We start from the raw sequence: 64,585 nt of genomic DNA, 5'->3' as shown, positions 1-64,585 counted from the left end.
GCAGTGATCGGAAGACATCTTGCTCCTTTTAGGACACATTAAACACTTCAGACATGTTGGTGGTTTGCACACCATATCTACACCCACCATATGATGTAGAGACCATAGATGAAGGGGAATGTCCAACAGATATCTAGCTGCCTCGACATTAATGGAGCCAATTCGATCCATATAGTACAAAAACTTCCTTTTCTGCCTAGCATATGCAGCTTTTCCGAATAGGTTCTTGATGGCAGCATTCTTATACTTCGAATTCAAGTTCGAAGCAAGATGACGCACACAAAAGCGGTGATGTGCATATGGTTCCTCCCATCCACTACCAGGCTCATTCATAGCTGCAAGGATACCCTATGACGATCAGAGATGACCACAGATCCTTTCTATCTGTGACGGAACGTCTAATGCAAGCTAAAAACCAAGACCAGTCCTCCGTGCTTTCTTCCTCCACAACAGCAAAGGCAAGTGGGAATAGCTGGAAATTAGCATCTGTTCCCATAGCAATCAATAATTTGCCTTTGTATTTCCCGTACAAGTGAGTACCATCTATAGTGATAAGAGGCCGACAATGACGGAATCCGGAAATGGAGGGTTTAAAGGCCCAGAAGACCCTCCTAAAGATGTGCGTAGTAGGATCTTGTGTTGGGATCGTACTCCAGTAAACGACAGTGCCTCGATTGGACTCTTTCAAGGCTTGCAAGTACCTCGGTAACTCTTGATACGACTTCTCCCAATCACCAAAAATATTGCTGATTGCCTTTTGTTTTGCTAACCAAGCTCTCTTATATGTTATTGAAAATTGATATTGGTTCTTCACAAAAGTAAGGATGGACTGAACTTTGAATGAAGGATCAGTCCTAATGAAATCCTCGATAAGATCAGCAACGAAATCTGATGAAATGAGAGGATGGTCTCCACATGTTATGTCTCCTAAACAATTGCTTGCATGTGGACCAACATATCGTACAATTTTGAATGAGAACGACTTAGTCATGATTGCACGCAACCTCCATGGACAGTGACACACTTCCTTTCTGGCACATTCAATGACATACTTTGTGGGCTCTGACTCTAACACCCGAAACATCTGGTTTCTAGAGATCGACCATGCTTTCACAAAATTCTTTAATTGCTGCAATGAGGCGAACTCTTGTCCTATCTCAAATTCAGAAGCCACAGTTAATGAACCAGTGACATTCCAAGTCATCCATGAATCTATTAACCTTTGATCAACTTCGTCAACTCTAAGCCAATCTTGTGAAGGAACACCAGCCTTTATTGCCTTGTCAGCTAATTCTCTTGCATCATCATCCTCATCCCTATCAGAATCCACATGCTCCTCCTCGTTTCCCAAAAAATCATCATCATTTTGATGTAGAGTGTCAAGATGGAATGTGGATGGTATGTGGGGAGACGAAGCAGGAGAAATAAACTCATTCATGTGCTGATTAACATAATGTGGGTCTGACAACATGCTAGTAAATGATTCAAATTGCATATTAGGAGCTGATGTCGGTACCTCCATGCTATCCCTAAAGTCCATTGAAGGTACATAACCCACATTACTTTGCACATTTATCTCTTTGGGAACTTGTTCAATGTACACCTCCATTGCCATGGCTGACGTTTGTGTCACTGAAAGCCACATAGCACTCAGTGACTCGTCATCCTCTAGTGCAATTGGCACATATTTTCCCGGCATCGGATATCTCATAAACAATTTCAGTTCCAATACATACGATCACATCCAACAACGTCATATACCCTATTCAGATTTCTTGAAACATCATACCGGAATTGATGAACAAAAACTTTTTCCTTCCACCTCTATACACAATATCAACATCATTTTGAGATAATTCACCATTCCAATAAAGGTATAGAGGATATTTAGGTTGTTCCATATTCTACATACAAAAAACATAATGTTTAATTAAGTTATTCTTATTCTACATATTCAAACAATATGAACACTATTTTTCACCTATACTAGTAGTATTTACAACATAAACACAACAATTCATGCAAAATCAACCATCACAAAATGCTCAAATCCATTTTTAACCAACCAACAACTAAATTATACTAATCAAACAACTAAACAATATGCTAATAACCTTCGAATTATACTAATCACCTTCCAATTATACTAACCTTCCAATTGATACAAAATCAACCATCACAATATCCTAAATTTTTAATCATCAACAACTAAATTATACTAATCAAACTAAACAATTTCCATTTAACAGTTACAAACTTAAAATACATAACAAATATGGCATGCTAAACAAATTAAAGTAAAAAAAAAAAAACAAAAAAAAAAACAAAAAAAATACTCACAAAGATGGTTGTGGTCGGAAGAGAGAGAGGGAGAAGTGACGGATCCGGTGAGGTGGCGCTGTCGTCGGAAGAGAGAGAGGGAGAAGTGACGGACTGTCGTCGGAATAGAGCTCCGGTCGCCGGCGGTGAGGCTCGTGCAGCGCTGTCGTCGGAAGAGAGAGAGAGGGAGAAGTGAGTTTGAGAGAAAAAAAATTTCGAACGTTAGTAAATTGGGAAATTGGGGATTTAGGTCTGATTTGGGGATTTTTATAAACCGCTACTCGGAGTAGCGGTTTTATTTAATGAACCGCTACTCCGAGTAGCGGTTTACAACGGGTCCAAAATCTTGTAAACCGCTACTCAGAGTAGCGGTTCATTAAAGAAAACCGCTACTCCAAGTAGCGGTTGATTTTAAATATAACCGCTACTCTGAGTAGCGGTTTTTATGCATTAACCGCTACTCTGAGTAGCGGTTTTACTGCAGTTTTAAAAAAAAAAATTTCGCGTGCCGTCCTACGTGGACGGTACGCAGGGAAATAAAATTTTTTGTGACACATTTTGGGAATTAATCCCCTTTTTGGCATTATTCAAGGAAAAAATTCATTATTTTTAAGGTGGAGTTCAGTTCATTACTTCTAAAAACATTCACTTCGTCCTCTTTTTTCTTCTTTATTTTCCGAGAATTTATCTAAGACCTAATTAGTAAACTTCATAATTTATTCACGAATATTCACCTCCATCATCTTATACCTTAATCATTTCAAATATTATTTCAATCATTATTCATCAATGGATGTCTAAACTAAAAATTTGAAAAAATAACAATTGGCCAGGTGATTCCACACTGATCAAATTTATTATATGTAAAAATACGCATCACTTCTATCTTAATCATATAAACTCACCCCCTTCTCCATCTTTCTCATTTAAAACACACCATCTACTTCCACCTAATTCTTTTTCCTGTCTCATATATAACGATTTAACGATATTTTATGAATATATTGTATAGGAATTGAACTGACTGTTTGTTGTAATTGATATCACTTAATTACTTTTTAATGGCATGTAAGTTTACGGTAATTACCATACATTAAGGGTGCGTTCTATTAAATTTATTAGCCCTGAAATTATTGGACCTTATCTGAACTGAACTTATTGGCCCTGAAATTATTGGACCTTATCTGAACTGAACTTATTGAACCTGAACTGAACTTATTGGAACTTATTAAACCTGATTGGACCTGATTCAACTTATTGGACCTGATTAAACCTGATTGGAACTTATTGGACCTTATTGGAACTTATTGACCTTACTGAAACTTATTAATTAGACCTTATTGGCTCTGATTGAAACTTATTAGACCTTATTGGACCTGATTGAAACTTATTAGACCTTATTGGACCTTATTCGACAAAAACATTGACCATGAATAACATAAATATTACCACTAACGTAAATACTACCCCTCAAAATTTTTTATGGAGTAATAATTATTATAATTCGTCCTTTAAAAAATAATGATTATTAATTATCTCTTATGATAATTAATTTAATAAAAAAATTTACTATTTATATATTTGCCTATACATAACTTTCACTACTAATATATCTAATAGTCTTGTTTTTGATTTTATAAAACACTAGTAGAAAATCAAAAGTTAATTAACATTTATTGCTAACAAGTTAAAATTGGCACATATAAAAAATTAACATTTATTGAAGAGGGTGATGTAGAAGATGAAGAAAGATACTCTGATGAAGAAATCCAGTGATGATAATGAAGCAATCAATTGATAACATTTATGTCTTTCATTGTTATTAGTAACAAAAACATGTTATCTCTAGTTATTTAAAGACGAATTGCAAATTATTGTAATTATAATAATTATTATTATTGTTAATCTTAATTATTTGACCATGATTATAATATTATTTAATAGCAATATGAATGATCAGATAATAGACAATGATACAAGTATACTACTATACATTGTGGTACTTTAATAAAAAATTCTAATAATAACATAATCAGCTAATAGTAATATGAATAATAAAATAATAGACATAATACAAATAAATAATAAAATAATAGACATAATACAAATAAACAATAAAGTAATAGACACTGATACAAGTATAATATTATATAATCATTGTGGTACTTTAATTAAAATTCTAATAATAACATAATCAACTAATAGTGATATGAAATTATGAATAACAAAATAATGGACAATAATACAAATGTATATTAAATATTGACTATTTGGACCTTATTGGACCTTATTAGACCTGATTGAAACTTATTAGAACTTATTGTACCTGATTGGAACTTATTGGACCTTATTAGACCTTATTGGAACTTATTGCCCTTATTAGACCTTATTACAACTTATCTGAACTTATCTGAACTTATTGAACCTGAAACTTAATTTTTTAAGTTGAGCAGAACGCACCCTAATTTGGTGGTTTCTCCTCATTCTTTCAATGATTGATTAAAGTAAAAAGAAAATATAAAGATGATACTCATATATCATTTATCGTACTTTTCCGAGTGTTGTTGTAGTAGTTTCTTAGGTGTTGTTTGGTTGGAAGCTATTTCCCTTGGAAATACAAATTGGAAATACAAATTCCTAGGAAATATATTATGGATGTTGTGTTTGGTTGGAGAGAAATTGGAGAAGTATAGGAAATACAAATTCCAAGGGAAATAGAATTTCCCATGAAACATGGGAAATCACTCACCAAGCCCCCCCTTGGTTAGTAATTTCCTAGGAAATGCAATTTCCTATGGTGTCAACCAAACAGTTTTGTCTAATTCTTAGGAAATTGATAAGGGAAAATATATCCCATGAAATGTAAATTCCCATGAAAAATTACTTCCCATGTGAACCAAATGAGGCCTTAGAGTTTATTACTATATCGTATGGAGAATAACTTTTACATAGTACAAATGGAAAATTTTCAATAAATGTTGGTTATCTATTATCATCAGGTGTAGTTATGGTAACTCAAACTTTCATAGTTCTAATACTAAATCTCAATTACATAAGGGAAGGGGGGAGCAACGGTGTCCTCTTTTGAACCGACTATCTTGCCCCCCTTCCCTTTCTAAATTACAAAAGGAATCTCAATACCAAAATGGGGGTCAAACAAAGCCACCGAAAATTAATTTTCAACAATCACTCAGAAATCACTTATATGAGGAGACTTTACAAATCACTCATAAATTCAGAAAATCACGTTGTAAAAATCATGCAAACCCCTCAAATAATGATCAGGAAACTTTACAAAAACTAAAAATTAACTTACAAACTAAAACTAATACACTAGGACGTCAATGCATACAAAAACATTCACAAAATTCACTTACAAATCATTATTCTTAATAACCATTCACAATTACATACTCACAAAAATTACTTATAAACACAAATTTGAGAAAAACACAAGATTTTGACAGTGATATCATACATTCGTCCATCGGCGGTTTGCAAACTTTCAAATAAGTACATAATTCTTTTAATCTTCAAAGTTATTTCACATTAGTCGACTGTTATGTAGTTGAAAAAATGAAGATATATAATAGCAATTAGTTGAAAAGGGCTTTTATATAATTAGACTTAAATTTGATTCATTTTCATATAAAATTAGAAAACAAGATGTGTATGAAATTTGATTCATTTATGACACTGATGAAAAAGTTACAAATTTAGTTCTTTTTTTAAAATTCCAATATAAAATTTTTGCCCAAAACTTTTGCAGAATATCCATGTTCATAAATAAATTTTGAAAAACAAAAAAATATCAAACCTTTTTGCGAACAACTTTTGCAAAAATCCATTTTCAGAAAAAAAAATTACATTAATTTGCGAAAACCATTTCATGCGAAATCAGATTGTGTATGAAAATTTTGTAATTTCATTTCACCTGTAATTGAAACTCAAAGTGTTCAAATTTAGAAAAGGAGAAAAATTAAAAATGACCATTTCATGCGAAATCACATTATGTATGAAAAAATTAAAATTCCTTTCAAATATAATTGAAACTCAAAGTGTGAACATACATTTAGAAAAGGAGAAAAAATTAAAATGATGAAAATTCTTAAATATATCAATTTGTGAAATCAGAATTTAGAAGTTAGACAAGGAAAAAAAAACTGAAATTGTATTATATTTTCGGTTACAATTTTGGGATCATAGAGAAATTACTGAAATTCCATATCAAAAACTATTATAAATTACAAAAATGAATAAAAAAAAAAACAACATGACGATATTTAGTAAAGAACATCACACTGATTATAAAAGAACATGCGCATATAAGACTTGAGAAACAAAAAACTATTCAAAATCACAAAAATCAATAACAACATAAAAAGAATATGGAAGAATCTTATTCACAAAATGGAGGTGAGCTTAAATACTAACTTGCATTTTCAGTTTGCTTACTACTTAGTATTAAACCTAAAAATATCATTGCACGCATCGCGTGCACAAAAGGCTAGCATTTGGATAAATCATTAATAATCACAAAAATTTATAATAAAATAAGGTACCATTTGGATAAATCATTAACCACTAGTACCAACAAAAGTAAGGATACTAACATTTGAATTATACAAGGGTTAAATGAAAATAAAATATAGAGTCAAGGTTGTTTGTTTTCTCCAAGATTGGATAATCTATTTATATAAATATAGGAAAATGATATAACATTACCCATAAATATATTCAAAGACGTTCCTATCAAAGCAATGGTGTGACATGACACTATCCAATGTATTTGCCAGGTGGCACTCTTCTCAAGCTTGTAATGCACATGTTTACGATCTCATTTAAAAATATTATTTTGCAACTACTAGAATCAAACACATGACCTTTGAAATGAAATGTAAAAGTTTTTAACCACCAATTCACTAAAATTTCAATGTTTAGTATTTCAAGTAAATACTACCTCTGTTTTTATTTAGTTGCAACGTTTTGACTTTCACGCTTGCCAATGTACAATTTCAAATCGTTTTATCTCTAATTGTATGTAAGTAAAAATTATAAAAATTTGATATTATGAAAGCTTACATCGAAACGAATCAAACAAGACCCACATGACTATATTTTGTTTAACATATAAATCAATAAATGTGGTCAAATAAGAGAACATGAATAGTACAATTTGTCAAACGTTGCAACTAAAAAAGAACGGAGGTAGTATAATAAATTCTTATAATTATATGTAACTATAAAGACATAGAACTTTTGATCTTTAATATTTTATTAAGGTAATAACATTCTCTTATATATCCCAGTTCTATTGAAATTGTTATTTCTATCCCAAATTCCTTAAAGTTTTTTTTTCTTTTCTTTAAAGAAAAAACTTTTCATGCCATAATGTCTATTTTTCAATTTCGCACTATACAAAAAATTACGAAAAACTAATAAAATCAATTAGAAAATTTATGAATAATAATATATTTGATAATTGTAACTGACTCGGGGAATCGCGCTGGCAAAAATACAAGTTAGTCATTATAACTTGAAGCGGGTTGAAAAGGGAACCCTTTGCAACTAAAATTTTCTATAAGGGGGTTATTTGCCATTTTTAAAAGAAAGTAAAAAACTTATATGGACATGGTCCACACTAAATTAGTGTGGACCTAATGTTAATTCTTGTGATTTATGAAAAAAAAAGGTCACTTTATAAACAAAATAAATATAAAAGATGAGTAGATATAGATTGTAAAGTTTGACTATGTGAAAAAAAAAGTTACTATGTCACAAAGTGAAAATTTCATCATGATAAACTAATGTAAAAAAGAGTGACTATATTAGAAAAAACAGTCATTATGGTAGATATTCACTGTATAATATAACTTAAAATTTTGAAAAAGTTATTATAAAAAGAGCCACTATGTTAAATAAGTGGCTTTGGTTCACACTCCAAAATAATATTATTGTGGACCATGTCCATACAAGACTAAATCTAAAAGAAAATATTATTTTTAATTGAATTGCAAATTTTCTATAAGGTGGTTATTTGCCATTTTTAAAAGAATTTATTCTTTTTAACAGAAAGTCAGAACTGTAAATAGTTATTTGATACCCCCTCTATCCCATAATATAGTGCCTACTTCATTTTTGGTGGTCAAACTTTAAAATCTTTAACAAAATATTCTCATTTGTATATATAAAAAAACATTTTCATGTGGGATCTTGTTAGATTCGTCTCAATGTGTAGTTTCATAATATCAACTTTTTATATTTTTTATTAATACGAAATTGAAGATATTAAAGGTCAAAGTTACGTCTTAAAGACTGTATAAAAAAGAAACAAACACCATAGTATAGGATGGAGGGAGTAGTTCTTAACAACTTTTCCCAATTCTATATGGATGGAGAATATCCAATAGCAGTATCATATTATTAACATAATACTTCTAGTTTAGGTCACTAGAACATTTAGTTACTTAAACTAACCCACACTCTAGTTTCATGAACTTGTGAACTCTTGCAATTATATATGACACAAGTGAAAGTATTGGGTCAGACCGTCTGACCATTACTTACTGTCAGACGGGCTGAGCCCAATACTCAAATGGCCTAGTAAGAGATGCAGACTTCACCGCCCTTCTTTCCCTTTACCCCTCCCTCCTTCTCACTCAACCCTCCCTGTCTGTGAATGAACTTCTGGATATTCACCTACCAATACATCCCGTGACTCTCTTTCGAAAGCCGGGGTCAGATATATCGGTTTATACACAACCCTGGTTCCGGCCACCCATCCATATTTTTTCCTTCCCTCTGGCACAGGAAGGGGCACACTGATACCTCCAGCCAAGAGGAGTGAGAGAGAGTCCATTATCTTGTATTGTAGCCCCGCTTACTAACTAAATAGTGATTGTTCCAGCCGGATGGAGAAAGATTAGCAATTGGACTCTTCTATAGAATGTATATTGAGAAGGATTCGAACCTTAGCATATACTATATTCAGATACAAGTTTAGATAGAAGGCAACCTTATTGCCAAGATGCAGTTTGGGAAGACGTCGATCGACCCTATAGCAATCATGGAACTCGCCAACATGATAAGTAAAGAAGCGTAAATCAGCTAAGAGGAATGAAGAAGAAGGAGAAAGTGAGAGAAAACAGAGGTTAGAGTTTTGTTTTCTTTTCAGTTGGACTTTGTTTTCTTTCAGTTGGACTTTGTTTTCTTTCAGTTGGACTTTCTTTTCTTTCAGTTAGACTTAACTTTCTTTTCTTTCAGTTGGACTTTCTTTTCTTTCAGTTGGACCAACTGAAAGAAATAATGGGCCAACTGAAAGAAATAATGGACTAACTGAAACAAAATGAAGACTACCTGAAGAAAAATGTAGACTACCTGAAAAAGAATAAAGACCAACTGAAACCCAAGTAAGTCTAACTGAAGCACAAAAACCCACTGAAAAACAAAGAAGACTAACTGAAAACAAAATGAAGACTACCTGAAAAAAAATTGGAACCACCTGAAAAAAAATGAAGACTACCTGAAAAAAAATTGGAACCACCTGAAAGTCGTCCGACCAAGATTATGGTCGGACGAGTCCGACACAATACGTTCTCATGACACAATTACCATCTTAACCAACTTTTAAGTCATGTTTTAAATGTCCATATTATTATATTTGTACCTTTTAAACGTTGAGTTTTTCTTAACATATTTTAATAGGAATGGAAAAAAATGCATAGCAAATTTGTAAAACAGTACCAACCCGTAGCAATACCCGAGCTCAAATGCTAGTTAAAACTTTAAAACATATCATAATCACAATTCTTAATAACATCTTCCAATTCCAGATTCCTCGCCAAACTCTAACTTCAAGAATATAGGGAGCTTAATATGGGAAAGTACAAAATTAACCCAAGTAAACTAATTTTGAATCATCATCGTGAAACAAGTTTCCGAATTCTGATTGGAACATTTTTTGAACCCTACTACCCACCCACATATATGTGTATATATATATATCCTACTACTATATCCTAGAAAATTTCATAAAAACTCACGAAGAATTGGGATCTCAACAGAAAGTCACCAAATATTTGTTTGTTTGATTGTTTCAAGTGAAAAAGATTAGTTTGATTTTCGTGTTCCAAAGGTAGCTAGGTTGATAAATATGGAGATACAGAGTCATAAGTTTGCGCATAAATTTAACCGGCGAGATCTTGGAAATCCTTTCACTAAGCTTTGCGACGATATCATCATGTTTAATATCTTCAATAGACTTCCCGTAGATACTCTGTTGCCATGTAAATTGGTATCGCGACATTGGTATGGCTTGATCACCTCCAAGTACTTTGCGGATAACGCACATCTTAATGACCAAGGTACCAAAAAACTAGCTTTTTCAGTTGTTCGTTCAGTACAAGGTAGACAAATATTGGTAATTGAAGATGTTTACATTAAGAAGACTTTAAACTTGGTGAACGCAGAACGTTTTGATGATATATTTGTCGTCGGATCGTGTAATGGACTTATACTTATACGTAGTCGAGTTCGAGGGTATAACTTAAGGGAATTGATGATATACAATCCTATTATAAAAGAAGTTGTTCCAGTGAGAGAGTCTATGTCTCTTACAGGTCCTTTTTTGAATAAACGTGCATGTGGTATCGTCTTCCATGAATTAACAAACGAGTACAGCATAATTCTGTTAGAGCCCAACGTTAAGGATTCAAATGTCACCTATTATCTTTATGGTTTGAGGACTAAGTTGTGGAGAACACTACTAACCTGTCAATATTGGCCTTCGTCACATCTGACAAGTGTTAACCTAAGTGATATTGTTTGTTGGTGTGTATTACACATAAATCAACCTCAACTTGATGAAGACAGATTTGGGGACAGGGCTGTAATGGTTTATAATATCGTCAATCAAACTTTGCAAGTCATTCCTCATCCACTTCATAATTCAGACGTTAACCTTACCTTTGGTATTCCAGGCGATCCTCATTTGAACCTTCCAAATTCATATTCTACGGCAGCTGGGGATATCAACGGTAAGTTCGTTCACTCAGAATGTGGTCTTGATGATATCGTCTACTTATCAGTTCTTGATAACTCCAATGGTTATTCTTGGATTAAAGCTCATGTGATAGATCTACGAGCTAAATTCAAACACATTTTATCATTTTCAAAGTACTGGGGTTTCTTCCGGATAATTCAAATCATTGATGGTGAATTAATCTTAGTAGCGGAATCTGAAAGAATATTTAGGTATAATATAAACTTGAATAGTGTAAAGGAGATTCATAAACCAAGATACATGAAACCCGAAATGCTAATCAAGTGTGCAAGTGCTACAAAGAGTTTCGTATCCCTGAAAAAATCTTAGGTTAACAATTTTTTGCTTTCGATTGAAAGTGTATGAGATCACTTTTTCAATTTTTTAGGAATAATGTTCAAGAGGTTTTATTTTTGAAGAATGTTCAAGATCACTTTTTTTTTTTTGAAGTAATGTTCAAGATCAGTTTTTATTGATTTTTAATATATAAGTGCTAAAGCTATATTTTGTGTAAATTGTTATTTTGTATAATTTATTAGTGAATTATCTTTATAAGCTCTTTTCTTAAGAGTTGGATCCCACACCTATCCCCGTACACTCATGGTGATAGCACTGATTGATGAGGGGGAAAAGTGCATTGTCAATGACATTTTTTATTATACTTGTAAAATCAGATAATATAGTTCAACAGATAAACTGACGTGCATCAAACCAATAGAAATTGACTAATAGAAGATTTAATTACAACAAAAAATTCACTGTTTGCAACCGCAATAATACAAATATGAAAAATTTGTAATCATATAAAACTACACCCAAAAAATCACGAGCACGGTTGTTCTTGTTCTATAGGCCGCACCTATGATGCTGCTAATTTCATTTTGCCTGTCAATTGGCAAGAAACAATATGTATATCCGTATTGTTAACTTCTTATATGATAAGTTTCTGATTCCCCCTCGGATTTTAACAATATATTTGCATCATATAAATTATAAATACAATGTTGACCTCAAACTCGAAAATCAGATTTTTGAACCAAAACCTCATCTTCATCTGTGACATTGATGTGGTGTGGTGTATGTCCTCAGCTTTGAGGTGCGGATGACACTTCCTTTCACCTACCTTTCTTTGCCATCTTCAGGTTCTTACACATTCGGATACTTGCCGGGGTTACCTCCACAAGTTCATCCTCCTGAATGTACTCAATACAGTCGTCAAGACTGTAATCTTGTGGTGTATCTAGAACCACTGTATATAAATGGAAAGGGGTCAAGTCAGAATCAGATTCCACAACTATTAGTCACCCCAAATAACATGAAAAGTCTGAACTCCACAAAAGTGTGATATTTATGTGTTCTGGTGATGTTAATCAGAAAAGTGATATGTGAATTACTTATATGACAATTTTTGTTTTTGGGTAGTTACTTTTGCTGACATAAGTGAGCATTAACAGAGATGTGATGATGCAACAAGGATCAACTGAATCACATGCCTTGACAGAAATTTATGCTATCAAAGAATGAGCTCGATTTTGCTAATGAATATTGGTAAAGTAATGTCCACTGAACTGAGGAATCTAAAGATCATTTTTATGCACAAGGTAAAAGCAGAAAATGAAAGCAATCTCCACGACTTTACCTGTCTGTTCTTTGTTTGAGCGAACGTTTGTTGCAGCCTTCTTCTTGCACACATTCAGTGATAGGTCACCAGGTCTCTGATGAATGCCAACTATCTGACCTTTGTAAACGTCTGCTCCGGGTGCAATGAACATCTTGCCTCTCTCTTGTGAACTAGCAAGGGCATAAGATGTTGAAGTACCATCCTCAAATGCAACCTGGCTCATCATAATTTAGAGATGGTTGATCAAACTGGATGAACATATGTTGGAATTAAAACATGGTTATGCTGTTCAATAATTCATTTAAAATTTTGACGGAAAAAGAGTAGCCAATATCTAAGGCATCTATACAGTAACCAAGGAACCAAGAGTCAAATCTTACCAGTGAACCCTGATCACGAGTACTGATCTCACCAGCCCAAGGTTCATAACCATCAAATATTGTGTTCAGGATTGCAGTACCTCTAGAAGCAGTTAAAATTGCATTTCGCAATCCCAGAAGACCACGGGTCGGTATTTTGTATCTGACAACTGTTGTGTTTTCAGACCTGGGGTAAAATGAGATGAGAAGATGACCAGCATCAAACAAACTATTGGAAGTAGCTTTGGTAGCAAATATGAACAATTTAACAAAGTTGACAGCAGCTAAAACTTAATTAAGTCGTGACACTTCAAACTTTTGGCAAAATTTGTTCATGTAAAACACGTTTGGTAATATTGAAGAGTCATCTAGCAAGAGCATAACTTTTGCATAAAAACAGATAGCTACACCAACGGAATTGTCCAAACTCCAAGTCGTCCAAGATAATCTCACAATTAGGAATCAAAAGTAAAAGTAATAACATTACAGACAGTGATCAGAGGCAGCAGAGAAGCCTACAGCTATTTTAACACAACGTCGATACATTGTATTCAGTTCTCCATTGCTAAATAGCATGCTATTCTGAGCTACGAGGCCGTTTGGGGAAAAAAATATACCCTCTTCTTTTTCGTTTAACTCTAATCTGCTTCTCTAGGATAAGGGATAGGAGATAGGAGATAGAGCACATATTCGTACATCTGAAGACCCAAAAATCACTGGTTGTAGTCCAAAAGTTGCTGTCATAGATATTTAACAATAATACATGAATATTACTAATTTTAGTTATCCAATTTCACCAAATCCACAAGGGTCCGGATCCTCTCTGTTCTTCAGTGATTGGTTCAGGACATATCCACAGATACATGTCAAAGATTTTATTAACTCCTAACATACAGGAGTGTGAAATATCCCGAAACACGAAAAATATCAAGAAATTATGTGATATGGTCCATGGACATGATAGTAGCAACAACCAACAAGGCAACAACATAAGGGAAGATAATGTCAGGAAAGCATCACAGAAGCTATCACATACCCGACATTCTCCATATTAAACATCTGTCCACGTCTTTTACCCAGAAGTTCAACAACGGCACCCATATGCTCTTCTGGCACCTCTACTGTTGCAATCTGCAAGATGTATGACAATGATTTTACATACGATATAAAACAGGCGACATGTAGCATGATTAAGTCATCCACTTCTTCAGCTTGATCGAAGTAGCCACTATGCATATTCCTCCTCAAGATATATCCAAGACTAATATGCTCACTAACATGTAATAGAAAAAAAGTAATAGAAAAAAAAGCATGGCAAATTCAAACGCAATCTTTTTTTTTAAACTTATAGTATCTGATGCAGTCATTTCTTTGGCAACCCTTTACCAACAACCACAACAGGAGTTCATAGTTTACAATCAGAGACTTGGCACCTTGACAAATGAATATATGGTTTCTTCAGGCATACTTTTACATACTCCCTCCGGTCTTTATTAGTTTACCCCTTTCTTTTGCACAGAGTTTCAGGAGAAATAATGTTGTGGGTCATAGAAAGAAAGAGAAACTAGTATTTTATATTAAAGTTGAATGTATGTGTGATGAAAAGTTAATGGCCCCATTCCAAAAATAGAAACAAAAGAAAGGGGTAAACTAATAAGGGACATCCCAAAAAGAAATAGGGGTAAACTAATAAAGACCGGAGAGAGTATATGCTAAATTTAGAGCCTGAAATTTTCAAAATGTGGCTAAAACTTGAATGTACATATCCCATTTTGATCTAAAAGTGCATGATGCCTGGGATTCTGAGAGATCAGTATCATCCAAGTATCCTGCACTTTGATTCAATCAAAGAATGGCCACAATGTGGCTATATAATTTATACAAGTGGATGATTTTCACTCATACAGGATTCACATTTTGTAAGAAACTAAAGCAAAACAGAATGTTGAAAAGTCCGAGAATGAGCTTACCAAGGCACACGAGTACATACTCATATATCGTCATCTATTATTCTTAGGGGGCGTTTGGTATGAACGGGATAAAGGGAACGGAACAAAGAAAGGGGTAGAGGGGGAAAGGAAACTAGAACCCTTTGATGAAAAAGGTTGTTTGGTTGGTATATAGCATTCAACCTCTCTTGCTCCTCTCACCATTGCTCCACCAATACTCTCTTGATGTGCTGCTGCCCCCTTTTCTTCCTCCACGGCTGCGGACCCTCACCTTTCCACTTCCTCCACCACCGACCCTCGCCTTTCCACTGCCTTCACCACCGCCTGTCTCTTGGTCGAATTTGAGGTCTCAGAGGTTGCATTCGACCATCTAAAGCCATTTTTAATGATAAGAAGTATTTCCCCATTCCCACTCTTGTTTTTCGTTGGTGGTGGATGGTATTTCAGGGGTGGTGAGTAAGTACCATGGGTGGTGGATGGGTTTTCCGGGATGGTGGCTAGTTTTTCGTGGGTGGTGGATAGGTTTTCGAGTTAGTGGCTGATTTTTCGTGGGCTTTGATTGGGTTTTGGGGTTGATGGTGGGTGGCTTTTGTGGTTGGTGGTGGATTTCGATGTGGTAGGTGGGCTATGGGGCGACGTTGGTGGTGGTTTCTGAGGTGGCTAATGGGCTACTGGGCAGCATTGGTGGTTGGAAGGTGGGTCAGACAGTGGTGCGATGGTCACCGTGGCAATCAATAATAGGTCCAAGTGACCATAGAGTAGAGGAGAGAAAGGGTGCCTGAAAACTTAGGGGAGTAGGGAATGGATTAAAAGAGGACTTTGGAGGAAAGGATGGGGTAAAGAAAATGACTTAACGTGAAAGGGAATCAAAACCTTTTTTAACCTTACCCTTTCTTGGATCCCCTAAACCTATTCCCCCGCTAATTCCTGCTTACGAGAAAAATCATACTTCATGCGTTCCTCCAATTCGATCCTTTATTTCCTAAATTCATATACCCAACAAATACTTTTTGCATACTTCTCACTAGCGGCCAGAAGAGAGAAAGGGAGGAAGAGAAAAGGAAAAGACAGGAGCAGGCGGTTGAATAATTACCTCAAAAGGTTCATATAGCTTGTCATCCACCTTTTTGCTAATGACTTTGGGAGGACCAACCATGAACTCGTATCCTTCTCTTCTCCTATGACACAGACAATATCAAAGTTGAGCAAGAACGCAAGTATATATAGAAAGACGGAATAAAAGATGAGCGTCTTACATATTTTCTATCAATATTGTGATGTGCAACGTTCCTCGTCCACTAACAATGAAAGTATCAGAAGTTTCCCCGTCTTCAACTTTCATTGCCAAGTTTCTCTCAAGCTCGCGATATAGCCGATCCCTGAGGTTTCTACTAGTTACATATTTTCCCTAAAGGATAAAAAAATACTTCAATGGTGTAACCATGTAAGAAAGTTCAGTAAATATAATTTAGTTCAGTATGAGAGCAGGAGAGGCACATGAAATTTCATTCCAGTCAGCACAGAATGCGACACAAAAGTTATTAATTTTTGTAATTACTTCCTCCATTTCATAATACTCGCTACACTTTCCATTGTGGGAAGTTTCACATTACTTGCTACACTTCCTTTTTGGGCAATAAACTCTCTCTATCTCTCTCCTCTCACATGGGTCCCTTTTCTTTTTACTCTCTACCTCTCTCTTCTCCGAAAATTGCCTAGGAGTTCGTGAATTGAGAAGTGTAGCGAGTAAAATGAAACGGAGGAAGTATAAAAATCTAGTGATCTACTGTATAACCAATGTTTTGCTCCACAAATTCAAGCAGCATTTTCTGTGCACCAAAGTCACGATACATACCTCACGGCCAACAAATGGAGACGTATTAATTGAGAACGCCATCTTGACAGTAGGCTCCTCAACCTTTATTGCAGGTAATGGTTTCCCAAAAACTTTATCAGCAATTGTCTCTCCAATCTAAGGAAAACAAGAAAAACTTTGATCAAGATAAAACTATAACAAGGAGGAGCTCCATTCAGCTAACTACAAGTCTCATAAAAGTGAATTTCAGAACAACAAACAAAAATCTCACCTGAATGTCTCCAATTCCACAAACAGCACATATGTCTCCTGCTTCTACAGACGCCACAGGAGCTCTATGGAACTGCTCATATACAAAAAGCTCACTAACCCTCGCATATCTGCATGCATCATCTGATGTGCATACCTGAAAACAATAAGAATTAGAAAATATTCTCCGCTGCCATCCTTTCCCCAAATCAATGCTAAAACACAATTGGAGAGCTTCAAACTTAAGTAAATAACAGAACTCTAAAACTATTAGTGAACTGTGACCTAGGAAGGTGCAGGAAGGAACAAAAAAGCACAGTTTGACTTGAAAAAACATAATCAAACAAGCATTCTGCAAGGCTCGTAAGTACTATGGACCCATATAAGCTGACAATAGAAAGGCTCTTAGAATCAGAAGTCCGAAGTCAAACACTCATAGTTATTGGGTAGACATCACATCCTAGGGATGACTGATGCACAAGATTCTGCTTAAGCAGCTCAATATGGTCATCCATCTGTTCTGGATTTTGAAATCGGAACTTTATCAGCAGAAACCATCAGTTAAATCTGCTCACAGAACTCCATATTGTCCAGACTGAATTAAATCTGGAGGAAACTGGCGATGGCTTCTGAACCACTGGCAGTATCCTTTTGGGTTTGTTAATATTTCATTAAAGCCCCCAGAAAAGGGGAACTTTTAGGTAGACTATGCAGTGCAAACGCCAACAACAACCAAACAAAAGTAAATAAGCTACAGTAGAACCCCAATCACTTAGACACTACAGTAGCCGCCAAAATGAGCATTACAGAATTTTTCTATAAGATAAAAAAAGATACCAAATTGTGCCAACTTACCTTGACATCCTTCCCCTTTTCAAGAGCACCAGCATGCAAGCGCCCAATCGCTATCCTCCCTTTATGTTCATCATACTCTATGTTTGTAACCTACTCGTGACAGGACAAAAAATGTTGTTACGGTAGATGAAACTGAACAAATTGAAACATAGAGAGACAAAAAAAAAAAAAAAAAAAAAAGAATGCCTAAGAAACTGAAGGAAGGAATGCGGGTTAAACAAAATTACTACCCACTGTATACAACATTCTACAAGCTGAAAGAATAATACTCTAAATCTACTGCATGTTGACTGTTTGACTTTGGGCTTCTGTCATCAGTAATTAAATTATAGTAACAGGAACAACACTGATGATGAAATATTGAAATGTATCAGTCAGGTCATCAGCTAGTTAAGCCTCTCATCAAAGTTAAAATAATACTCTAAATCTGCATGTGCCTAGCTCTTACGTTTATTATTCATTTATGCTACTGTATATATTCAATGAGATCAAGCTTATGTATAAATCATTTCTACCACTTCTTTTTATTGATGCAGTGCAATTCTGCCATGACGAGTAGCAATGTCATGGACATTTCCAAGCATAGGATACTGAAAGAATACAAAATCAAGGGCCTGGAGAAAGTGGAGAAACATCAAAGACCAATATGAAAAGAAAGGCTAAAACAGATTTAAGGAACAACCACTAACAAGCATTTGTAAGGCACCATCTTTTTCAATACGTGGCCCAGGAATGCATCTGATTACAGACTCAAAAAGGGGTCCAAGATCATCGGCTAATTTGTCAGGAGAGAGTCCGGCCTTTCCTTTGATACCACTTGCATATACTACTTGAAAATCACACTGAATAAAAACAGAAGGAAAACAACATCAGATAAATCACAAGAAAATACATGATAAAACTGAACAGTTGTTAAATGCAGACTTTATGTACAAAGATTGGTACTTGAATCCAGTTCATCCACCTTTAGTCATGAATGTGATCATGACTACTGAAAAAAAATTGCAACCTTTAAGGCAGGAGCAACACTATCAAACTATAGTAAGACCAATTTACAAAAACCGCATACAACAAAAACATCATTCCCCTTTCTAGGTAGGGAGGAGGGTTAAATATACACAGCCTTCTCCCTGCAATAATAAAGAGGTTGCTTTCATTTGACCCTTATTCTAATCTGATTGCGTGCTACTCAATTGTGAATAAAAATTGCAGACAGTTCTACAAGAAGCTACAGGCTTAATAATCAGATATGAACTGAAGGGTGCCAAATATGTAAGAGAGCTACCTGTTCATCTGTTGCATTTAATTCAATGAAGAGCTCAAAAGTAGAATTGATGACGAAATCAGGACGAGCAGATGGTCTATCTATTTTATTAACCACAACCACAACAGCATGTCCGAATTCTAATGCCTTCTTTAGGACAAATCTCGTTTGTGGCATAGGACCCTCAACTGAATCCACCTAAACAATTAGTGAAAAGTGCATCAGTAATAAGTAGAATAAATCCAGAAGCAGAACTACATAATCTTACACTACGAATTCTAGGATGAAAGTGAACAGTATGTCAGCATATCCATTGAGAAAATAGGACCACATTTCTAAATCATATCAAAACATTGAGAGATCAAGATGGTGGGAGAAATTAAAGATACTGATTGCTAAGGACTGCTAAAACTCATTGCAAAGGAGTAAGAACTGCTGACTTGCACTTCCAAAATCATTAAGCAGTGTCATATAAACAAAACCATAATGCCATAGTACCCCACTGCCTCTCACAAGGCTCATGCTTAGTGCAACACATGAGAGGTTATGTGTACCAAGGCTTTATTCTTAGATAAGAAAAATTACACAGCTTTACTCCTATAAGGAAAAATATCCTGTTTCTTATAGACAATTGACTACGATTACAGATAAGCTAGAACACTCCAAAAACATAGATGTTGTAATACAATATGGTGGGACGCCGCAACCCCCCCCCCCCCCCCCCCAATATGAAACTTCCACCTACATTTTTGATCTGTAAGATATCAATGTATTCAAGAGATTAAAAACAAGATCTAATACTTGGTCAATGGAGCTAAAGCATCAACATAAATCCTTTTCCGGCCAATGAATTTTTCTCAATCCTGTGTCTTAATCATTACACTAAACACCTCGCAGAGCCTATAGATCAAACAAAAAGCAATAGGTGTTCTTAGATATGTTTCATAACTTAAAATTTTTCAGATACTTAGATGTGCTACGCAAACTTTAAACAGGACGACCTCGAAAGAGATGAAGTATAAATGCAATGCAAGCATTAATCTCACAGGATTGCTCATTCCAGTGACACAAAGGAACGAATTGGTGTAGCCCGGAACATTTTACGCTTTGTTACATGGAATACAACAGCTACGTGGTTCTATCTATCTTGTTCACAAGCATACAATAGTATTACATACAGCATTCCAGTTTGCACATTCTAGACTTTGGTTCACAGAGGACAGGTGAGGTCAGCAAATTAGGTGCCACAAATAGTAATAAGTACATCGAAAAGTGGTCAAATGCAAGACATTATAAAAGAGGCACATGAGTTTTACCACTAAAAGAACACCTTCAACCATATTCAGTATGCGTTCCACTTCACCTCCGAAGTCAGAATGCCCTGGAGTATCTATGATGTTAATTTTTGTATCTTTATACGCAATTGATGTGTTCTTGCTAAGAATGGTGATTCCTCTTTCGCGTTCGAGATCATTAGAGTCCATAATCCTCTCTTGTACTTGCTGGTTGTCACGGAACACCTGAAAAGGGTGATCAGCAGAGTGCATGAGAAATTTTGTATTTCCTGCTAGAGATTAGAACAGATAATATACAGTTCAAGACTACTGTAACAGGCGACCAAAAGATACCACAGTATAAAATGGCTTCCCAAACCTGGCATACTTTTTGCATAGCACCACAATGAAAAGGAAATAAAGCAACTCTAGTGTGAGATAAAGCTAAATTGTCACAAAGAGAGCTTGTTGCTTAGTTTCAGTCCGACCTTTGCTTGCTTCAGCATAGCATCAACGAGAGTTGTTTTCCCGTGATCTACATGAGCAACAATAGCTATGTTCCTTATGTCATTTCTCCTCATCAGCTGGCCCTTTTTCTCTGGAAAAGCATCAGACAACAAGCACTGGGAACTCATATACCAACATTCGCCACGAAAACAAGCAAATTAAGAATGAAGCACGTAACCATTACTGCAAAAGCATAACCAAACTAAAAAAATGTTTCGTCAAATTTACAGAGTGGCATATATATTGACCAAAACTCAAAGTCGAGATCTACAGTTCAGTGCACATATATTAACATTGCTTTTCACACCTCATTTTTTGTCACAAAAAACATGAATAATAGCAGTATGGATCATGTTGGTTCAAATTATATGGATCCTTACCAGTTACCTCTATGTCTGACCAATCAAGACTAGTGGAGAGGTTGGTTTTAAAAGATTGTCGAGAAGGACGACTTCAATAAAAGGGATGAATAGTTAAAGTAAAAGCACTACAAGTGAAAATAAAGATATAAGGAAACTTATATAGCCACTCATAGCAATAACATGCCTTTTAGCATCAATGAAACACACCGAGTCAAATTATTCTGATCGAAATTTGACCCGATCCGATTATTTAGGTTTTGAACAAGATTTCACAACCAAAATTATCGACACCCGATGAGCCTATAAATTCTAGGGTTTAGGGTTGAACCCGCCAGACCCAATTGACCCGATATTCTGAATAAATTTTAGAAGAATAATCTCTTCTAAATATAGAATGTAGTATTCTAAAAAATATAGCTGATAAACTATAAGATGTATCATATTAATATATACATGAAATAACTGTTCACTTTCCTAGTAACTTCAACATCTTTGATTTATTATTGTTGAACATCGTTTATAGAACCATTATCGATCTAATTTTTACCATTTTTATTGGTTTGAGTCATATACATCTTACAATTATGATTGCTATATCATACTAAGCATGAAACAACAGTTACACAAACGAATAATACTCATGTATTATGACAACATGAAAATGAATACTTGATAAAAAGATGTTACTAACCCGTATTATGACCCTAACCCAACTCCAAACACAGACATTCAACCTGTAGAATACAACCCCTATTCAACTCAAACCCAGATTTAACAAATCGAACCTGTTTGACAAGTCCAGGTCAAAGTCATAAAAGACATTCTTCAAATTATATATTTCCTTAGACCTAAGGCCTAGTAGCACTTAACTTCCAGTAGTTGTCTTCCAATTTAAATGTCTTTGATGATATTAGATTTTAGCAACTTATTGGATCCATACCACCTAGAGGTGGGAAAAGCTTACCAACTCGAACCTAACCCGAAATAACGGGGTATAATTAGGATTTTCAACACATGAAGTAATTAGGTTAACATGATAACCCATTTAATCTAGTCTTGTGTGACCAAAGCCACCCATATGACATAGTCACCCTTTTTTTGATATAGTTACCTTTTAAAATCTTAAGTTATACTAATCTATAATTATTGAACATAGAGACAATTGTTTTTTTTGGCATACAATCACCCTTTCTTATATTAGTTTATCATAACGAAATTTTCACTTTATGACATAGTAGCCTTTTTTCTCACATAGTCACCCTTTACAATTTATATCTACTCCTCTATTACATTTATATTTTTAATATAGAGTGACCTTTCTTTTCCATAAATCACATCTACTAGCATTAGGTCCATACAAATTTAGTGTAGACTAGGTCCATATAAGTTTTTTACTTTACTGAGATGGATTAGATTAGGGTTGACATTAGCAACCCTGGAACAACCCGCTTTGGCTCAGGACGGGCTGAGATTTCACGGTCCAGGACCGGACTGTAAAATTCACGGTTTGGTTAGGCTGGTGCACAAGTTGAAAAATCTTGGCCCACACCAGTTTGTTACCCGTTTTCACGGTTCGTGAAACGGTTCTGGCGGTTCGTGGGCCTAGCGGGTTGGCGGGCTTGCATGAGAATTTTTATTTCAAAGTTATACAATCATTTATTATCGTTAAATAAAACCTTTAAAATTAATTAAAATATATACAATTATTGATATTAATGAATAATTTCATAATTTTTGAATTTGATTGAATTATAATATATGCAATTTGATTAAAATATATACAATTTGATTAAAATAAACAGGTCCAGTTCATGGGCTGGGCTGGACCGGTTTCGTGGATCGGGATGAGCGGTTTTAATAGCACACTTTCGTGTACTGGGTTCAAAAAATCTAGCCCACGATCCATCCACCAATTTTAGGCTTTTCACGCGTTCAGCCCACGCGGCCCAAGAGGCGGGCCGAGCTGGATTGGCCCGCACTATTGGCCATCTCTAGAGATTGGTGGGGCAGATGCTTTGAGAAGATGGAGGAGGAGGAGTTTTGTGTGTTCCTCACAACAGCATGGGCGATATGGGGTTCTAGATGTCGTGTCTTGATAGCAAATGAGAGGAGTGAACCTGGTGATACACTTGGTTATGCGATGAAGATAAGCAGCGAGGCTTTGGAGTCTCGCCCAACACCTGCAGCATCGAGCTCCGTGCTCTCAACCTACCCCACTTTGTGGGCAAAACCTGCTCCCTTTGGATTAAGGTAAATGTTGATGCGGGCTTGGTGGGTTCTTTGGGGTGTGGTATTGGTGTTGTGTGTCGGGACAACATGGGTGAGATTCATTCCAGTTTCATGAGGTGTGCGAGACCTGAGTTGCGGAGGTGAAGGCAATTTTCTATGGGTTGAAGATGGCTTTGGAGCTAAGATATGCACAAGTGGAACTTGAAAGCGATAGTCTCTTGGCTATCCAAGCTTTAAGAAGCAAGAAAGGGGGTGCTAGTGATTTTGATTTAATAATTGATGATGTTCTAGACTTTGTTAGTTCTTTTCTAATGTTGTATAATAAGGTTGCTCATATGTTAGCTCATCTCGAACCCTTGGAGATTGCAAGCGTTTGTGGGTAGATATCTCGAAGGATGTCATTTATATTGCTTTGGAAGATATAATATGATCCCCTTTCATGGGTTTCCCTAAAAAAAAAACAAATAAATAGGCATTGCTTTGTATTTCTGACCACCTATTATGTTACTTCCTCTTCCCTATTAAAACCTACTTTATTGTTTAGAGTTCTAAGAAAGTTAAAGTTACTGTTATTATTACTATGCCTAAAGGTGCATATGATGTTTTCTTCCTAAATATATAAAAAGGTATGAGGATACAAACTTTCTTAGAACTCGAACCAATACATACATTTTAATACATTTTTTTCCCGTTCACTATATCATCATACTCCCTCCGTTTCACAATATAAGGCACGCACGATGTTCGAGGTCGAACTTTGATCATTAATTACTCTCAATTTATGTTGATAGAAAATTTAAAAAAATAATATTCTTATAGTATTTTTCAAGACGAATCCAACGGTATAATTTTTATAATTTTTATTCATTGTATTTGAGAGATATTTGTGGTCAAAGCAAATTTTTGTAAAGCGTGAATGTCTTATATTTTGAAACACAGAGAGTAATATACATCAAGATTTAATAGGCGTTCATGCACTCACTCATGCACAATATTTTCCGTTTTGAGTTCAGATATAAAGTCAGCAACTCAGCATTCCAGCCCTACATTGTTTATCTAGCTAAATCACAGCTAAACTCGATTCATCAGGCCGTAATCTCATTTCCTATTGTTTTTGTCATGGTCAAAGTACGAAATTATACACAATTTCTTTCAATTAAGAAAAATCATCATCATCAAACGAATATTACAGAGAAAGCAGGGTCACAGTTTGGAAGTCATGCATCATTTTAAATTTTTAACTCCCTCCGTTTGCTATCAGTTGTTCCACTCTAACTTTCGCATTCGGCACGAGTTAATCAGTTCAAAACCACCAAAAATCACCATTCTACCATCAAGCTGAATCACTTTAATTCATCACATAAACATTCAAATACCTAACTCCTTATCATATTCTAAAATAACAACAAATTATAATAAAAAAAGCATCATAATTAAGAGTAAGAAATTGATGAAGAAATGAGCTACCAGAAGGAGTAGCAGCAGTAGTTCCAGCAGCAGAACATTGAACAGATGCTCCAAAAGAACGTTGCTGAACATGAGAAACCTGCGACTTCTTCGTCAAAGAAGCCGAAGATAAGGCGGAGCAATTAAGCAATTGATTCGGCAATTTCGAAGCTAACGAAGCAATCTTAGCAGAATTCTTCGTCGAAGAGTTAGGGTTTCTGGAGAGAGAAAATGCAAGAGAATTGTGATTACAAATTGTAATTGCAGACTCCATTTTTTGGCGCTCCCTCTTTCTCTCTCCTCTGTGCTTGAAGTTTTGGGGAGAGATGATAGAGTGGAGAGCAATGAAAGGAGGAAAACTAAAATGAGGAAGAAGAGTTGTTTTATGGTTCGTTTCATTTTTTTGCGTTATCCTTCTTTTTTTGATTTTTGGCGGCTGAGGATCGAACTTGTGGCATTTGGGCATTTCACTGCTTCAGTTGCCTTAATAGCCACAGGAATGTGAAGAAGTATGTTTTTTTGGGTTTGACTGTTGAGGAAAAAATAGTTGGATGATGATAAGGTTGGGCCATATTGAGGGTTTTGCCATTTTTCATCGTTGTTATAATATGTTCCATTTATGAACTTTCCGCCCTGTTTGGCAAATAAAGGTTAGCTGTTAGAGTTTAGAGTTTTGTTAGAGTTTTAATTTTTTGTTCGGCAAATTTGACAAATTTTTTTTTTATAAATGTGTTTGGTAACAATTAACTTATTGTTAAAAGTTTATTGTTATTTGTTTGAGTAAAATGACATTTATAGACATTTTAATACAAGTGTGGTAGTATTATTAGAGGCAAAAAAAGTCATTAAGCATATTTGTACCTAATCCTCTAAATTAGGAGCTTTTTCATTTTGAGAGTTCATTCCAACACTCTGTCTAAAACTCTATTTATCAAACACCTCTTTTAGAGTTTTTGACTAGTCAAAACTCAAAAAGTGGTCCAAAATTTTTTTTGCTCCAAAACTCTAATTGTCAAACACCTTGTTGTTTTTCTTAATAGTTGTATTATATTGATCAGAAATATTTATTAATGCACAACTTTGACCATTAATATGTTTACTTTTGTATTATAAAATTTATTTTAAATTAGTATTTGAAAATGTTCATTACGATTAACCTAATAACATTCATTTATTTTTACATACTAGCAAGTTAATATGGTCAAAGTTAGTATCTAAATGATGTAAAAAGTCAAAAATATGACGCATTTATTTAAAAACAAAAGAAGTAATGTATTATGGTAGTAGTTTAGTGACTCAAATACTCAAAATCTATTATGAAAAAGGCTTACCTAACTTCTTACTTTAAAGAAAAAATTGATCAAGATGTTGCATTCAAACAAAGGTGATATTTGATATTACATTTTCTTTACCTAATAAACAACATTGAATTCCCGTCAAAAAAAAAAAAACAACAACATTGAATTAAACCAACTATCTTTTATTGGTTTTTAAAAAATGAATTTCACATTATATGTTTACACTTGATTGAACCTAAACAAGTTTCTAAATTGTAGGATATTAATAAATAGATAAAAAAGATCAAATGGATTGAAAAAAATAACTTCCAAAAAAATCACAACTCTTTAAGTTATGACTGTAAAATTGACATGAATTGTATTTCAACTGAAATAAAGATCACGAGATAGAGTTGAAACACAAAATGGAGATATAAAAGAGGTCTAACGTGGTTCAATTTCTACTCTAAGATTCACATCCCTTAAATCAACTAATTAATACTAAATTCCTTATATATCACTCAAGATACAAGAGGCTCCCCAACACTTAGCTATAAGTTAGAGATGATCAAGGTCGACTTGGCTAGAAAAATGCCCGGGTTTTGGGCAGAATTCTTAGGCCTGGTTTCTGGGCTTAATCCAACCTAATTTAAAATTTTTTAGGATGTGTTTTGGGACTTGGGCAGTTGAAAAATGAGTTTTTTAGTTTGAATTTTTACTAGTGCGAAAAGTTTGGTATAATTGGCCCAAAACAACGGGTGTTAGGCACAAAACGGCCCAATGTTTGACCTAGCTCGACATGTGGGTTGATGCCGGGCTGATTTATTTTGTGACGACCCAACCCGAAGCCCAACCCACCCTTTAATGACCTCTAATATAAGTGTTGCTAAGTTGAATCAAATACATACTCATGTACCCAACTCAACGCTTAGTATATTATGAAAATTACATAAAAGATTCATCGATAAATGTTGTGTCATACTCAGTGCCACTGATTTTTGATTTTCTCTTGTATAAGCTCAAATCTAAAAGTTTTATAAGAGAACATTATGTAGAGTCAGATTTTTCATGACTCAAATTCTTCCTTGTTTAGAGATATGACTATAACAATTAAGAGAACATAGTATCTTTTAACAATAGGAGTAATCTCCTTATTGATATGATGACATAGTCTCCTTTATTTCCTTGCTTTTATTTGCTTTCATATTCATTTGCATAATCATCATCGATCTTTAGTTTAGTCGTTCTTATCCGAAGTCAATTGACTTCATTACACTACAATGGGCATAAAAACTTATCAAACAAGACTTTATCTTTCAAAATCTATCATCTTTTATATATGTGGATCTAACAAGTTGGGAATATAAATGGTGAAAACATTTGATGAATATTTTATTAATCAAGCTAACCAATATATAATGTACATCAACTACACTAAAATAGAAGGAAAGCAAACTTAACTAATCAAAGAATATTACCTAGCGTAATTACAGGAAGATTGACACCTAAACATTATATAAATAAAGAGATACTATAACTGAGAGATATTACAAGATCATAAGGGGAGATTGATATCTTTGATTGATTATGATGACTTATCACACCCCCGCAAGATGGACGTCCTTTTGGAAAGTCCAATCTTGGCAAGTAATGCGTAGAAACGAGATTTGGGTAATGGTTTAGTGAGTGCATCTGCCGGCTGATCATCGCCGGATATATGTTGAACTCGAATGGTGCCAAGTTGTACCTGTTCTCGAACAAAATGAAAAGCCAATGCAAGATGCTTCATGCGAGAGTGGAAAACAGGATTAGTAGAGTAGTGAGTGGCACCAAGATTGTCACAATAGATATCAGGTTGCTTTGGTAATGTAATATTAAGCTCAAGGAGTAAAGAACGAAGCAAAATGACCTTGGCGGTTGTATCAGCAACAGCTCGAAATTCTGCTTCCGTAGAGGAACGGGCCAAAGCACGTTGTTTCTTGGAGCTCCATGAAACCGGGTTGCGACCAAGATAGACTAGGTAACCAGTAGTAGAAATATAGTTATCTTTGTCACCTGCCCAGTCTGCATCCGTGAAGGCATGTAGACGTAATGGAGATTGGCGGTGAAGTTGAAGACCATAGTGAGAAGTACCATTCAAGTAACGTAGTAACCTTTTGAGAGCAAGCCAATGATCATTGGAAGGACAATGCACATATTGGGATAATTTGTTTACAGCATAGGCGACGTCGGGACGGGTGAAGGATAGGTACTGTAGACTACCAAGAATGGCTCGATAATCTTTATGGTTACAAATTGGAGAGCTTGTGGAGTAAGTGAGGGGAGGGTTGAGAGCTAAAGGAGTGGAGACAGGTTTAGAGTCATGCATGTTATATTTGGTTAGCAGGTCATGAATGTATTATTTAGTTTGATTAAGAAATAATCCATGGGTATTAGGCACGACTTCAACACCTAGAAAATAGGAGAGAGGACCAAGGTCTTTGAGAGAAAAGTGAGCAGCTAGAGTGTTGATGAAGTGAGTGAGATGACTGTGAGAAGGACCAGTGACGATAATGTCATCGACGTAAACTAAAAGATAGAGAATGGAAGTGCCGTGTTGATATAAAAAGAGAGAAGGATCAGAAATGGAGTTGTGAAAACCCGATGAGAGTAGAAAATTTTTAAGTTCGGTATACCAAGCTCGTGGAGCTTGTTTGAGGCCATAGATAGCTTTGTTAAGTTTACAAACATGGGTAGGATGCTCTTTGTCAATAAAGCCTGTTGGTTGGGACATATAAACATGCTCAGTGAGAGTTCCTTGAAGAAAAGCGTTATTTATGTCGAGTTGACGGAGAGACCAACCACGACAAACGGCTAAGGATAAAATGAGACGAACTGTGGTAGGTCGTATGACGGCGCTAAAAGTCTCAGAATAGTCAATGCCAGGGCGTTGGTGAAAGCCCTTGGCAACTAGTCGAGCTTTGCATCGTTCAACAGTACCATCCGAATTATATTTGATTCGAAAGACCCATTTGCACCCAATAACATTTTAAGAGGCATGAGAAGGGACAAGTTGCCATGTATTATTACGGGTGAGAGCATCAAACTCAAGTTGCATGGCGGCACGCCATATGAGGTCTTTGAGAGCTGTAATAGCAGTTGTAGGTGCGTGGGGAGGAGAGATAGAGACATGGTTAAGGTATTTGGGGTTGGGTTTGATTATGTTGTTGGTGAGGCGAGTTATGATGGTGCGTGTGGGTAGATCGGATGCGAGGGTGGTGAGAGTGAGGGTGATGGGGAGTTGGGTGATGCAGGGAGTGTAGAAGATGTCAAGGTGGGAGATGATGAGTTATCATGCGAATGTGGGGTAGAATGCATGGTAGGAATATGAGGGATTTCTGTTGAATTAAGTGGGGGGGGGAGGTAGGTTCATCTTGATTAGGTAGGGGTGAGGGAGTGACGTGAGGAGTATTTGTGGTATTATGGGTTTCATGGGGTGCACTATTATTAGGAGTGTTGACCGCATTAGTGCCACAAATAATAGGTAAAGAAAGAGTGCACCAGTCTTGAGGAGATAAGACAAAAGCAGAAGGTGAGGAGCATAGAGTAGAATAAGGGAATTGTGACTCAACAAATTTTACATGTCGAGAGGTATAAATTCGGTGAGTTTTGGGATCGAGACAATGATAGGCACTTTGAGTGGAGGAATAACCAACAAATATACAAGGAGTGGATTTAGGTTGCATTTTGTGGGTGTTGTAGGGTCGTAACCACGGATAACAAAGACAACCAAAACTGCGAAGTTTGGTGTAATTAGGAGTAGTATTAAAGAGTTTTAGGTAAGGGGATAAGTTGTGAAAAGTAAGAGTAGGGAGACGATTAATAAGATATGTAGCAGTGGTAAAGGCATGAGGCCACAAAGTAAGAGGAAGATTGGCATGAGACAAAAGGGTGAGGCCGATTTCAACAATATGGCGATGTCGTCTTTCAGCATATCCATTATGTTCGGGAGTATGGGGCGGAGAAGTGAGATGAGAGATACCATTGTTCAGGAGATTAGGGGTAAGTTTGAGATATTCTCCGCCATTGTCGGAAAATAATTGAATAATAGGACGATTAAAGAATTTTTCAACTAGAGCGCGGAAGCGGTGAAAAGTGTTAGAGGTGTCTGATTTTCGCTTGAGAGGATAGAACCAAATATATTTAGTAAAATGGTCAACGAAAAAGACATAATATTTAAAATTATCATAGGAAAGAATAGGAGCAGTCCAAACATCCGAAAAAATTAATTCTAGGGGAGCGGTAGAATTGAGAGAAGATTGGGAGAAGGGGGGTTTATGACTTTTATTAATACTGCAAGAATTACAATTATGATGAGTAGGAAAAGAAATGTTTAGAGGGACTTGACTACATAGAGTTTTGATAATGTTGATAGAGGGATGACCCAAACGGTGATGCCAATTATGATGAGGAGCAACAACATTGGAGTGAACAAGAGGAGGGGATGGTTTCCATTCATAGATGCCTCCTTTAGTTGGCCCTTGGAGGAGAGTGAGACCCGTTGAGCGATCCTTAATACCAAAAGAAGTGGGTAAGAATTCAACAAGGGCATTATTTTCAATACAAAATTGAGAAATCGATAGAATGTTACGTGAGATGGATGGCACAAATAAAACATTGGAAAATTTAAAATTTTTATGAGAAGTAGAGATAGAGAAAGAACCAATATGAGAGATAGGTAGAGTGGAGCCATCGCTAATGATGAGATCGTCGGAACCGTCATAAGGGGCATGTAAAGCTAGGTTGGACAAATCATTGGTGATATGGTGCGTAGCACCACTGTCCATAAGCCAAGAAGATGAAGAGGGAGTGGCAAGGGTGGCGACGTTAGCTTGAGGAGTAGGAGTAGTACGGGGAGGATTTGGGAAAACTATGTGAGGGAAAAGTTGTTTAAAGGTGGGGCATTGAGAGACTACATGACCGACAATGCGACACCATTGACACTTACCTAGAAAGGGTTTTGGGGTGCGGTTGGTGTTGGTGTTATTTGGGGCGATAAAAGAGGTGTTAGTGCTGCGAGGATAGCCATGGTTTTGACGATGAGTAGCAACATGAACACTAGCAGGCAAGGAGGATGGTTGAGCTTCTTTTTTGAGAAGTATTTCATGTTGGATAAGCTTTCCATGAAGAGCCTCAAAAGTAATGGGAGAGTCACGAGCACGGACGACATCAATAATGGGTTTGTAAGATTCGTCAAGGCCTTTGAGAATTTTTGCGATGATGTCTTCATTATCCATGAGTTTACCCATGAAGGAGAGTTCATCGGTACATGCTTTGATGGAGTGCATGTAGTCCATGATGGATTGATTACCTTTTGTGATAGTGTCGAAGCGGTCTTTAATTTGGAGAATATGGCCTTGGGAAGGGTTGGCATAGGTAGTAGAAAGGGTGGTCCAAACAGCGTGAGTAGTGGTGGCATGAGAAACAAGAGAAACAATGGCGGGAGAGAGAGTGCCGAGAAGACTGCTGAAAATAAGCTTATCTTTGCGTTGCCAAGTTTGATAGGCTGGGTTGGTTGTGGTTCCAGAGTTTGTGGTAATTGTTTCGGGTGGGCAGGAGTGGGTACCGTCGACGAAGTGGAGAAGATCATGGCCAAAAAGAATGGCTTGGATTTGGGATTTCCATGAGAGATAATTGAACGGGGTTAGCTTAATGACATTGGAGAGGTTGATGAGAACAAAAGGTTTAGAAGGTTCGTATGAGTTGGGTATGGTGTTGCCATTGCTGCCCATTACGAAAGGATGATTTGAAAAGAGAGAAAAAATGATCTAAGCTCTTGATACCATATAAATGGTGAAAACATTTGATGAATATTTTTTTAATCAAGCTAACCAATATATAATGTACATCAACTACACTAAAATAGAAGGAAAGCAAACTTAACTAATCAAAGAATATTACCTAGCGTAATTACAGGAAGATTGACACCTAAACATTATATAAATAAAGAAATACTATAACTGAGAGATATTACAAGATCATAAGGGGAGATTGATATCCTTGATTGATTACGATGACTTATCAGGGAAAACTGGAAAAATAGTATGATAATAGAATAAAACTTTACCATATAAAAGTAAAAGTAGAAAAATCTTTTATGAAACACTTGGGAGATCAATTTTTTTTAAAAAAAATATTATTTTATTTGTTTAATAGACTTTCATTTATTTTTTTTGGAAATTTTTTCTTATATAAACAATCTATATATATTAAAATGGCGTTCCTAAACAAGAAATAGTGCCACGTGGCATTCTCAATAAGGGTGTTTTACTTCATTTAATCTATATACACTAAAAAAAATAGAAATTGGGTAGTATAGACTTTAATTCCATTATCTCAAATTCATAAACTAAAGTCTTAACTAATAGACCAAGTGATATTTAGTGTTATCATTTTACGTACAATATCAGTAAATAAATTTTTTTCTTACCAAGAGCATTGCGTGGGCCTAATAACTAGTTTATCATGAAGATATGTTCATTCTAATATTTATACTACTAAGTCAAGTATGCATAAATAATTATGATAATCATACTTTAAACAACAATAATTTATTCATTGTACATAAACTGACAAACCAAGTTATTTATTATTACATGGAACAATATAGCTACTTTTCATCCTTGTTTCTTCAAACTTGAGTATTCGACTTTCTCACATCAAACAATGCATCACAAGCATATGTATTATATAAGAGCACATCATGTAAAAATGTAAAGCCATGCTAATACTATGATCACGAGAAACTCTCATAATGACAAGCCACTCTACCATTTTTTTTTATGTATATGAGCCACGAAGGTAATATATGTCGGGCCAGATTCTTCATCTGAAATGAGCTAAGGTATTAATTCTTAGCGAGTTAGAAACTTTAAGGTCGTAAACTTGAAAAAAAATGGTAATGCAGAAAACACGCAAATTAGATCCTGGGGAAGGGAGTAGGATGAACATCCTACACCTTCCCCTAAATGACGTCGTTTTATGGGAGCCAAAAATTTGGTTGGCTTTTGGCAATATTTTTGAAAGTGGGTCAGCTCTTTCTCTCTCATCACTCACTCACTCATCCACTCTCTTTCTCTCTCATTTATTTTTCAAGAACTCATCTGATAACACGTTTATATACTCATTTTTATGTGATATATTTGTGTGTGTTCACCATATTTTTCCCATATATTTAATCTCTTAGAGCTATTATTCTTTACTTTTCGCTATTGCTCTTCTCGGAGGTATTTGTTTTGTTTTTGTAGGATTATGGCGTTTATTGGAGTTGATTGGGATTTGCACGAAAGCTTGGATGATTGCGGAGCATTCAGATGGATTGATAGCTTTATCCTGCGATGATTTTGAAGATATATTGCGATATGGCTTTGGTAACCATTAATTACCATGCCTAAGGAGCTACAAAAGGACTTTTGATAGCAAGAGAACAAAAAAACAGCATAAACCGCCACCCTTTGGCGGTCCTTTCAAGCTTACCGCAAGGCCATGGCGGTCTCCAATTTCAATATTACGTAATCTTAGTTTTAGAGTGTTTTAGGAGTCCAAATCCTAGTCAAACTCCTTGTATTTGGATAGATATAAATAGGTTTTGGATAGAATTTGAAAAGGGAGATTCTTTGAGAGAGATAACGTGAGTTTTACTTGGCTTTTTGGACGCTTCACGTGATATCATGCCATTCTCCATTTTTTTCCTCAAGTTTTTGTTTCGACATTCAAGTTTGCAATTTCTTCAATTAATTCAAGTATTATTTTCTCTTCTCTATTCTATTTATTATTATTGTTAATCATGCTTTCTTTTAATATTTATTTTGTTTATTCAATCATCATGTGTGAGTAGTTTTTTATTCTAGGGTTAGGTTGAACCCTAAATGAATTGATGCTTGTTTAATTCCCAATTCCCAAACTTTGATTAATTTATGATTCATTTATTTTAGGGTTGGTTTTAATTATCAATTTATGACTAGAAATAGTAATATTTGAATGTGATTATTTTTGCAACGAAAGTTGAATCTTAATCGAATCTAGAACCCTAATTTAAGATAAAGGAAATCATCACGAAAGTAGTTGATGGAATTTATTAGGATGTTAGGATGCTATGTCTAAAGTCCTTAATTTGCATGACTCCATGAAAATAGGCATGATTGCATTGTTAGGGAAGCTATTGATTGATCGAAAGAAATCCTTAGTATTATTAGGGCGCGTCTATCCTATGAGTTATTTATTAGTTAATTAAGGGAAAAGGGATTGTTGTGGCATTAATTCGTGTTAGTGGGGTACTTAAACCTAGATGTCTTTAGTCTTTGATTCACTCTTGATAATTTATTTGTTTTAGTTACTTAGATTAGTTCATCATCACTTATATTGATTACTTGCTTAGTATTAATTAGAGTCAATTTAGCTACTTTGAGTCAGTTAGTCTCTTGGGATTCGACCCTTACTTGCCCGACTACATTAGTTAGGAGGACTAGTTAGGTAATTCTTACTAGGTACGCGACACGCCTTTCATCATCCACTATCTTTCTCTCTTATTTATTTTTCAAGAACCATTTCAATTCTCTCTCTCATTTATTTTGTTCTTCATTTATTTCTCCCTGATTTTCATTCATTTCTATTATAAATTTTCAAAATTTTGATATTTGATTTTATTTTCTATTTTGCATTTTTAAAACTTTGCATGTTTTATGTACTCAATTTATAAAATGGGGGATATAAGTGGAAATGATGGAATTCCAATTGATAATGTTATTTCTTCTAATGCAATGGGAGATTTAGGTGATGGAGGTGAAAGAGAAGATGAATGACCAGGAAATTATGGTATTTATTTGCTGAAACAATTTTTTTAATGTACAAATGCATATATATGGTTTGGTGTACAATACTATACGAGTGTACATTTGGGGATTTTCATTGATCAAAGTAATGACCATTAGTGTACATTATGATTTATCCTTATTTGCGTTGGTTGCAGTACCTTTTTTTTATTATTAGCTCCACCTACAGTTGCATTTACATGCACGTACCTTGCATGTACACTCTGTTGACATTCATGTACATTAATTGGGTTACAATCATGTTGTTATGTGTCTATAGAATACGTTGAGTATGAGATATCTGAAGTGATACACAAAGAGGTTGCTAATGACGAAGAAACTTACAAATTATACAATGCTGACTATGCATTTAAATGTGGATTTGGGGTCCGCAAGACCAAAGTTTGTTGGAGATATGATGCAAAGACCATTAGATAACGATTTTTAGTTATGCATGTATGTTAGTGAAGTTAATGTACATTTAGTCATACACACACTACAAGAATCCGCATTTTTGACTACCGTCTAAAACGGTCGGTAATTTCCCAAATACGGTCGGTATTATAATCACCGACTGCTAAGCGGTCGTTTTGCTTCAGTCGGTAAAAGGTTTGTCGGTAATTCGATGATAACGACTGTTGAACAGTCGGCAAAACCACCGTCTGCTTTAATCGGTAGGTAATTAAAGGAGACAAAATAAAGAAAAAAATCAGCGCCATCCCTTCAATTTTGAGAGATGCTACTAATTTTATAATTCCATTTAAAATCTAAATCAATTTCAAGAATTTGAAGGAGGATAAACCAAGCAAAAATCAACAGTATCGAAGTAAACGAAATTGCTCACAATTAAAATTCACAAAATAACATATGGTAAAATAATATTCATTCATATTTACATTGACCCGTTACAAAAATTAATACATCAAATCCAAAAGTTACAGAAAAAGATAAAAAAAAATTACATCTTCACTCCTAGATTCTGGAAATCGCTAGAATTGGTTCTTTATTCATCACCAATTTGAAACTTGCCAAACTTTTACAAATTGAAGACAAATAAAAATTACATATGCTCATTACTAATGCAGTTGGTTCTTTCTTCGTCGGGAATCTTCGAATTTGGCCAAACTTTATAATACTGATTGAAGAAGAGTAGAGCAAACAACAACAAAAGAAAATTAAACAGGGAACCTTCAAGAATAAGTGAGGATCTAAAACAAAAATCTAAAAATGAAGAAGAGTAATATGAAACTTCAAACGAACAGACACCGCTAAACGTCGATGAAGAACGAAACTCGGTGGAACAGCTAACTCAGACGTCGGTCGACGAAAGATGATGGAGGAGGCGAATTGTAATCCCCCACATTTTTAAAGGATTTTCATAAATATATTAAGTTATTTATGTAATTATATTAAATCCAAATGAGTTTGGAAAATGATTTGACTTTTAAAAAGGGTTGACTATTTTAAAAGTCAACTAAAAATATTTTTCTAAGCTTAATAAAGTTTGTAATATTTTAATTAAGCGTGTTTTAAATAAGAGTTTAATTATTAAAAGTATATTTGAAAAGAAACTTAATGGAATCGAAAGCCCAAAAGAAATAAAAAGGGAAAGGATAATTTGATGACTAAAGTCCTAACAAGCCCATCTTGTTAGTCATCAAAGTTTTAATTATTGAATTCCTTTTCCTAAGCCCAATAGGATTAGCCTATTGTTTTAATTATTGAATTCCTTTTCCTAAGCCCAATAGGATTAGCCTATTTAAATATTCTAAAACCCAAATATTTTTGCCCTACACTTATTTTCTCTCTCCTCACTTGCACGTGATCTTGAGCCTTCTCTTCCACTCGACATTTTCTCTCTCTTCTTCCTCTTGAGCGTGACTTCCATCTTTTCTCTCAAAAATCGTTTCTTCTTCGCTAAGTAACGTTTCTTGTTGAACAAGAAACGTCACAAACCTTTTTGAAGCCGAAAACAGTGCTGCCGCTGGTTCCTTGCTGCTGTTCAGTCCGGCGCCCCTCTTTCCTCCTCTTATTTTGGTTGTTTTCTTTACTTCTCCTTTAAGATTCCATTAAAGTTCTAATTTTTATTGTTATTTTATTATTATTTGCATGATTTCGATTTGAGTTATTATTTTATTATGAAATATATTTTTCGGATATATGTATAAAAGAAAAATTTCAGATTTATTATTTTTAGTTTTAATCATGAAAGATGTGATTTTTAGGGTTTTAAATCACTAGAAATCGTATATTTAGAGTATGAATATGAATTTTGATTGGAATACGATTTTTATATTCATTTAAAATATTTTCAGAAGGTTTAGAAAATTTTATAGTTGCTGGAAATTCAGAAAGTTAATATTTTAAGGTTTTTAATGGTTTTTAATCACTAGAATAGTTTATCTATACTAGGGATTAAAAATAATGAGAGTTTAAATTATAAAAACGATTTTTAAAGAAGTTTAGAAGGGTTTGGGACGTTTTAAAGTTGCTGTATTTTTTTTAGTACAAGTATTTACCGATTTCTTTGGTTGTTTTAGGCGGAGAATTCACTGTAGGGGACTTTTAGTGCTTAAAAGTGGCCTACCGTTACGTTTATACGAGGTACGTACATAGTCTACGTGCTAAATGGTTAGAAACATGCTCTAGGGATGTTTTTAATTTGTAGTATCATGTATAGGACCTTGTAGTTCATATATATGATTTACTGAGATGGCTTTACATGTTATTTGCTTGTATGCTACATGTAAACTAAGAATATGTTTAAGTATGACTTGTTTGTATGGAAGTTTGATGCAAGCAACTAAGTTTAGTTTGGTATTAATTCGTGAGTGAATTAATGTAAGTAAATTGGAATCATGGATTCTTTGAGTTTATCTATTTATCTTATAAGAACCGAGGATCTTATTTGGTAATTTTGAGTTATACCTATATAAAGGTACAGTTTACTGTTGGCTAGGTTCAACAGGCAAGTTAGTAAAGAATAAAAGAAGTTAAAAGAGTCTTGGATGCTAAGTTGTGAACACTTATTTCTAAGATTAAAAAGGAGTTTTGTGATGTTATGTGATTAGTAGTTGTGAGTATTATGTGCTTGGTTGGTGTCAACACAAGTATAAAATGAATGCAACGTAAAGTGAAACGAGAATAGGTTATAGACTTTAGACTGGTGCACGTCTAGAGTTGGACACTAAGGGTTGGAGTACATAGTCCGCCGTGATATGTATTCTCGAGGTTGGATTGATCACCATTCCTCTTTAGTTCAAAGGTTCCTCGATATCGTAGGTCATTCTGGTTTACGGAGTCATGACCGTATTTCCTATTTCAGTATAGTCAACTCGTCCCAATAACTATTCCATTTAAAGAAGAAATAAAAGTTAGAGTCTAGTTCAGTAAGAGTCATCTGCAGTGTTATGTTATTATTATTTTATTCTACAAGTTGTGTTGTAGTATCATGTTTAGGATTATTGTTGTCTGATATGTAGTACTCAGCTTTGCTGATTACGTGCTTGTCTGTGTTTGTGATCATGGCTTTGCCTATTGATCCTGTGGTGATCCTTCGGGGGAGCAGAGTCAAGAAAGCATTGACATTACAGGTTCGAAGATGCATACCATTGGGGAATCTGGAATGGAGAGGCTTTTGTGATATAGTATTTAAGTTGTTTCTAGGAGTTTATATTTTCAGACTTTAGCTTTAAGTTGGTGTGTTTCAGTTCAAACATTGTTTGACTCTTATTTCATAAGTTTAATAAAGTTGGTTTTGTTTTAGTAAGTTTTCCGCTGCAAAATTCTGAGTAAGCCGAAACGTTATCACACGGGCGATAATGCCTGGGTAATTCTCTAAGTTTTATATTATAAGTATTTTCTAGAAAGAGAGAATTATCGGAGTGTTACACGAATGGGGTCGACGAAGGAGTGGGAAACTAAACAGATGATTGAGAAATTTGGCTGAAATGGAGATTAGGGATTTGAGAGGAGTGAGAAACTGTAGAGAGGAACTGTAGAGAAGAGTGAGAAACTGTAGAGAGGAGTGGGAATAAGCGAGGGATTAGGTCTAGTTTTTTTTCCTTTTATATGGATGTGAGTAATGGGGTTTAGAAGTATCGTAACCTATCTTTTAGAGAGGTCGGTATTTAATTAACTACTGCTGTGCAGTCGCTAATTACAACAAAAGGGTTGGTAATTTTCGTCTGTCATTTTGCGGTCGGTATTCTCTAATGCACCGACTGTTATTTGGGCGGTCGGTATTTTGCCGTCGTTAAAATGGCAGATTCTTGTAGTGACAGTGAACATTAACGCAACTTTAATGTACACAGAACAAGGTCAGCTCTATAAAATAACTTGAACATCCAGTCATAACAATATTGTACATTCAGGCTTAGTAATTGAACAATCTTGCTAGAACATTTGTACATTGAGTCATATCCAGTGAACATTCAATCAAACAATAATGTATATATTTTGAGTTATAACCCGTGAACAATATCAGCTTCATAAAATACCTTGAACATTCAGTCATAACAACATTGTACATTCAAGCATATAAATTGAACAATCTTGCTATAACATTGTACATTGAGTCATAACCAGTGAATATTTAATAAAACAATATGGTACATTGACTCATATCTAGTGAACATATTGAATTTCATCACTTTGAATTGTAGCACCTGGAGCACTATGAGGTATGGGATTGTAATTGTACATATTGAATTTCATTAGTGAAAAAACATCAACACACCAGTGTATAAAGATTTTTCCCCTTTGCTCTCAAAAGGGTGGCCAATGGTATTTCTTCACTTTGTGTTCTTGCATGCAACCCAAAAAAAAAAAAAATTTAGTAACTAGAGGACGAAATTTAAAAAACGAACTCATTAAACATGGAATGAGGTTGAGTGCGGAAAAAGAGAAATGGTGAACAATATATGGGGGAAAATGATGACGGTTGACATCAAATCAGTTATTAAATGGTGAACAGTAACTGTCAAATCAATTATTTTTTGAATTTTTGACATGTACACTGGATGTAAGGGGAATGTACATTAGCTATAAAATAATTACTTTTTGAATATTGAATGGTGCATTTCATTTTTCTTGCCTTGTGTTTTGGAGCTGGTGTAGGATGCTCATCCTATACCTCATACCAACAAATACTTATTGCAAAAAACAAGGTTCTTAATAATAATGGGCTTAAAATCAAAAAATCCGAAAGAATATAAAAATAAGGAAAAATGGTTAGAAACTACCTATTAAAGACACTTATTTTAAAAAAACTACCTTATATCATGTTTATTTTACAAAACTACCTTATAAGTGAAAAAACTTTAAAAAGCACTACCAAATTCAGAATTTACTAACCATGGTTAACTATTTCCTCCAATTATCACTCTAATATAAGAATACTAAAATACCCCCTTAATTCACCCCAACCCCTCTTTGTTAATTTCCCTCACAACAGTGTTTAACTATTGAATACCCCTTGGATCATTTGTGTAATTTCTTCTCCCAACCTTTTGCTTCACCAATTAATTTTATGAGTAACAAAAGCAGATACAAATTGGGTTTTTGGTCATGAATTGATGTCGTTGATGATGATGAAGAATATGGTTTGATGATGGTGCAAAGCTTACTCTACTAGACACTTTTAGTGCTGGTTTGTTTTTGGGATTGACTTTTGAGGAAGAGAAGGTGTGCTTGTACTTGCTACATGTATATTTGAGAGATAGAGCATCAAGTGATCAAGAAAGTGATGATATCATATTGTAACGTACTGAATTTAGAGGGTATTTTCATAATCTTATATTAGAGGGATAATTGGATAGAGTAGTTAACCATAGTTAGTAAATTCTAAATTTGGTAGTGCTTTTTAAAGTTTTTTACTTATAAAGTAGTTTTGTAAGATAAACTTGATATAAGATAGTTTTTTTTAAAAGAAGTGTCTTTAATAGGTAGTTTCTAACAATTTTTCCTAAAAATAAATTAACACTCCGTGGCAAGACTGTGCTCTTTTCATCTTGGTGCACCAAGTCCAAAGCCAAAGCCAAACATATTAGCTATAGCTCAGTACTCAACTACTCATGTAGTCATTTCTCAATTCTAACTCCTCTTATTAATTCTCCTCTCACAAGTCCAAAGCCAAACATATTAGCTATAGCTTAGGCTATGGGGATCAAAGTTCATGGAAGCCCACTTTGTTGCGCAACCCTCCGTGTTGTCGCTGCTCTTCATGAAAAGGAGCTCGACTTTGAATTTGTTCTGGTCGACATCAGATCTGGTGCTCACAAACAACAACCTCACCTCTCCCTTAACGTAAGTTTACCATCTTTTCTTCTCTCCTCTTTTTTGGGTCTTGTTTTAGACTGTCACTCACTTAAAAAATAATAATCATGTAAACATTGAATCCCACATAATCTTTATAGGTGAAAAATTAGAACAATGGTTATCAGCAGTACGTACGGCAAGTTTGCAACTCTCTTATTAGTACAAATTTATACCAATTCTTTGTAAGAATAAATAACGTTAGTTTTCCTAGTTTCGTTTAACAACTCCCGGCCTCACGTCTACCGCCCACTTCCAACCTACTCCCTAGCTCCGTCCCAAAATATAATTTCATTTTTTTTTTTACGGTAATTTATGCAAGTAAAATCTAAGAAAGATAGTAAAGATTTTTTGTTTATTTAAATAAATATTGTGTGGGAAAACATGATTTTAGAAAAGAGAATGGAGAATAATTAGTGAAAGAGCATTAATTGTAGCATTTTAGTTGAATAAACAAAGGAAAAAACAAAATTTAAGAAGCAAATAAATGATAGGACATGGTTTTTTTTAGAAAAATTATGGAATAATGTGAAAGTAAATATAAAAATGGGAACTATATTTTGGGACACCCACAATGAAAAAGAGAACTATGTTTTGGGACGAAGGGAGTAAAATTTATGCTGATAGTGTGATATTTCCCGATCTAGAGTTTTGATGGTCGAATTTAATTATCTTGTGCAACTTGACAAGTGAACATTGAGATTGAACAGAGGAATGTGATGGCGGAAGCAGCGATGACGAATGAGGATGATGAACTATAGTCATGGTGAGATTAGGATGGATGAGATGAAGTTCATCATCGCTTGGAAGTTGGAGATTTCGCTACCGCGCAGAACTAACGACATTGTAAATTAATGGCACTGTCTACTGATTATCAACCCATTTCCCTCAATTTTTTTTTAGAAAGCTAACAACCCATTCAGAAGAAAATCCAGCCTTCAAATTAATACTCCTTGCTATATGCTTACATAACCCATTTCACCCTATGTGAATGCCAATAATTTAAAATTTGACAAACTAACCTATGATTATTTTAAAGTGATGTGTGGGATTAGGGATTCTCTTATCTTCCTCCCTATTATCAAGCATCTGATCATTTTCCTCATCATTCATAATACATTTGACAAAACAAAGGTATATGAACTATCTCAAAAAAATCCATATACATGTGGGTATTTTAACAAGATTACATTGGTCAAATGGTCCTTTTCGTGTGCTCCGTTTCTTTGCAATTCATAGATGGTGCACACGTCTATATGGTGAGGAAAGTGTGCACATGTACTTGACTAACAAATTAAATGTATATGAATAACAAGTCAAATAAACACATGCATATGACTCATTAACAAGCCACATAAACATATGTACATTTCTGTTAGTATATGTTCATTGGTATTGATTTTTAGGTTAATAACTTAGTATTTGATGTTCATCGTGCGCACTGTCCTCTCCATACAGTCGTATGCAGCTACTAATTTGTAAATTCTTTGAAACCTGTTTCATGTAATAATTTTTTTTTTAATTTTTTGCTTACCCCTATCTTTTTTTTTTTTTTTGTTTTTTTTTGTGTGTGGCTAAAATCGCATTAGATACCGGCCTGCTAGAAGGCCTTTGTTTGGAAATAGTAATTGGCCAAACCCCTTTGGCTGTTTGCACAACGTATACCTACCATATTTTCGATCACTCCATGTGAAAACTTATTTTTCCTAATACTCTAATACCATATATTTTCAGCCATTTGGTCAAGTCCCAGCTTTTGAAGACGGAGATTTTAAGCTTTATGGTGAGTTACGTTGCCTATTTCATTATGATCAAATCAATCACATATCTATGTATTCATTATATTCAAGTACATGATCTTCTTATAATATAAGAAATACATCCATTCCCAACTTATCAAACAGAATCAAGAGCAATTACAAAATACTTAACATATGTCTACAAAAGCAAGGGGACTGCATTGGTCTACCAGGACTTAAAGCAGAAGGCAATTAGAGCTGCTTGGATGGAGGTTGAGGCTCTCCAATTTGACCCACCTGCCACTAAACTCATTGAAGAGCTTGTCTTTAAGGGCACAACCAGCACGCAAACCGACATGGCTATAGTCGAGGAGAGCGAGGCAAAGCTAGCTAAGGTCCTTGATGTTTATGAGAGCCGTTTAGGTGAGTCCAAGTACTTGGGCGGTGAAACCTTCACCTTAGCTGATCTTCATCACTTGCCTCAATTGCATATGCTAATCGGTACTCAAGTCAAGAAGGTGTTGGAAGAGCGGCCTCATGTGTATGTTTGGTGCAAGGACATCTTGGCTAGGCCTGCTTGGGAAAAGACTATAGCTTTGCTAAAGCACGCTTAACAAGGGATTAGCGAAAACCGACTAAACAAATTAGCTCGATCGGCCATTTCTTCTATTTATTTAGTTGGCTTCTGTAATGTTCCTTATTGATGGCAATATGGCATCGTCATTTAATTGGTTATCTCCAACTTGTGAAGACCGATCAGGAGTTCATTATTGTAGCAATATAATTTAAGAAGTTTATTTATGCCAATTTCTCAGTTTCTTTTTATGTTCCTCATGATCATAGTTATTTTGTTTGGAATTCCCCAACTCACAAAGACCAGCAGGAGATATATACTAATATATTAAAAGGCGTTACTAAAAAAAAGTAATGCGATGTGACGCTCTCTTTTACGGTGTTTAACTCCATGTAATCTATGTATAATTAAAAAAAAAAAAAAGACAGAAAATGTGTTATATAAGATTCAATTCCGTGATCACAAGCATATGTACTAAAGTTTTAACCACTAAACCAAGTGATACTTGATGTTATCATTTTAAAGTGAAATAATAATAAAATAAATGATATAATTATTTAGAGTGTAGCTTGAGCCTAAAATCTAGTTATTTATATGAAAACTCGGCTCAGTACTTAACTAAGATGTTGGCAACATGACTAGCTAGAAATCAGGACATTCAAATAAAAAATGAAAGTGAAGACTGAAGAATACCATATAAAAGATGGAAATGACCAAGAGGTTGTACGTAAAATCCCCAAAAGAGGGTGAAAATTATTGGAATTGTGTCCTTCAACCAAGGTGCACTCACGGGCTGACCTATTATAACTTTTGGGTGGCACAAATTTATCAATAATTGAGACCTTTTAAAATTATCGCCCAAAATTCATATTCTTGTTAATTTTTTTCTTTTAATGCCCACTACTAATAGTTTATATTACTCCTTGCAGGGCCGTCTTCGACAATTTAAAGGCCCTGTGCTAAGTACAAAATTGAGGCCCTATAAATTTTTTAAAGGACAATTATTCAATATAAAACACAATTGCACAAAAAAAATTATTATTATATTACAATTTTTATGAATAAGATGTAGAGGCAAAATAATAATACTATTTAATTCTTATCAAATAGAAGTATGATATTTCAATAAAACCATCAATATGATGGGAGATTCAGACTGCATTCTCGAACGAAAAAAAAAACACAACCAAAGTAAATTCAGATTGTTTACATAGTTTCAGATGACATTCAGATTGTTACATATGACATTAAAAAAACAGATTTTTTTTAATTGGAGTTTCCTAAGGCCCACTATTGGATACAATGAGAAACATGTAGTATCTACTATCTAGTATGTAATTCAGATTGTTTACAAAAACAAGAGCATGCTTCGCCGAAAAATTCACCAAAAATTTCAGAATGTTCACAAAAAACAAGAGCATGCTTCACCCAAAAAACACCAAACCACAAGTAGTTGCAATTATACATTATAGTAAATTATAATTTAAAATTAAGAATTTTCAGAATTGATTTAAATCTCTACCAGGAAAATGGCATAAAGAAAAGTAAATTATTTTAAATTAAAGACTTTGCAAACAAAGTAGCCCACCTGTTCTTGATTTTTCACTTCCAACAATCAAAATATGAACAAATCTTCCCGTATTATATAAACCACCATTTGATTTTTTGTTTTTTGGATGCTAAAAGAAATTGACTTCTTGAATATGAGTTGAATCTAAATTGCAAATAAATAGAGAACTTTTATCTTCCCATTGAAAACCTTCTTTTTGGTGTTCTTGATATGAATTGGAAATATGGAATGAGTAATGATATTAAAGGGCTTCTTTGGCAAAATTCTCAAGAATGAAAATGAGATATTTCCTTAATAAAGAGAGTAATTAATAGATGTAATTGAAGAGAGAGAACTGTGGAAGATGGAAGGTTGAAGAAGGTAAGAAGCGTTGCACAAATCACGCTTACTATATTTTTCAGTTTGCCGAAAAAATTTCCTTCGCTTGCCAACTAAATTTGGGCCCCCATAAACTTGAGGCCCTGTTCCACTGAACCGGTTGGACCGGTATTGAGCCGGGCCTGACTCCTTGGTTTATGTTATTATGTAGAAATAGACAAATAGTAAAGCTTCTCAAATTAAATTAGTACAAGTACGAAGAGGAAGATGTGGGAGCTCAGTGGAGTACCACCCTGAATTTGAGGGCATTGCACAGGTTTGAATCCTTATTCCAACAATATATTTGAAAATTTGCTTATGGACTGTTTAACTTTTTTACATGGTCTCTAAATTGGTGTGCCCTACAATCTAATATCATAACAGTTAACACGAGTTGATATTCGAACCAATTATCTTTCCTAATAAAAAAAAAAATCAAGTACGAAATTCCTTTTCTGCCCAGCAATACAAGATACTACTATTTGATACCTTTCGGCTTCGGCCCTTCCCATTCCCCTCTTTTTGACCAGAGCTACTCCTAGTAAAAAATTCTAAGCTAATAATTTGCCATATATGGCCATCAAAATTCATGGAAGCCCTTTCTCTGGCGCCACTCTTCGTGTTGTGGCTGCTGCTCATGAAAAGGAAGTTGACTTTGAATTTGTTCCCGTCGATCTGCGATCTGGTGTTCACAAACAATACCCCTTTCTCGCCCTCAATGTAAGTTTATTACCACATTTATTTATATCAAATTATTTTGCTATACTTTTGTATAATTTTATAAATTTGTATCATTTTAGGCCAGGTCATCTTGTATAATTTAGAGTTATGTGGTAAAATAAATTATAAGGATTAAATTTTTGTGAATAGTAGGAATAAAAGAAAGAGTAATTAATGGGTTTTTTCTATTGGAGAATAGGAAGAGCCTAAGCAAAACACTAGATAGCAATTAACCTCTTTGAATCTACATCTAACGGCATTACACTCGAAAATTGGAAAGGAATAACCTGTAATTAAAATTAGTTGTATTTATCTCTATTATATAAGACAAAGGATAAGCTACGGTGTCCTCCTGTAAGATTAATTTTATACCCTTTACTTATCAAAAAATGCTAATTATAAAATATTCAATTCCTTCTTAATCTATATTTATGTGTAATAACTAATAAGGAAACTTAAATTTGCCTAACTTATAATAAGATGTAATGTACACATAATATATTACCCCAAAAAAAAATATATATGTTTTGATTGAAAATTAAACTAATCTAACTAAAGCAATTCCAAACAATTAAAAAGTAAGAATTTACAAAGTTTCTTTCTAACTAAACTTTCAATTACAATCACAATTTCAAAGAACATATATTAACACATACCACAAAAATAGGGGGACAATCTCATCTTTTCATTTTTTGCCTTTTGTAATTGTCTTATGTGTCGATTAGAATAATTTATCATTTTATTTATTTAAAGGCTCATAGTGGTTGTTTGTGTTAGTTGGGATAATAAGACACTATTTCAAAATTAATGCACACATCACGTGCATACAAAGCTAGTTTACTTTGAACGAACAATTAATAGAATTGGACATTGTAAGTTACTCGCCCTGCACATGACCTTAGCCATAAATCCCTGATTTTAAGAATAATATACTACATCATTTTAAGAATAATATATATATATAATATTATATAATATAAATCAATGACCATTTTCCTCCAACTATCTTCCATATATTATAGTAATTTTTTTTCTTTGAAATATAAACATTTGGCATGATAAAGGAGCATGAAGGGTCGATTTTCAAATGAATCTGTTCGACTTACTTTATACTTCATTATTAATAATCTTTTATGTGATAGTTTTTTTTTTTAAAAAATATTCATTTACTTTAGAATAGAGAAATTATATATTTTGGGGGTGTTTGACAATTAGAGTATTAGAGTAAAAAGAGAGTTTTGGACTACTTTTAGAGTTTGACTAGTCAGAAATTTTAAAATGGGTGTTTGGTAAAAAATAGTTTTAGAGAAAGTTTTAGAATCAAAATTTTGAAAATGAAAAAGCTCATAATAAGAGCTTTTTCTTTAGAGGATTAGGTAAAAATATGTTTAATGACTTTTTTGCCGCTACTAATTATATTATACTTATGTATTATATATCTATAAATGTCATTTCACACAAACAAATGGTAATAAGCTTTTAGCAATCAGTTAATTTTTACCAAACATATTTATAAAAAAAGTTGTTAAATCAGCAGTTAAATATGTTGAACAAAAAGTTAAAACTCTAACAACAAACTCTAAACTCTAACAGCTAAACTCTATTTGCCAAACAAGACCTTCATCTATTTCAAAGTACTTCCCACTAAACATGGGCCGAGCCTGTTCACAGGCTTGGCCCGCGGACATTTGTTAGTAAATCCCAAATCCCAAGCAAATAGTTGAGGTAGGAACTGAACCCTAAACTTTGTTAGTAAATATGGGAAAATCGAAACACTTACCACTTGAGCCAATTCTCAATGTGTTTTAAAGTTTACACTCAATCATTAATTGTGACTCTTTCCTCAAGTCCTTATAATAACATGTGGACCCTAAAGTACGATATACATTTTTTTTTGCTTTCCTGAAGAAGTACTCCCTTCGTCCCAATTTAGTTGCCACATTTTGACCGTAGGAACTATTCACGTCATAACTTTGACTATCTTTTACTCCATATACATAAGAAAAAACATAGTCATGTTGGATCTTGTTTGATTCGCCCCAATGTGTATATTCCAAATATATAATTTTTATAATTTTTTTCATATATGTAACTCAAGATATTGGTGTTTGAAATTGCATCTTGTAAACTGTGATAAAGCAAATGTAGCAACTAAATTGGGACAGAGGGAGTAGGTGAAAAGCAAACTATCTATTTATTAATATCAACTAGGCAATTAGGCAACCAATAAAAAAATTATTAGTCCAAAAACAGTACGTAAGTTTGTGGGCCACCCGTCAGCCACCACATCGTACTAGGGATTACTTTAGAGCAAATACAATGATTGAACTCTTTTACGGATTCATCAAGTATTAAAATGGGCAACCCTCTATCTCCTCTTTTTATTCTCTCTCTTCATTGTTTAATATTTATTCTATGATCTCTTTCCTCATAAACCCCTTGAGGGTTAACTGTTGAGCATGCTCTTACAGTTTACACTCCATCATTAAATATTTCTCTCTCTTCATAGCATGTGGACCCCAAAGTACAAGATATATTTTTTTGGGAACTTTCCTCAGGTATACCTGAGGTTTGGTGTAATTCCCAAAGTAACCTCCACAAATGAGGAATTCTTTAGATACCCGCGAGGTTTGTGTTTAGGCTCAAGATACCCTTACTATGGACAGAACCCTAACACCGTTAGGTTTTCCCTCTCTCTCCCCAATTTTCTCTCTCCTCCCATTCCCCCACCCACTACCACACCCCCTCCTCCACTCCGGCGCCAACGACCCTACCTCCTCCCTTCGCCATTCCCAATTCCCTCACCCTCGACATTGGCGCCGGCCAGAAGAGCAGAACAATAGCCTAGGGTGATTTCGAGGGCGGGTTTATGGGTTTGGGTGGGGAAGGTCGGGAGGGGATCGACTCACGATGGGAGACAAGGAAGGGGGCCCATTTTCGATAGGGGAAAGGGGGGAGGGGGTGGTGTCGGGGTGGGGTGGGGGACTCGAGAATGGGGAAAGGGAGGGCTAAGGTGGGGTGTCGAGGGTAGGGGAAAGGGTGAGGGTGGGGTCGCCGGGGGTGCTGTTGTTCTGGCCGACGAAGGGAGGGCGTAAGGTCGCCGATGCCAGAGTGGGTGGTGGTCGCTGGATGGGGGATGGTGTTGGTAGTGGTGGGGGAATAAGAGAAGAGAGAAAATTGGGGAGAGAGAGGAGAAATTTAACGGCGTTAGGGTTCCGTCCATAGTAAGGGCATCTTGAGCCCAAATACAAACTTCAGGGGTATCCGAGAAATTCTTCAAATGTGGAGGGTAATTTGGGAATCACGCCAAACCTCAGAGGTACCTGAGGAATTTCCCTATTTTTTTCAACCACGCCATTTGTTGTCGTATATAGCGTTTACCTCTCGTATTTATACGATATTTTTTCTTCTTTCTCCCTCTAATTTTCTTCCTCTATAACCAGAACCACCGAGCCACCGCCACCACCACAATATATATAACCTTCGCCCTCACTACCACAGCCCCCTAGCCACCGCCGACCACCGCATTCTCATCCCCCACCATGCCTAGCCCCACCCCACGAGCAGCCCTAGCCCCCCCCCGTAGCTCCCCTCCACGATCATCCCCACCCTCCGAACCCTAATCCCCTTTCAGCTCCCTAGCTCCTCTAGCAACCCCCCCACGCTGCCTCCCCATGCCTTATTCTTATTTTTTTTTCTTCCGTCCTCCAACCATGCTCTATGATTATTTCTAAAAAAAAGTATTGTTTATAAATTTTTTTTGGGAAAATTCCTCAGGTACCCCTGAGGTTTAGCGTAATTCCCAAATTACCCCCCACATTTGGGGAATTCATTAGATACCTCTGAGGTTTGTGTTTGTGCTCAAGATACCCTTACTATGGATGAAAACCTAACACCGTTAGGTTTTCCTCTGTTTCTCCCCAATTTTCTTTTTCTCTCTCCACCCATCATCCTCCATTGATGAACATGGAAGCTTTCTCTCTCCTCCCACCCCACTCTAAAGCCCTAACCACCCAACACCACTACCTCCTCTTCCCCCCACCCCTCCCCTACCCCACACCCCTCCCCACCCCCCACCACCCAGCAGCCCCCTCCCCTACCCCGCACCCCTCCCCACCCTCCACCACCCCAGTAGCCCCCGCCCCACCAGATTAGCCCCACCCCGCAACCTCCTCCCCCCCCCCCCCCGTCGCAAGAACCTCACCCCTCCCCCACCCAACCCCGTCCAAATCGACGCCCAGACCCCTGTCGAAATCGACCCCACCCTTTTCCCACCTAGTCGAAATCGATGCCCAGTCGAAAATAGAGGAGAGAGAGATTGCGAAAATGGGGGTTGCGGCTGGCAGAGGGGGCTCGGGGGGGGGGAAGGGGAGGTGGTGGGGTTGGTGGTTAGGGCTTTAGAATGGGTTGGGAGGAGAGAGAAAGCTTCCATGTTCATCAATGGAGGATGATGGGTGGAGAGAGAAAAAGAAAATTGGGGAGAAAGAGAGGAAAACCTAACAGCGTTAGGTTTCCATCCATAGTAAGGGTATCTTGAGCACAAACACAAATCTCAGGGGCATCTGAGGAATTCCCCAAATGTGGGGGGTAATTTGGGAATTACGTCAAACCTCAGGGGTACCTGAGGAATTTTCCCATTTTTTTTTTGTTCCATGATGGTACAACCGAAAAAAATTCGGTTCCTCCACGATGAAATCGAAATTTTGTTGGTGAAAATGAAAAATGGGTTCAATTCATGCTAAAAAACGTAAAAAAGAAAAAAAATTATAAGATACGAATAAAAATACGGGAGATAAATAGCTAGACCTTTTTTTTGCTTTCCTACACGGAGGAAGTATGTGAAAAGCAAGCCATCTTTTAAGACGTATTAGCATTTGTCCAAGATATAGGGTAACCATTCACTTCCCCATTCTTTTTTAATTACAACGTTTCTGATCCCTTATTTGCAAGTTTTATATTAATTGTAACATCTTCTTACTTGGTAATATTTTCTCTTTATCTTTCTCCTTTCACATAATTTCTACTTTTTATCTATATCTATCTCTCTCCTAGATTTCTTAAAAAATGTGCTAATGATAATGATACAATTATTACAGAATGCCGGAAGTACAATGGACTTCTAACATTTTCTTGGCCATTCGTCTGGTTGTTGAATTTTCCCTAAGGTGATTAGGTTTAATTAGTCTAAGGGCCCGTTTGGTTGGGCTTTCGAAAAACAAACAGAATGGAATGAGATGAATTAGAGGAATGGAATAAGTTTTAACCCAATCCATTCCTTTGCTAATTTTGTTTGGTTACCATTTTCTTAACAAGGCCCACAAACCCCCAATCCTTTCTTAACCTTTCAGTCGCACTTTCACACTACTGTGTATTTCTTTCCTCTCTCTCATCAATTGGCTTCATCTTCTTCAAACCCACAAAGCTCATTTTTTCCAGTTTCGTTTTTCTTCTTCAAATTCTTGTGCTGATCAGATGACAAGGTGACCCACAGTGGAGTTGTAAAGGTGAATTTATGTTTCCTCTCTTTAACGGTATTTGTTATCGCAAGAGTGAGAAGGGTATCAAATTGAGGGAGTAGGATTGAGAAAGGTAAAGGAATGGAAACAAAAAAAATTGTACCAAACACCTGATAATGGAGTCTATTTTTGATTCCGTTTCTTGAGACTCTTCAAAGCTGAACCAAACAGGCCCTAAGAGTCTAGGAATATCTTGGCGGGGTCCTAGCAATCTCAATTTCAGTACTGAAAAATAAAAATACTTGCATGTTTTGTCTAACTTCTTACAATTATCTTTAAACTTGTAGAATTTGGTTCTCGTTTCAACTAAACATTTACAAATACTTAATCAGTTATTCCCCTTTGATTATGCAAAAAAACTAATTTTTCTCCTCTTATACGACAGCCATTTGGTCAAGTACCAGCTTTTGAAGATGGAGACTTCAGCCTTTTTGGTGAGATACTTGGCCTATCAATTAGTCAAATGATAAATAACCCACAATGCCATGAATATCATGACCATTTTTGCACCACGTTACACGTTTTACACTTAAAATCTCTTAATATCAATCATTTCTAAACTGACTAAACTAATATACATTTTTTTGGAGCGGAAAACCTTTCTAATGAAAACTATTTACTTTTTATGTTAACAGAATCAAGAGCAATTACAAAATATATAGCATTCGCTTACGAAGGCAAAGGGACTGCACTAGTAGGCATGGAGTTGAAGCCTAAGGTGGCCCGAGGTGTTTGGATGGAGGTTGAGGCGCACCAATTTGATCCATCAGCCAGCAAACTCATATGGGAGCTTGTCTTGAAGGGCATGTTTGGAATGCAAACGGACAAGGCTATAGTCGACGAGAACGAGGCAAAGTTAGCTACGGTTCTTGACGTCTATGAGGCTCGTTTAGGCGAGTCAAAGTACTTGGGTGGTGAAACCTTCACCTTGGCTGATCTTCATCACTTGCCTCAGTTGCATATGCTAATGGGTACCCGCGTCAAAAAGATATTTGACGAACGCCCCCATGTGAGTGCTTGGTGCAAGGATATCTTGGCTAGGCCTGCTTGGCAAAAGACTGTGACCTTGCAGGAGCAAGCTTATCAAGGGATTAGATCCCAGGAACATATACTTTAAGCTTTCAGTGAACTGATGTAATCAATACTCCTTATTTAATTAATATTGAAAGTGACAATGGTGTAGTGGTTGGCGCCTCGTGGTGGCGGTTTTGACTTTTGACAATGGCAATGGTGGTTGTGGTCTTGTGGAGGAAGGGAGGAATTAAAGTTCCGTTTGTCTTGTAGGAAAACCTTTTATTTTCCTATTTTCCTTTGTTTGGTTGGACAGAGATTTAAAAATGAAAGTTAAGGTGAAAAAGAACACTAATTTTCCTTTGCGTTTTCCACCAAAAAATATTTTTCATCGATTATGTTTTTCATAAATCCTAACAGGCCCTAAAGAAGGAGATTTGAGTATGGTAGAAAGGAAACTCCCACATTAACTGATCAGGACCATTAGTCCAAAAAACCTCAAATTCTCCCGCTTTTAAGATCTTACATGCTCCGTATTTAACCCATAGCCGACCTTATACGAGCATTTGAACATATTACAAATGGTCCAATTGTAAACTAGAGCATTTGGTAGCTCAAAGCTCCTGTTATGAAAAAAACCGAAGCACTTGTTGTTACGTCATGAGCCATGAACTTTTATGTTGTATCATGGGTGGGATTACTTTGTGAAATTTGGTCACGAACCATGACATTCTTTTTGGATGATGAGATAGAAAGTTGTAGAGAGATGGGGATTAACATTTTCTTTCGTTCATGGTCATAGATGCTCTTATACTTCATTATGAAATAATCTTTTATGTGAGAGTTTTTTGTGAAAAACATTTCATTTCATTTTAGAACGGAGGAAATATATACTTTTTCTATTTTAAAAATTCTTGACACACTTCTCACAACACGCTTGCCAATGTATATTATTAACCATATTAATATCTCTAATTCTCTATAAGTAAAAATTATAGATGCCTTTTTAAAAGTTCATACCGAGACGAATCTAACAAGATGGCACATGACTATATTTTTATTTGCGTAGAAACCCAAAGAAATGGTCAAATGGGAGTCTATAAATAGTGTGTAAACGTCAAGTCGTGTCAAATATTAAAAAATAGAGAGTAGATTTATAAACATGAGTATACCTGTATCTCTATTATATTTCCTTTGTTTTTATTTACATGAATACATAGAGAAAGTGGGAGTTTTTAAGAAAGGTAGAGAGTAGAAAGCAGGGGATCACCAACTTTTTAATAGTATTTAAAAATCTTTAGGGTAAAAAAAGGATGCATTTATGGTATGTAGCAAGTAATAATGTCCATTTTAGGAAAGTGTAGCAAGTATTTAAAAACAGATGAAGTATATGGCACTAGTAGAATAAATACTTATTGTTGCGGTTAAAAAATGGTCTATTGCTACGGTTTTGGGAGCGCGGCAATTAAGGGGGCAGCAATAAGTAATAATAATATTGATGCAGTTTTAAACCGCAACAATATTTGAACATATTGTTGGGCTTCGTATCCAAAACCGCAACAATATATTTATTTTTTATTAAAAACGTACAACGTATTGCTGCGATTTAGGCTACAAACCGCATCAATAGCTTGGCTATTGCTGCGATTGTTTTTCAAAACCGCAACAATAGGCCCTGGTACAGGTAGTTTTTTTTTTTTTTTTTTGTATTTTGCTATCAAATTTGAAAGAGTAAAAGCAAGCAAGTAACTCATCCACTATCCATCAAATTTGCAGACGAACTAAGATAAAATGACATATGAATCTGATTAATATATAAAAATAAAAAACTAGTTACATAAATAATACAAAAAATCAAAAAGTAAAATGAAAAAGCTAAAATAAAAAAACAGTTACAACTAAATGACTCATTACAAAGAATATAATAAGAACAAAAAATATATTTTAAAAAATAAGAAACTGAAAATAACAAAACCCTAAAACAAAATCAAGAAACTGAGAAATGAAATTGAAAAATTATATTTCTCAGGTGATAATTATACATTAAATTATTCTGGAAATCAAGTGAATCTAGGCTAATTTCGTCCAAATCTTCAAAAAATGCGAGGTCGTCAAGCAGTAGGAGATGCTGCTGTAGTGTTGTGTCGAGAGGAACGACGAAGGCTTCGCGAGGAACAACGACCGAGCGCGGGCTTCGAAGGGTCGAGTCTTCGATCTGAACGACGACCGAGCACGATGCCTTCGACTAGTGAATTTTTGAGGAAGGATGACCGAGCGCGAGATCTACGACAGGTGAGTTTTTGAGGAACGACGACCAAGCGAGAGGTCTTCGACCAACGAGAAGAAATCTCGACGAGGACTTCATCTAGTGAGGGAGGATTGAAGACGACGAAGAACGAGAATGAGGGAGGAGAACGAGGATAAAGAACGAACAATCATAAATTTGAGAGCAACGCCACCTAAAATGGAGGAGAGAGAAGGAAAGAAACTGATGAGAGGGAGGAGAGAGAAAGAGAGGAAGCGTGAAACTGAGAGAGAGGAGGCGTGAAACAGGCATGAATCTGAGAGAGGGAGAGGAGGAGAGAGAGGGGAGGGGAAACCCTAGTTGGGTAAATAACATAATAACAACACTTCACTATTTTAATATTTATTCTAAAAGCATATTGCTGCGGTTTTTTCTAGGAACCGCAGCAATAGGTTCCAATAATATTTTTTTATATTATTTTAATATATTGGTGCGGTTTTTGTCAGAAACCGCAACGATATATTTGGTCAAATAGTCAAAATTTTTTTAAAAATTTCAGTTAAAACCATATTGCTGCGATTTTCGGCCGAAACCGCAGCAATATGGTTATTTTATATTTTTTCTTTTCTTTTTACGTGATATATTGCTGCGTATGGGTAAAATCGCAGCAATATCACCGCAGCAATAAGCAATTATTCTACTAGTGTGGCAACATGGGTGAAATACAAAAATATAGAAAAAGGAAAAAAATAAAGATAAAAAGGAATGTAACTACATAATTAATTAAAAAAGAGAGATAAAAGAGGCACAACAAAAAGAAAATAGAGAAAATTTGCGATGCAATCACTTACTTCCATTTCAACTAAATTTTTTAAAAGAATTAAAAAATACCTGATTTAGTGGGATAAATTAAAAATTTAAAAATTCCTGATTTATTAGATGTAATTAGTAATTAATTTAATATTCTACATGTTATCTAACGCATCGCTTGCATATAGTGCTAGTTAAAAACTAAGGATTTTTCACCAAGTGCTCCTAAAGTTTTACGAAATTCACGAGGTACCCATGAGGTTTCAAAAATTCATCGGGTACCCTTAAGTTTACATATAATGTATCAGACACCCTCTATTGGTGTTGATTATATTAACTTAAATGACCTAGAATCACTTGGCTCCTATACTAATTCACCTAATATTTCACATTATTCCCAACAAAGTCTTTTAAAACACAAACAAAATTGCCTAATAGGTACTTAGGCAACTATTCAAACTATTTTCATCTTAAAAAAAGGCAATTTATATAACTATGGAAGAATATTTTTTGTATAATGTGGTTAATATGCAAATTATGTTCAAGTATAAGTGATTTCAGGTCATTCAAGTTAACAGAATCAACATCAATAAGTTATTAAGTGTGTCCGATACATTATATGCAAACTTAAGCACAACCTGGTAAATTTTCGAAGCAGTAGGAGTACCTCATGAATTTCATAAAATCTCATGGGTACATGGTGAAAAATCCATAAAAACTATGGTAACCATTAAAGGATCCAATTATTTTCAACTTTTGGCGCCAAGAATTCTAAATTCACTTAACCTCCACACAAACCGTCACATACCCCTTCAACGAGAAATGATAAACATCTATCAGATAAATGTTTGCAAATATCTATCAAGGAATAAAAATAATAAAAGGTTGAAAAGGTGGCGATGTGGGTCCCAAGGAACAAAAGAGGAACTTCACTTTGTCAACCACCCTCACTAAGCCCAAATTAGATCCTACACCGAGGTGTAGGATGAGCATCCTGCACCTTGCCCATGTGGCTGACTTTTGGCAGTATTTTTGAAAGTGGACCAGCTCTTTCTCTCTCATCATTTGAAACAATTTTTTTAATGTACAAATGCATATGGTTTGTTGTACAATAATATACGAGTGTACATTTGGGGATTTTCAGTGATCAAAACAATGACCATCAGTGTACATTGTGATTTTATTGAATTTCGGTATGAGACTGTATTGTACATATTGAATTTCATTAGTGAACAAACATCAAACACACCAGTGTACAAAGATTGGAAATTATTCACTTGCTTGACATATTTCGTATGGGACTGTAATTGTACATATTGAATTTCATTAGTGAACAAACATCAATACACCCAGTGTACAAAGATTGCAAATTATTCACTTGACATCAGCTTCAGGAATTGGGTTACTTTCAGTTGGGGGTTGTCATTGTACATTTTGATTTTATTAATGAACAACCACGAAGCCAAGAATGTACAAGGAGGTTGAGTATGAAAAAGTGAGAAGTGGTAAATTTCGGTATGAGACTGTAATTGTATATATTGAATTTCATTAGTGAACAAACATCAACACACCAGTGTACAAAGATTGCAAATTACTCACGTGACATCAGCTTCAGGAATTGGGTTACTTTCAGCTGGGGGCTGTCATTGTATATTTTGATTTTGTTAATGAACAACCACGAAACCAAGAATGTACAAGGAGGTTGAGTGTGGAAAAAAGAGAAGTGGTGAACAGTATATGGGGGGAAATGATGGCGGTTGACATTAAATCAGTTATTAAATACTGAACAGTAACTATCAAATCAGTTACTTTTTGAATTTTCGACATGTACACTAGATGTAATGGGAATGTACATTAGCTGTCAAATCAATTACTTTTTTGCATGTTGAATGATGCGTTTCATTCTTCTTGCCTTGCGTTTTGGAGCTGGTGTAGGATGCTCATCCTACACATTGGTTCAGGATCTACTAATTACTAACTAAGAGCATTGTTTTTAAGATCATCCACTTGATCTTTGTTTTCAATCACCACTAAGGGTGCTCTAAGCTTCAACTTTGCTGCTGAAGAAATAATTAAGGAACTTCACTTCGTCAACAATGTCATCGAAATTCTGATCAACACGATACCCATCATCTGGCCCATACCATATGGCTGACCGGGTCCTAAAACTCCAGTTTATCATTCATAAATGGATTATGGACCTCATTTATGGAGTCCAGTGAACCCCCTCTGGTCCCCCGCCTACTGCACCTTGTACTAAATGCTGATATCAACCAGGCAACGAATGAAAAATGTTATCAGTGCATAAATGGTACGTAAACTTGTCGGCCACTTGATATTTCTTTTAGAAATCATCTACCCGGCAACCCCCACATGGTACTGGGCTACTGGCCACTGGGGATTATTGCTTTACCGTTTACACTGCATCAGTGATCATTTCCCTCTCTTCATAGCATGTGGGCCCGAAAGTAAGAGTCTATGGTAGTCTTGGGAGTTGAGAGTCTTAAATTTTGGACTTTGTTTAGATTTGAAGTGTCTTACTTCCTCCGTTTCTTTTTACTCACCACACTTTCCATTATGGGAAGTTTCACATTACTTGCTGCACTTCTTTTTTGGGCAATAAACTCTCTCTATCTCTCTCCTCCCACATGGGTCCCTTTTCTTTTTACTCTCTACCTCTCTCTTCTCCAAAAATTGCCTACGAGTCCGTGAAATGAGAAGTGTAGCAAGTAAAAAGAAACGGAGGAAGTATTTAATACGCTGCTAAGACTTTACTTGAGTCTTTGAGAAGAGTTGAAAATTATCAAGACTTTCTTCAAGACGATATGCTTTACATCAGTTATATTATACCACCAAACAATTACTCTTCTTGTTTAATTAAATTGCACCATATCACTATGTAGTACTCATATCCATCTTTTTAGTTCCATGTGTCTGAGGGATAAGCTACAAAATTGGAGTAAATCTTATGTGAGTTTGAATAATAAAAAGTTGGTAAAAATCTAGTGTGACATAATCTCTAAACTAAAAGAGAGTATGAGGGATAAACACGTCATCACAAAGGAATGAAGTATCTGAAAAACAACTAAGGCCAAGGACGAAGATAAGGGTGTGAATATCGCACGTCTAGGACTGAGTCTTGGAGGGAGTATTTACTAGACTCACCGGAGTCTTTACAAGACTCACCGATATTGCTGCAACAAAAATCAAGAAAGTCTTGGGTTAGGTTTTGTTATTCAAGACTCCACCCAAGACTCCACCACGCAATGGATAGGTCAGATACCCACTAAAAACATGTCACCTATCCCTTTTTTTTATAAACTGCATTTTACCAATTCCAAAGAGTATAGTTTTTTTTTGTGTATCTTCTATAAATAATATCGTGTTTCTAGTATTTTATAATATATCAAATCTATCATTTCTATGAACATTTTCCCTCTCAAAACAATATAACCATTGATTTTATTTTTAATGGATCCAATCAAAATTTTGATATGTATTCTCTTATGAGCTTTTTGCAAAATAATTTCCAATTTTATTCTGTTTTAGGTCAGCAAAACGAACACCAATTTTATTCTCCATCTTGTGAGTTGTTGTGATATGTTATACAAATTTGGAATTGATTATTGGTGTCACAATTTTTTTTTTTTAAAAATAAATAGAGATGGAATTGATTTAAAAAGATAACCGCAACTAACAAATAAAAATCTAAAAGTAAAAATATTAAGTATATAGATTTTTAAAGAGATCAATATATACAGAGAGTCTAAGAGATATGCTCTAAGAGTCATTCATGACGGCTTAACAAAGAGATATATAACTGAGATTTTGAACGACTGTAGTGTACCTTTTAAGCTGATAGGAAAGTCCTATTAGGCAACTACTAGACCAACATTACTATATGGGTCTGAGTGTTTTGATTTTAGCTAGGAAGATCATATTATAAAAATGGAAGTAGTAGAGAATTAGAGATGCACATGTTGAGACGGATGTGTGAGAACACACTAATAAGTGAAATTCAAGATGAAGATATGCAATTTGCAAATGAGGGTTGGACGGAGTTATAAACATTGATACTAAGATAAGACTATAAGAGTAAGCTGATTAAATTGATTTGGGCATGTGAAAAGTGGCATAGAGGACGAACTAAGGCGTTGTTTTGTTAATATTATTTAATATAGGAAGTTAGAAATTCTAGGAATTGTAATTGTTTGGTGTTGTTTGATTGACAAATTCATGGGAAGTAGAAATTCCTAGGAAGTTCCACTTCTCACAAAATGGAGGAAGTTACCTAGGGGGACCTAAGTAAGTGGAAATTTCCATGAAATTTTTTATTTCCCTTGAATCACCAAACAACATCTAACAATTCCTAGAAAATCTCTATTACATAAGGGAAGGGGGGACCTATGGTGTCCTCTTTTGAACTGACTATTTTGCCCCCCTTTCCCTTACTAAATTACAAAAATAATATCAATACCAAAATGGGGATTCAAACAAAGCTACCGGATATTAAATTTCAACATCACTCCCAAATCACTTGTGTTAGGAAACTTTACAAATCCGTTTCTAAATCACGTTCAAGACATCCCGCAAATCACTAAACTTTACAAAAAACTAAAAATTAACTTACAAACCAAAACTAATATAGTAAGGCGTAACTACATAAAAAAAAAACATTCACAAAATTCACTTACAAATCATTGTTCTCAAAAACTCACAAATTTCACTTACAAATTATTCTTTACCTATACACGCTGTGCATAAAAATCTGTAAAAAAAACATAAAATTTCGACGGGGATATCACACATTTGTCCATCGACGATTTGCAAACTTCCAAAAAGGTACATAATTCTTTTAATCTTCCAAGTTATTTCAAATTAGTTGAAAAAACAAAAGCAATTGTTATGTAGCGACTAACAGAAAAAAGGGAGATGATAGCAATTAGTTAAAAAAGACTTAAATTTTAGCCCTTTATTTTCACATGAAATGAGAGAAGAAGACAAAAGTAACAAATTTAGTTTTTTTTTTTTAAATTCCAATATTAAAAATTCTGCTCATAACTTTTGCAAAAAACCATTTTCACAAATAAATTTTGAAAAAAAAAAACCAAAATCAAAGTTTTCGCGAACGGTTTTTGCAAAAATCAATTTTCAGAAAAAAAATTAAATTAATTTGCTAAAACCATTTTCAGAAAAAAAAAATTACATTATTTTGCGAAAATAAATAGTGAAATTAAGCACCAAGACAACTGTAAAATTTTAAAATGGAAAAAAGGGCTTTTTATACAATTAAATTTAATTCATTTTCATGTTAAATCTGAAAACAAGATAAACGAAACGATTTTTGTTTTTTTAAAAAAATTCCAATATCAAATTGTGAATGAAAAATTTACAATTTTATCTCAAATATAATTTTAAATATGAGACTGATGAAAATTTTAAATATAAGTTTGTGAAATCATAATTTAGATATTAGGCAAGGGGAAAAAAAACTGAAATTGATTCATCCTTTTCGGATTAAATTTTGGGATGATAGAAAATCGACCCAAGAAAAAACTGAAGTTGATTTAAGAAATTACCTTTCTTTGTTAGAAAATTGACCCAAGAAAAAACTGAAGTTGGTTTGTTTCAAAAGTGGTCGATACGACTGATGGATTTTTGATGAATTAGATCTACTACTTTTCTTAATACTTGAAAAGACTGATTTTCTTATTGTATAGTGTATAGTTTGATGAATTAGGTTCCTTGATAATATGGTTTGTAGATTTGTAGTGAGAGGAGAGAGAAAATGAAGAGCAAAAGTAGTGGAAAAGGTAGTGAAATATTTTTTGTTAAAATTCTAGAAGGATGTGCCTACAGGCTACAACACGTCACTCAAAATTTTGGGTTTCGAATACAAGTGTGGATCAAAGTATAAATTAGCCAAATTATAATATGAGTTTCAAATACAAGTGTAGATCAAAGTATAAATTAGCCAAATTATAATATTGTTGCATTGGAAATTCAACGTAACAGATAATATGGACTCAATTTTTGTTTGTTCAATGGAGATAAGTTTAACTAAGGGAGTAATATTGTAATGCTACTTAAATGCAAAGAGTTAATGACTGCAAAAGAAAGAACAGAATGTAGAAGGAGTTCTATTTGATTGTATTTCAAAGAATCTTATTCACAAAATGGAGGTGAACTTAAAATACTAACTTGCATTTTCTTTTTGTTTACTACTTAGTAATAATTAAGCCTAAAAATATCATCGCACGCATCGCGTGCATAAAAAGCTTGTACAATTATATGAGAAGATAATATTCCAAGAAATTTGCACTTCCTACATTCAACCAAACAAGCACTAAATAGGCTCTTGAGAAGTTGGGATACGAGGATTTTAGAATAATTTGGTCATGCTAAGCCAAAGATTGACTTAAGTATTTATACTTCCTAATGGTAGTCGTAAATTCTTAATGTTTATGTTTTTTTTGTTAAACACGTTTTACTTCTAAATACTTTATCTTTATATGGTCACCCTCATACCTTAATGGATTATTTTTAGTCTTAGAAGTATGACGAATTTAAATCATTTTAGTTGGATTAGAAATCGATTTAGAATATGTTAAAATAGGTTTTCGGTTTTCCGTCATCACGTGTTTGGACATTACTTTCCGCTGCATTATGAACTTCACACGTGATAAGTACTCCCTTCGTCCCAAAATATAGTTCCCTTTTCTTTTTGCACAGTCTCCGAGACGTATCTTTGACCTATTATATCTTCTATTTCGTATTAGTAAAAAATATAAATTGATATTATGAATGTACAAGTTGAGACAAATCCAACAAGACCCCATATGAATATGTTTTCTTGTATACATTAATGAGAATATTTGGTCAAAGATTTTAAATTTTGACTCTCAAAATAGAAATGTGAACTATATTTTGGGACGGAGGGAGTATTAATTTTTTACTACCTTTGTGTTTTTTTCATTGCAACAAATGTCTTTTTGCACAAACATTAAGTAATGATTTCCTTCAGAAAAAAATTAGGAAAATCGATCAGGAATAATCCCACCTTTGGCTGATCCGCCAAGAATAATCCCACATTTGGATTATTCTGGAATAATCCTACCTTTGCTTACTAAATTGATTTCTTGGTCCCAAGAACCTGTAACTTGGCAAACCGGTAACTCCAAGTTAATCTTCCCTCCTGGACCCAGCCCTAGCCACCATACCACACACCACCCACCCACTAGGCCCCTCCCAGCCACCAGGCCCCACCCCCTTTTTCTCCCCGTCGCCGCTTCTCTCTTCCTCATGTCTCTCTCCTCTTTACAGATTTCAAGATGGTGCGAACGTTGGAGATGGTGGTGCGAATAGTGGAAATGATGGTGCGAATGGTGAGATGCTGGTGGTGAGAAGGTGCGAATAGGAGGGGGTGGGGGCTGTGAATGGTGAGATAATGGTGGTGAGATGGTGCAATTGGGAGGAGGTGGGGGCTGCGATGGGGGAAGGGGGCTGTGACAGGGGGAGGGGAGGGGAAGGGGGCTACGATGGGGGAGGGGAGGGGTGGGGCAGCAAGGGTGTGGGGGTAGGGGCTGCTGGGGGTGGGGGTGGGGCAACAGGAAATGGGGAAGGGGGCTACGATCATTATGTTCTTAGGACCAAAACTCAATTTAGTAAGCCAAGGTAGGATTATTCCAAAATAATCCAAAGGTGGGATTATTTTGGTGGATCGAACAAAGGTGGGATTATTCCTGTCCAATATTCCAAAAAAATAAGGATTGAGAAATTAAATTTTGCCCAATTTTCCATGCTTTTTGAATGTGGGGTAGATAAAGTAAGAATATATAAAATGGCCAAAATGATTCAAAATCTTTACTATAAAAAAAATGTTACATTTAAACAAAATACTTAAAAATGAAAATGTGGGGGTAAAACCAATTATGGCAGCTAATCAAATTCTGCTACGTTCTTATGTAGTAAACTCAATCAAACAACTTAACCAAAAAAAATAAAAAACCTTCTATAATCATGCTTCGTCTTCTTTGTTTTCCTATTTACTTAGAATTAGACAATTAGTGTAGGGTGACCAACTGCTTAGTGACCATACTCCATACATTTATGCCGTAGAGTGTTGATGACCAATAATGTGAGTTTTTTAGAAGACTCATACATGTCATTTTTCCGATTAGTAAGGAGTTTGGTGAGAGATCAACATCTATTTAAATATATTAAAAGTCGTAAGGTATAAGGGTAAGGTATCGAACATATGACCTTTGATATAAAAAGTAAGAGGTTAATCATCAATAAATTATGATTTTGTC

At 35.1% G+C, this 64,585-nt stretch overlaps 3 protein-coding genes across 3 annotated transcripts; 2 read left to right on the top strand and 1 right to left on the bottom strand.

Moving 5' to 3' along the window:
* Window positions 1–12,056: 12,056 nt before the first annotated feature.
* On the bottom strand, window positions 12,057–25,662 carry LOC104884155 (putative elongation factor TypA-like SVR3, chloroplastic). The gene is made up of 14 exons (XM_010668752.4): window positions 25,312–25,662; window positions 21,235–21,344; window positions 20,789–20,992; window positions 19,494–19,670; window positions 18,898–19,050; window positions 18,209–18,298; window positions 17,376–17,510; window positions 17,144–17,260; window positions 16,545–16,696; window positions 16,382–16,466; window positions 14,376–14,470; window positions 13,361–13,526; window positions 12,999–13,194; window positions 12,057–12,608 (listed from the first exon to the last, which is right to left on the bottom strand). The coding sequence occupies exons 1-14, from the start codon at window positions 25,562–25,564 to the stop codon at window positions 12,475–12,477; spliced, it is 2,067 nt and encodes a 688-aa protein (XP_010667054.1). The 5' UTR covers window positions 25,565–25,662; the 3' UTR covers window positions 12,057–12,474.
* Window positions 25,663–41,427: 15,765 nt separating this feature from the next.
* On the top strand, window positions 41,428–44,295 carry LOC104884154 (glutathione S-transferase). The gene is made up of 3 exons (XM_010668751.4): window positions 41,428–41,722; window positions 43,466–43,514; window positions 43,636–44,295. The coding sequence occupies exons 1-3, from the start codon at window positions 41,576–41,578 to the stop codon at window positions 44,082–44,084; spliced, it is 645 nt and encodes a 214-aa protein (XP_010667053.1). The 5' UTR covers window positions 41,428–41,575; the 3' UTR covers window positions 44,085–44,295.
* Window positions 44,296–46,453: 2,158 nt separating this feature from the next.
* On the top strand, window positions 46,454–53,567 carry LOC104884153 (glutathione S-transferase). Its single transcript, XM_010668750.3, has 3 exons — window positions 46,454–46,691; window positions 52,593–52,641; window positions 52,843–53,567. Exons 1-3 carry the CDS (start codon window positions 46,545–46,547, stop codon window positions 53,322–53,324), a joined length of 678 nt encoding a protein of 225 aa, XP_010667052.1. The 5' UTR covers window positions 46,454–46,544; the 3' UTR covers window positions 53,325–53,567.
* The last annotated feature ends 11,018 nt before the right edge of the window (window positions 53,568–64,585 follow it).

The sequence above is a fragment of the Beta vulgaris genome, chromosome 3, assembly GCF_026745355.1.
Source record: "Beta vulgaris subsp. vulgaris cultivar EL10 chromosome 3, EL10.2, whole genome shotgun sequence".
Taxonomy (NCBI): domain Eukaryota; kingdom Viridiplantae; phylum Streptophyta; class Magnoliopsida; order Caryophyllales; family Amaranthaceae; genus Beta; species Beta vulgaris.
Note: the sequence above shows the minus strand (reverse complement) of the source record. Positions and strands in the feature narration are given on the sequence as shown.

Bases quoted from the DNA above. Each gene is read 5' to 3' on its own strand.
- LOC104884154 (XM_010668751.4), top strand. From the start codon at position 41,576: ATGGGGATCAAAGTTCATGGAAGCCCACTTTGTTGCGCAACCCTCCGT. The intron at 41,723-43,465 runs GTAAGTTTACCA...ATATATTTTCAG, and splicing joins AACCTCACCTCTCCCTTAAC to CCATTTGGTCAAGTCCCAGC. The intron at 43,515-43,635 runs GTGAGTTACGTT...CTTATCAAACAG, and splicing joins CGGAGATTTTAAGCTTTATG to AATCAAGAGCAATTACAAAA.
- LOC104884153 (XM_010668750.3), top strand. From the start codon at position 46,545: ATGGCCATCAAAATTCATGGAAGCCCTTTCTCTGGCGCCACTCTTCGT. The intron at 46,692-52,592 runs GTAAGTTTATTA...CTTATACGACAG, and splicing joins ACCCCTTTCTCGCCCTCAAT to CCATTTGGTCAAGTACCAGC. The intron at 52,642-52,842 runs GTGAGATACTTG...TTATGTTAACAG, and splicing joins TGGAGACTTCAGCCTTTTTG to AATCAAGAGCAATTACAAAA.
- LOC104884155 (XM_010668752.4), bottom strand. From the start codon at position 25,564: ATGGAGTCTGCAATTACAATTTGTAATCACAATTCTCTTGCATTTTCT. The intron at 21,345-25,311 runs GTAGCTCATTTC...ATGCTTTTCCAG, and splicing joins TACTGCTGCTACTCCTTCTG to AGAAAAAGGGCCAGCTGATG. The intron at 13,195-13,360 runs GTAAGATTTGAC...ATGATGAGCCAG, and splicing joins CTCGTGATCAGGGTTCACTG to GTTGCATTTGAGGATGGTAC.